Below are 71,290 nucleotides of genomic sequence, written 5' to 3'. Positions count from 1 at the left end.
GTGTCGTCATTTATTTTTTTCTTTTTTAGTTCTTTTAGTTTTTACCTTTTTTAGTTTTTTTTAGTTTTTAGTTTTTTTAGTTTTTTTACCTTTTTTTAGTTTTTTTAGTTTTTTTAGTTTTTTAGCTTTTTTATTTTTTTTATTAGTTTTTAGTTTTTTTGTAGTTTTTGCCTTTTTTTTAGTTTTTTTAGTTTTTTAGCTTTTTTATTAGTTTTTAGTTTTTTTTTGTAGTTTTTGCCTTTTTTTAGTTTTTTTTAGTTTTTTAGCTTTTTTATTTTTTTTATTAGTTTTTAGTTTTTTTTTGTAGTTTTTGCCTTTTTTTCTCTTTGAGTGTCGTCATTTATTAGTTTTTGCCTTTTTTTCTCTTTGAGTGTCGTCATTTATTAGTTTTTTCCTTTTTTTTTTTAGTTTTTTATTGGTTTTTACCTTTATTTTAGCTTATTTTTCAGTTTTTTCCTTTTTTTTAGTTTTTTTTTATTTTTTATTTTTTTTAGTTTTTTACCTTTTTTTAGTTTTTTTAGTTTTTTTAGTTTTTTAGCTTTTTTACTTTTTTTATTAGTTTTTAGTTTTTTTTTGTAGTTTTTGCCTTTTTTTTTAGTTTTTTCAGTTTTTTTTTTAGTTTTTTTTTGTAGTTTTTGCCTTTTTTTAGTTTTTTTAGTTTTTTAGCTTTTTTATTTTTTTTTATTAGTTTTTAGTTTTTTTTTGTAGTTTTTGCCTTTTTTAGTTTTTTCAGTTTTGACGTCACCTGATCCAGTTTTTTCAGGTGACGTCACCTGACACATCCATCCACACATCCATCCACAACTTATTTTTATATATATAGATATATATATATATATATATATATATGGTTTTAACTACGTAAAACTTGCGAATATACAACATTCTTTGCTGTCCCATTGTCTTTGCATATAAATAGATTGTCAGGTTTACCGACTCTTGAACATGCAACATATAATGGTCCCATGGGAAAACAATCTGTATTCAGATCTATACCTCATGATTCTAATGATTGCCCTTGAGCTTTGTTGATGGTGATTGCTAATCGACCATTCCCTGTCCCGGTGTCCCGGTCGTCATTTATATCCCCCTGTTTCCCCCGGTGTCCCCGTTGTAGTTGTGTCCCTGTGGTCCCGGTCGTCATTTATATTCCCTGTGTCCCGGTCGTCATTTGTATCCCGGTGTCCCGGTCTGTATATACATTCGTTTTTTAGTTTTGTTTTTCTCCTTTATTTTTTTCCTTTTTTTTTTCTTTTTTAGTTTATTTAGATTTTTAGATTTTTTAGTTTTTTTATTAGTTTTTAGTTTTTTTTCTTTTTAGTTTTTTTTGTAGTTTTTACCTTCTTTTTAGTTTTGTTAGTTGTTTTTTTTACTTATGTCCTGGTCGTCATTTATACTCCCTGTGTCCCGGTGCTTTGTTGATTGCTAATCGAACATTCCTTTTGTCCTTTTTTTCTTTTTAGTTTTTTTATTGGTTTTTACCTTTATTTTAGCTTATTTTTCAGTTTTTTCCTTTTTTTTAGTTTTTTTTTATTTTTTATTTTTTTTAGTTTTTTACCTTTTTTTAGTTTTTTTAGTTTTTTTAGTTTTTTTAGCTTTTTTACTTTTTTTATTAGTTTTTAGTTTTTTTTTTGTAGTTTTTGCCTTTTTTTAAGTTTTGTTTTTCTCCTTTATTTTTTTCCTTTTTTTTCTATTTTAGTTTATTTAGATTTTTAGATTTTTTAGTTCTTTTATTAGTTTTTAGTTTTTTTTTCTTTTTAGTTTTTTTGAAGTTTTTACCTTCTTTTAGTTTTGTTAGTTGTTTTTTTACTTATGTCCTGGTCGTCATTTATACTCCCTGTGTCCCGGTGCTTTGTTGATTGCTAATCGAACATTCCTTTTGTCCTGGTCGCTTTCTCTTTGAGTGTCGTCATTTATTTTTTTCTTTTTTAGTTCTTTTAGTTTTTACCTTTTTTAGTTTTTTTTAGTTTTTTAGATGAAAATTTTTTTTAGTTTTTTCCTTTTTTCTTTTAGTTTTTTATTGGTTTTTACCTTTATTTTAGCTTATTTTTCAGTTTTTTCCTTTTTTTTTAGTTTTTTTTTTTTATTTTTTTTAGTTTTTTACCTTTTTTTAGTTTTTTTAGTTTTTTTAGTTTTTTAGCTTTTTTACTTTTTTTATTAGTTTTTAGTTTTTTTTGTAGGTTTTGCCTTTTTTTAGTTTTTTTCAGTTTTTTTTTTAGTTTTTTATTGGTTTTTACCTTTATTTTAGCTTATTTTTCAGTTTTTTCCTTTTTTTTAGTTTTTTTTAGTTTTTAGTTTTTTTAGTTTTTTACCTTTTTTTAGTTTTTTTAGTTTTTTTAGTTTTTTAGCTTTTTTATTTTTTTTATTAGTTTTTAGTTTTTAGTTTTTTTTTGTAGTTTTTGCCTTTTTTTAGTTTTTTTAGTTTTTTAGCTTTTTTATTAGTTTTTAGTTTTTTTTTGTAGTTTTTTGCCTTTTTTTAGTTTTTTTTTAGTTTTTTAGCTTTTTTTATTTTTTTTATTAGTTTTTAGTTTTTTTTGTAGTTTTTGCCTTTTTTTAGTTTTTTCAGTTTTGACGTCACCTGATCCAGTTTTTGCAGGTGACGTCACCTGATCCATCCACAGATCCACAGACAACTTATTTATATATATATAGACTAGCTGTTGGGGTGGCGCTTCGCGCCCCCCCAAGCCCCCCCGCGCGCGTAAGTCGTTACGCGCCATAATAGTTACGCGCCATTGTAGTTGTGTCCCTATGTCCCACCTGTGAATATAGATATATATATATATATATATATATATATATATATATATATATATATATATATATATATATATATATATATATGGTTTTAAACTACGTAAAACTTGCGAATATACAACATTCTTTGCTGTCCCATTGTCTTTGCATATAAATAGATTGTCAGGTTTACCGACTCTTGAACATGCAACATATAATGGTCCATGGGAAAACAATCTGTATTCAGATCTATACCTCATGATTCTAATGATTGCCCTTGAGCTTTGTTGATGGTGATTGCTAATCGACCATTCCCTGTCCCGGTGTCCCGGTCGTCATTTATATCCCCCTGTTTCCCCCGGTGTCCCCGTTGTAGTTGTGTCCCTGTGTCCCGGTCGTCATTTGTATCCCGGTGTCCCGGTCTGTATATACATTCGTTTTTTAGTTTTGTTTTTCTCCTTTATTTTTTTCCTTTTTTTTCTTTTTTAGTTTATTTAGATTTTTAGATTTTTTAGTTTTTTTATTAGTTTTTAGTTTTTTTTTCTTTTTAGTTTTTTTGTAGTTTTTACCTTCTTTTTAGTTTTGTTAGTTTTTTTTTTACTTATGTCCTGGTCGTCATTTATACTCCCTGTGTCCCGGTGCTTTGTTGATTGCTAATCGAACATTCCTTTTGTCTCGTCATTTATTTTTTCTTTTTTAGTTCTTTTAGTTTTTACCTTTTTTAGTTTTTTTTAGTCTTTTAGATGAAAATTTTTTTTAGTTTTTTCCTTTTTTTCTTTTTAGTTTTTTATTGGTTTTTACCTTTATTTTAGCTTATTTTTTCAGTTTTTTCCTTTTTTTTAGTTTTTTTTTATTTTTTATTTTTTTTAGTTTTTTACCTTTTTTTAGTTTTTTTTTATTTTTTTTAGTTTTTTAGCTTTTTTACTTTTTTTATTAGTTTTTAGTTTTTTTTGTAGTTTTTGCCTTTTTTTAGTTTTTTCAGTTTTTTTTTTTAGTTTTTTATTTGTTTTTACCTTTATTTTAGCTTATTTTTCAGTTTTTTCCTTTTTTTTAGTTTTTTTTTAGTTTTTAGTTTTTTTAGTTTTTTACCTTTTTTTAGTTTTTTTTAGTTTTTTTAGTTTTTTAGCTTTTTTATTTTTTTTATTAGTTTTTAGTTTTTTTTGTAGTTTTTGCCTTTTTTTAGTTTTTTTAGTTTTTTAGCTTTTTTATTAGTTTTAGTTTTTTTTGTAGTTTTTGCCTTTTTTTAGTTTTTTTCTTTTTAGTTTTTTTGTAGTTTTTACTTTATTTTTAGTTTTGTTAGTTTTTTTTTTACTTATGTCCTGGTCGTCATTTATACTCCCTGTGTCCCGGTGCTTTGTTGATTGCTAATCGAACATTCCTTTTGTCCTGGTCGCTTTCTCTTTGAGTGTCGTCATTTATTTTTTTCTTTTTTAGTTCTTTTAGTTTTTACCTTTTTTAGTTTTTTTTAGTTTTTTAGATGAAAATTTTTTTTAGTTTTTTCTTTTTTTTCTTTTTAGTTTTTTATTGGTTTTTACCTTTATTTTAGCTTATTTTTCAGTTTTTTCTTTTTTTAGTTTTTTTTTATTTTTTATTTTTTTTAGTTTTTTACCTTTTTTAGTTTTTTTTAGTTTTTTTAGTTTTTTAGATTTTTTACTTTTTTTATTAGTTTTTAGTTTTTTTTTGTAGTTTTTGCCTTTTTTTAGTTTTTTCAGTTTTTTTTAGTTTTTTATTGGTTTTTACCTTTACTTTAGCTTATTTTTCAGTTTTTTCCTTTTTTTTAGTTTTTTTTAGTTTTTAGTTTTTTTAGTTTTTTACCTTTTTTTAGTTTTTTTAGTTTTTTAGCTTTTTTATTTTTTTTATTAGTTTTTAGTTTTTTGTAGTTTTTGCCTTTTTTTAGTTTTTTTAGTTTTTTAGCTTTTTTATTAGTTTTTAGTTTTTTTTGTAGTTTTTGCCTTTTTTTAGTTTTTTTAGTTTTTTAGCTTTTTTATTTTTTTTATTAGTTTTTAGTTTTTTTTGTAGTTTTTGCCTTTATTTTAGCTTATTTTTCAGTTTTTTCCTTTTTTTTAGTTTTTTTTTAGTTTTTAGTTTTTTTAGTTTTTTACCTTTTTTTAGTTTTTTTAGTTTTTTTTAGTTTTTTAGCTTTTTTATTTTTTTTATTAGTTTTTAGTTTTTTTTGTAGTTTTTGCCTTTTTTTAGTTTTTTTAGTTTTTTAGCTTTTTTATTAGTTTTTAGGTTTTCTTGTAGTTTTTGCCTTTTTTTAGTTTTTTTCTTTTTAGTTTTTTTGTAGTTTTTACTTTCTTTTTAGTTTTGTTAGTTTTTGTTTACTTATGTCCTGGTCGTCATTTATACTCCCTGTGTCCCGGTGCTTTGTTGATTGCTAATCGAACATTCCTTTTGTCCTGGTCGCTTTCTCTTTGAGTGTCGTCATTTATTTTTTTCTTTTTTAGTTCTTTTAGTTTTTACCTTTTTTAGTTTTTTTTAGTTTTTTAGATGAAATTTTTTTTTAGTTTTTTCCTTTTTAGTTTTTTATTGGTTTTTACTTTTATTTTAGCTTATTTTTCAGTTTTTTCCTTTTTTTAGTTTTTTTTATTTTTTATTTTTTTTTAGTTTTTTACCTTTTTTTAGTTTTTTTTAGTTTTTTTAGTTTTTTAGCTTTTTTACTTTTTTATTAGTTTTTAGTTTTTTTGTAGTTTTTGCCTTTTTTTAGTTTTTTCAGTTTTTTTTTTAGTTTTTTATTGGTTTTTACCTTTATTTTAGCTTATTTTTCAGTTTTTTCCTTTTTTTTAGTTTTTTTTAGTTTTTAGTTTTTTTAGTTTTTTACCTTTTTTTAGTTTTTTTAGTTTTTTAGCTTTTTTATTTTTTTTTATTAGTTTTTAGTTTTTTGTAGTTTTTGCCTTTTTTTAGTTTTTTTAGTTTTTTAGCTTTTTTATTAGTTTTTAGTTTTTTTTGTAGTTTTTGCCTTTTTTTAGTTTTTTTAGTTTTTTAGCTTTTTTTATTTTTTTTATTAGTTTTTAGTTTTTTTGTAGTTTTTGCCTTTTTTTAGTTTTTTCAGTTTTGACGTCACCTGATCCAGTTTTTTCAGGTGACGTCACCTGATCCATCCACAGACAGACAACTTATTTTTATATATATAGATATATATCTATATATATAAAAATAAGTTGTCTGTCTGTCTGTCTGTGGAACAGGTGACGTCATGTTTCTGTGTCGGCTGACGTCATGAAATTAGTTGTCAGGTGACGTCATGTTTCTGTGTCGGCTGACGTCATGAAATTAGTTGTCGTCATTTTTGCTTTGACGGTGACGTCATTCAAGATATATAAGACATATGTTCACGTAGAAATCTATTAATGTTTAAGTTTACAATGACTGAAGATGCTCAAAGAGTCTATGCCAAAAAACTTGCTGCTGATAGAGAAAGTCAGAAAAGAAAGCGTGCCGAGGAACTACCAGAGCAGCGCGAAAGCAGACTTGCTGCTAAAAGAGAAACTGAAAAAAGAAGGCGTGCCGAGGAATCAAAAGAACAGCAGGGAAACAGGCTTGAGGCTGATAGAGAAAGAAAGAACAGAAAGCGTGCCGAGGAATCAAAAGAACAGCAAGGAAACAGGCTTGAGGCTGATAGAGAAAGAAAGAACAGAAAGCGTGCCGAGGATTCAAAAGAACAGCAAGGAAACAGGCTTGAGGCTGGTAGAGAAAGAAAGAACAGAAAGCGTGCCGAGGAACTACCAGAGCAACGCGGAAGCAGGCTTGCTGCTGATAGAGAAAGTAAGAAAAGAAAGCGTGCCGAGGAATCAGAGCAGCCTGAAAGTTATCGCCTGGCATTCAGGTACAACCCAGTCGATGATTATAGCTTGAGTAGATATGTTCAAATCGGGACAATGTCTAAAATTTGTCCCTATTGCAAGGCCTTGAAATTCAATGGTGAAACAATGGGAATGTGTTGCGCCTCAGGAAAAGTTAAACTTCCTCTATTGGCTGCACCACCAGAGCCATTGAAGACTTTCCTTACTAGAACTACGTCAGAATCTAAGCGTTTTTTGTCAAAAATCAGAAAATACAACTCATGTTTCCAAATGACGTCGTTTGGAGCCCAAATCGAAAATCCAGATCAATTTATGTCTACTTTCAAAGTAAAAGGGCAAATTTATCATAAAGCAGGGTCTCTTCTACCATTCTCAGGCGAGAATCATAAATTTTTACAATTGTACTTCATCAGTGATAGAAATTCTGAATTGAATGCACGTTGCGAAATTTCTCCCAAAGTTGAAAGGACAATCGTTTCCCAGTTGCAACATCTTTTCCACGAAAATAATAATTTAGTGTGTCTGTTCAAAACAGCCATCGATTTGATGCCTACTGATACGCATAAAATTGTTATTTCCGCTGACAAAACGCCTCCTGGCCAACATGTGCGTAGATACAATGCTCCGACTATCGAAGAAGTGGCAATCGTTATGGTCGGTGATCAGTTTTTACCTCGAGATATTATTCTTCATAAGCGAAACGCTCAGTTGTTAAGAATTGCTGAAACTCATCGATGCTACGATGCCCTACAATATCCTATCATTTTTTGGGATGGAGCCGACGGCTATCACTTTAATATTAAATTGATGAATCCAGCCACTAACAAAGAAATGAATAAGAAATGCAGTGCAATGCATTATTATTCCTATAGACTAATGATTCGGCAGGATGAAGAAAATTATATTTTAAAATGCCGTGAATTGTTTCACCAATTCGTCGTGGATATGTATGCTAAAATTGAATCAGAACGTTTGCTATATATCCGCCTGAATCAGACCAAGCTCCGCTCTGAACAATACATTCATTTGCGAGATGCAGTTATAAATGACGGTAATACCACAAACGTTGGAAGATTAACAATTTTACCTTCGTCATATGCTGGCAGTCCCCGTCATATGCATGAATATGCTCAAGATGCTATTGCGTATGTTCGTCTCTATGGTCGTCCAGATTTATTTATTACATTTACATGTAATCAATCTTGGGACGAGATACTGCAGCTTTTACTTCAAGGACAATCGGCGGTTCATAGGCATGACATTACGGCACGTGTCTTCCGGCAAAAGTTGAAATCACTGATAAACTACCTTGTAAAACATGAAGTGTTTGGGTCAGTGCGATGCTGGATGTACTCAGTGGAATGGCAAAAACGAGGTTTGCCACACGCACATATACTAATCTGGCTACATAAAAAAATTACTTCGAACGAAATTGATGATGTGATTTCCGCTGAAATACCTGATAAAAATGTCGATAAGGGGTTACATGATATTATTGTAAAAAATATGATACATGGACCTTGCGGTGCACTGAACGAAAATTCACCATGCATGGCCAAAGGAAGGTGCACAAAGCAATATCCTCGACTTTTAGTACCCAAAACAATTACTGGCAATGATGGTTACCCACAATATAGAAGAAGATCTACTGAAGATGGCGGTAAAACAGCAATAATAAAGAAGCGTAACGGTACCACCATCGAAGTAGATAACTAGTGGGTTGTTCCATATTCCCCATTATTATCAAAAACATTTAATGCAAACATAAACGTTGAATACTGTAACTCCGTAAAGGCAATCAAATACATATGTAAATACGTCAACAAAGGCAGTGACATGGCAGTTTTTGGCTTGCAGCCCGAAATCAAAGATTTCGATGAAATCGTAGAATATCAGGCTGGAAGATACATAAGCAGTAATGAAGCTGTTTGGCGAATTCTTTCATTTCCGATACATGAACGTAGTACAGCTGTTGTTCACTTAGCGGTACATTTACAGAATGGTCAACGTGTTTATTTCACGGAAACCAACGTGCAACAAAGAGTCCTGAATCCACCGGATACAAAATTAACAGCTTTTTTTTCGCATTGCAAAAATGATTCTTTTGCAAAAAAAACTGCTGTATACTGAAGTGCCTTCGTATTACACGTGGAATACTAAAAATAAAGTATTTGAACGTCGAAAACAGGGTAAGTCAGTCGACGGCCAACCTACCATCTTCAAAGATACCACGATAGGAAGACTCTACACCGTTCACCCCAATCAACATGAATTCTTCTTTCTACGCCTGCTTTTGGTGAATGTACCCGGTCCGACATCCTTTGAGTATTTGAGGACTGTAAATGGTACTATACATGACACTTACCGTAGTGCATGCCAAGCTCTGAATTTATTGGAGAATGACCAACACTGGGATAACTGCATCAATGACGCGTGCGAAACGTCAACCCCAAGTCAAATTCGTGCATTGTTTGGCATCATTTTAACAACTTGCTCTCCATCAGCTCCTACAGAGTTATGGGAAAAATATAAGTCAAAAATGTCCGAAGATATACTCCATCGAAAACAGTTAGAGACGTCAGATATGACTTTTGATTTTACATCAGAAATTTTTAACTACACTTTAGTTGTTATAGAAGATTTGTGCGTAAGTATGGCCAACAAACCTCTTCAGAATTTGGGAATGCCTTCACCTAACCGTATCGCTGCTGTTTCGACATGTGTAGAATTGGATCGTGAACAAAGTTACAGTACGAGTGATCTATTGTCGTATGTACAAAATAACATTTCCAAGTTAACGTCGGAACAAAAAGACATTTATGATACGATAATGCATTGTGTCGATAACAACGTTGGAGAAATATTCTTTGTGGATGCGCCAGGAGGTACTGGTAAAACGTTTGTGATAAAACTGATTCTGGCATCAATTCGATCAAAAAATGATATAGCGTTGGCAATTGCGTCGTCCGGAATAGCCGCAACATTGCTGCCTGGTGGAAGAACTGCTCATTCCGCTTTGAAATTGCCTCTGAACTTGCATTCTACAGAAACTCCCACGTGCAATATTTCCAAATCATCTGGGATGGGTAAAGTATTGCAGCAATGCAAACTTATTATTTGGGATGAGTGCACAATGGCACACAAAAAATCGCTCGCAAAAAATTGCGAGGGAAGTCGAAACCCTTTGGCAGCACCTTAATATTGCTTGCGGGAGATTTCAGGCAAACATTACCTATAATACCTAGATCAACTCCTGCAGACGAAATGAATGCTTGCCTGAAAAATTCTAATTTATGGGCACACGTAAAAACATTAAAATTAACTACAAATATGCGTGTCCGATTGCAAAACGATGACTCTGGTCAAACATTTTCAGATCAATTGCTGGCAATGGGAAACGGAAAGCACCCAGTAGACTCAATTTCAGGACGTATACAACTACCTGCTGATTTCTGTAATTTAGTGACGTCCAAAAATGAATTGATTGAAAAAGTATTTCCGAATATTCTAAAAAATTATAAAAATGATAAATGGCTAAGTGAAAGAGCGATTCTCGCACCCAAAAATATAGACGTCCACGAAATCAACAATATTGTTTTGACCAAGATTCGAGACCAGGCAGTCCTTTACAAGTCAGTCGACACAGTTTTGGAGCCAAATGAAGCGGTTAATTATCCATCTGAATTTTTAAATTCCATAGATCTTTCAGGGTTTCCACCACACGTGCTACAACTAAAAATAGGCGTACCAATAATACTTTTAAGAAATATAAACCCACCAAAGCTTTGCAATGGCACTCGACTTGCCGTAAAAAAAACAATGGAAAACCTAATAGAGGCCACAATCTTGACAGGGCCTTTTGAGGGTGAGGCTGTTCTTATTCCTCGCATTCCCATGATTCCAACGGATCTGCCTTTTCAATTTAAAAGATTGCAATTCCCAATTCGATTAGCATTTGCAACCACCATCAACAAAGCTCAAGGGCAATCACTAGAAAAATGCGGTATAGATCTTAATACAGATTGCTTTACCAATGTACAATTGTATGTTGCATCTTTGAGGGTCGGTAAACCTGACAATCTATTTATACGCACAGACAATGGGACAGCGAAGACTGTTGTATATTCACAAGTTTTACGTAGTTAATTTGTATTGTATCTATCTATCTATCTATCTATATAAAAACGAGTTGTGTGTATGCATGTTTGTTTGTTTGTAAAAAGAGCGTTTGCATATGACGTCATTATTAGTACATACGGCTTTATATATGGACAGACAATGGGAAAGCCAAGAATGTTGTATATTCGCAATTTTTACGTAGTTTGAAACACATATATATAAATCTATCTATATTCACAGGTGGGACACAGGGACACAACTACAATGGCGCGTAAGTAATATGGCGCGTAACGACTTACGCGCGCAGGGGGGCTTGGGGGGGCGCGAAGCGCCCCACCAACTAGGTGTTGGGGTGGCGCGAAGCGCCACCCCAACAGCTAGTATATATATATATATATATACAAACTCGCCATAATTCAAAAGTATTCTGCAGACTGTGACATTATGTTTATACAAGAACATATGCTCTCTCCTCACAATATTTCTCTCCTAAAGTTCTCGCACGAACTTACTTTTTACTTCGAGCCGGCAAAAATTCGGTCTTTCGGACGCCCCTCCAGTGGCTTGGCAATTATTTGCCACCCGTATATTGAAAGTAAGGTGTTATTTACGCATAATCACTTCTTGGCTATATCTTCCGGCAGTATCGTATTCTTCAACGTATATCTTCCTACAAACTACCATGATGACAAATCGGAGCGAAAGTTTATGAACGCAGTTCGCGAACTAGCGAAGTGCCTGAAGTCTGTGACCCAGACAGATTTGCATTGTGTAGTCACGGGGAACTTCAACTGCAACCTTCTTGACAGCACGTGTGCCCGTAGTCAGCTTCTAAACGGCATCTTTGATGACAAACTGATCATCCTCCCAAAAGACAGTGATTACTCCTTCGTTCATAATTCATGGTCCGTTTCAAACATTGACCATTAGGCCTGCTCTAAGAGTATTAACGGAAGTGTAACTGTTCTAAAAGACGCTGTCTTCGCTGATCACTTACCCCTACTAGCATCTCTAAGCATAAAACCAGCTCTGCGTCAACCCAAGAACGACAAGTGGAAAAGTAAGTGAATGGGATAAAATTAATACTACTTTATATCATCAGGTGCTGAACTCACTTCTTGTAAAGATACGAATCCCCTTCCATTTACTCCAAGTGAATTCGAATTTTTATCCCGCAGATGCAAGAGTACTCATCAATATATTTTGTGCCGAGATTACTCACTCGCTTCTCGTAGCTGAAAAAAAAAGCAGTTCTTACCAGAAAGGTTAAAATGAAAACAGAAATTCACAAATTCTCACAAAATCCGGCCCTAGTTAAGTGTTGCAACGATGCTAAGTTTTGGTTTAGAATCTGGCAAGATTGTGATAGGCCCAAATCCGGTCCTGTTAACTCTATCCGTTTATGGACTAAACGAAAATTTGACAAGCAACTGAAAGCTCATCGTACCAAATTAAAAGAAGAATACTCCTCCAGAATCGTAAGTGACCCAAAACTAATCTGGAAAGCCTGGTTGAGCGAACCGGTTGCCAGAAAACCCCATGATTCGATTAGCGAAAAAGATTGGGAATCGTACTTTTCCAACGAATTCAGTGCTCCCGACCCAAATACGTCTAATCCCTTCATAAACCGGCTAGAATCGGTATTATCCAGCCAGCGTGTCCCTGATTTTGTCGTTACTTACGGAAGCGTACATGAAGCTATTTTAAAGCTGAAGAAGAAACATTCCCAAGGCGTAGACGAACTATGCGTGCTAAATCTGCTACACGGTACTACTATGCTTATTGAATATCTGACGCTGCTATTCCAGATTATTTTCACCACTGGTATAGTGCCTGACTCTTTTTGTGTCGGTTTGCTCTCGCCCATCCTTAAAAAAGGGAAACCAACAGACCAATGCTCTTCGTACAGGCCAATCACTGTTGCTCCAGTGCTCTGTAAAGTTCTAGAGATCTTAGTCTCAAAAGAAATTCAATATGTGTGCCGATTGCCTGACCACCAGTTCGGTTTCCGACCGGGTCTGGGTTGTGCTCACGCTCTCTTCAGTCTTGCCGCTATTCTAGCAGATTCTCACGAATCCGGTGATCCTATAGTGGTTGGTGCTTTTGATGTGAGTAGAGCGTTTGATTCGTCGATTCACGCTCAGGCCCTTTTAGCCGCTTACCAGCAAGGTGTAAACCTCTGTGTCACTAGCGTACTGTACGATATGTATTGCCGTTTAAAAGTGCGTATAAAAATAGGTAACCGCATCACATCAGTGGTTGTTCCAGTAAAGAAAGGTGTCCGCCAGGGTTCATTATTATCCCCAAGTTTGTACAATAACAGTGTTTTAAATGCCCAGGCATGTGTAAATGTTTCATATATCTCCAAGAATATAAATGTGTCGCTACTTACATACGCGGACGATCTATTAAATCTAAGACGGTCTATTAGGGGTCTGCAATCGAATTTCTCGGTCCTGCGTGATGAATACCGAAAAATCGGCCTGGCTTTCAATACTTCTAAATCTGCAGTTCTTTTTTTCAACGATAGCCCTTCTCAGCCTGAACACCTCCTACTGGGTAGCGATTCAATTACCGTTTCATCTCATGTCGTGTATCTGGGTTTACCCATAGGCCGTAACCTTAATGAAACTCGTCTACTGCTCGTCAAACACGTCGAGAAAAAACTCCGCACCGCGTATGGGTCTATCGTTGCCAGCAGACTCCTCTTATGCCGAAAGTATCTCGCCAATATGTATAACGCTGTCGCACTGCCGCATATTTTATATATTGCGCCATTTTGGAATTTATTAACTGACACCCAAAAACGCAAGCTCCGGTCCCTTTATTTTAGGTTCGCGAAGTTCCTGCTGCGATGCCCCTTGTAGACGAGAAATACATATATGATTGATAAACATAGGATTGCAGACCCCAGTATTACGGTAAACCAGTTTATTTCTAATTTCCAGGCAAAATGGAACCACCCCTGGCTTAAACATTTCTACAGTTCTTGATTATGTTTTTTTTCCATGTTGTGTCTTAAATTTCTCTCCGTTTTTCTTCTCTTTTTTTTTCTTTTCTTTTACTTGTTTTTTCATTGTACTCCGTTTTGTTCCATGTGAAAAATACGGGTAATAAATATTTTACTTACTTACTTACTTACTGAATACGTCAATTTCTTTGGGGGCTGCAATCGATGCTTGCCATGTCCCAGCTCTGAAAATCATCACAGAGCCGACTAAGGCGTTTAAGATCCGCAGTTTTGTAGCGTAACTGATGTTCGGTTTTTACCAGAGGCTACGGTTCATTCTGCCCATGACAAAAGACGCTTTGGATAATCTTGCTCGGGGAGAAGCGAGCCATCTCTAGAAATTACGGAGCCCAAGTAGATCAACTCTTGAACAGCTTTGATGCCACTGGTGCTGTCCAAGCTAACCTGGAGAGCTAACAGTAAGAGAAGACGAGTCTATGGCCATAATTTTAGTTTTGTTCCAGTTTAAATGCAGTCTTACTTTGGTAGCCTCTTCTCGTAGAAGTTGGAGTGCTTCCAGCAACCGCTCCATTGAGTCCACCAGAATGGCCTAGTCGTCAGCAAAGTCAGCATCTGTGATTGCATGATCTCCGAATTTGAGCCAAAAGCTGAGACTTAAAGTGAATTTTGTCATAATGTAATCTACGATGACGTTGAAGAGCCCTGAGTCCATTGCACACCCTTGGTGCACTCTTGTCTTAATTTGAAAGAACGGTCTGAGCCGGCCGTTTTCTTGCTCACAGCCCTCATTCCCATAGTGCAGCGCCTTGATAATTCTGCGATATTTTTCGGGTAGGCCAGTCAGCTTTAGTGTCCACCAAAGAGATTATTGATCGACTGAGTTAAATGCAATGCGGAGGTCAACGAAATTTTACATATTTTTCTGCTTCCAGTTAGACACTAGTCAAATTTACGCGACCTACGTGGAGAAAAGGTAATTTTTGTTCGTTCACTGGGCTCTTATTTTGCCTTTAACCTACACTTATGTGTAAGTTAATTGATAGGCCAAGTGTAATATTTCTTGTTTTCCCATAATAGTAGTGTAACAAGGGTATAATGGCGTTTGCTATTTTCGGGCTAGTGATTGCGCCGGTCAGGGCTACGCATTCTTCGAAAAATTTGCAATTATATTAGAAAATACATCAATATCCAAAGAAGAAGTATTTGCTTAAAAAAGAAGAATAGGAAGAAAAAATTGTTCTATTTAATTTCAGTAGAAGAAACAGAAGAATTAGACCTTTATTAAAAAAATATGGATATGCTCTGTCTGGATACAGTACTTTGAGGTGGAGCAAGGTGTATTGGTTATTTGAAGACAGCAAGAAATTTGCCGAATCTTATTTGTAAGGTACGTTAGCCTAAACATTGAGCTGGGCTGGGTCAGTCCTCATACAATTTACTTTGAAGTTTAATTTGGGTAAAATTCTAGTTTAGTGATTTTTTGCTATCTTGGAAAGGGTTTAAATTAGGAAAATGAAACTTTTGGGGATGGGTCTATAGGCTAAAGTATATCCCGGGAAGGCCTTTTAAAGTATCCACCTCCACTCCTCCTGCTAGAAGGCCTTGAAATGGTAAAATTCTAGTTTATTGACTTTTTGCTATCTTGGAAAGGTGTTATGTTAGAAAAATGAAACCTTTAGGGATGGGTCTAAAGGCTAAAGTAGCCTATGTCATGGGAAGGTAGGCTATTCTGAAGTACCTACCTCCACTCCCTTTCCCTCTAGAGGGTTCTGACCTTTGATGACCTTTAAAAATAAGGTATGAAACATTGCAAAATAGATTGTCTGCTTGAATGAAGAACAACAAAATTATTTTCTGCTTCATAACTTTGCTCAATCCCAATTTATAAGGTTTTAAAGATATGCAAATACATTCCTTAAATTTAAAAAAAAACATTGATATGGCACAGAATTCTACTCCAATAACAGGAATTGTGTTTTGAGAACTAAAGGCAGATAAAAAGCAACTGGTAACTGAAAATTAAGGTAAAATGTTGTTTTGTCAAAATTTCAATAGGTATAACTTCTTTCCAAGATAGCTAAAGGTCACTTAACTAGAATTTTACCCCCTGAAATTTGCCTACATGACCTATTAAAATTTTGACAAAACAACATTTTAGCTTAATTTATAGTTACCAGTTGCTTTTTCTCTGCCTTTAGTTCTGAAAATGCAATTCCAGATATTTGAGTAGAATTCTGAGTCATATCAATGTTTTTTTTTTCAAGATTTAGGAAATGTATTTGTATATCTTTAAAACCTTATAAATTGGGATTGAGCAAAGTTGTGAAGCTGAAGACAATTTATTGTACTTTATTCAAGCAGGAGATCTATTTTGCAAGGTTTCATTTTTATAACACACATATTTTTTAGGTTCTCAAAGATCTGGACCCTCTAGAGGGAGAGGGAGTGAAGGTAGGTACTTCAAAATACCTTCCTGGGACATACTTTAGCCTGTAGACCCATCCCTGAAAGTTTAATTTTCCTAACCTGACCTCTTTCCAAGATAGCAAGAAGTCACTAAACTAGAATCTGTTTTTATTAGAATTGTAGAATTTGTTTATTACTTTTTAGTTGCACATATCACCCTAACACAGCTATAAACCTCCCCAAGCTCTTCCTTCCTAAAAACCCAGAAGTTTCAACTCAGCTCTAAATCTTGTTTCCAAGGTAGGGTAGCCTAAACATTGGTGAATTGAGCTACAACTGGGTCAATCCTCATACAATAACTTTGATGTTTACTTTGTTTATTACTGTTTTTAGGTACATATTGTCTCTCCTTGCCCTTCCTTCTGAAAAAGCTTCAACTCACCTCCTTAGTTGTGAGGATAGAAAAGGTACACTAGTAAATATTTTGTTGTTAATACTATTGACCTACAGACATATTGAACATACCTCTAAATGCCATTTTTTATGCTCTTTCTGAATACAGTCTAACAATTGCTTTCCTTACAAATTCAATTTAAGCCATTTCAGTATCCTTGAAAATAATAATTTCAATCTGTATTTTTGAATATAAGAATTGGCAATAACATTTGCTTTAAAGTTACTACTGTTTCATTGTAAATCCCTTTTGTAAAAGTTGTTTAATTCACAAACATGGTTTGTCAAGATTCAGTCAATGAAAAGAAATTCAAAACAAATCTGCCATGTTTTCTTGCTCTGTGTTATGCTGCTTAAAAAATGCCATTTCACCTTTATGTAAAAAAAATTATCAAAGCTGACAGACAGAAAATGGAGAAATTGTGTTCCAACTCAATTGTAATAAATCAATGCTTGTGGATTATGTAACTTTAAAAAATGGATTTGTAATCAAACAGTTATAGCCAACAGTTACAACTAATCCTTCATTGCACTTCCTGGCTGAAGGGTCATGGAACAGATCAACAGTTTGAAATCCATAGTTTAAGCATTTTTTTATACCCAAAAACTAGAATTTTTGGTAATTTTCCGGGGTTCAGAAAGGGCTAAAATGTGAATTTGCAAGAGAAGTGATTATTGTATTCATAAAAAGCATAAAAAAAGGCATCAGATAGTATAATTGCTTTATTCATGAGTCAATAATATGAACTATGAAATATTTACTGGTACACTTAATAAACTGTCAATAATATTTAATACCTTTGAGGGAAAGTCTGACTGAATTTAATATCTGTATGGTAGGCAATTCTAAAGCCATGGGTGAAAGCTTGAATGTTTTTATCTTGAGATGCATTTCATATAATGTGGGTTTTATATAAGCTTCAAAGGGGTAGGCTATTTTTCAGTTAGAATTTGTAGCTCTGTTAAAATTCTAGACCAGCTAGCTTACTTTTGGTATTTGTCTAGAGAACTAGCTGGAGAGAAAAACATGTCAGGAAAACAATTCTTACTTTACTCTTAACTCCCCTTAATGTACAAATATATAGCCCAAATTATTTATTTTCAATGTATTCTGTCATCTGTAACATGCTTTCCAGTTTTTGTTTTACCACAGTTGATCCAATGTACAGGCACAAGGGTTGAAACAACTACAAAGCATTAGGAAAATATATAGGAAATTTGGGCTAGGGCCTATGTATTATCACATCAAGGGGGGAGAAGCTAATGTGTAGTAGGGCTGCATACAAAATGTGTTAACTATGATTATTCTGCATATTGTAAAGTAAAAATAGTTTTCTTACTATAAAAATGTACAATGTGAGCTATATATTTGCACATAGGCACTAGGGGTGAAGTTTAACAGGACTGCATGCAAAATATGTTAACTATGATTATTTGGCAGATTATAGAATAAGAATTGTTTTCTGAACATTTTTCTTTATCTCCAGTCAGTTCTTTAGGCAAATACCCTACTTTTTACTATCTTTGAAAGGGACTAGGTTAGGAAAATGAAATCTTCAATATTTTAATGAATTCAGGGCCAAAAACATATCCTGGGAAGGTGTTTCCAAGCTATTATGTTTGCACTGTTCTGATTTCTAAGTCTTTGAAATTTGCCTTCTTGACAGTTCTGTACCTATTGGAATTTTGACAAAATAATATTATACCTGAACTTTCAGTTTTCACTCTCTTTTTCTCTAGATTTAGTATGGAGATTTAATTTTTTCTATTTGAGTAGAATTTTAAGCTTTATCATAAATGGGGGTTGAGAAAAGCTGTAAAGCTGAAACTACTTTTCTTGTACTTCATTAAAGCACAAGATCTATTTTGAAAGGATTCACTTTATAATAAATATTTTTAAATGCCAGTGACCTCTAGGGGAAATGGAGGTAATTACTTCAAAATAACTTCCCAGGACATACTTTATTCTGTAGATCCATCCCTGAAAGTTTCATTTTACTAATCTAACCCCTTTCCAAGATAGCAAAAATTAGCCTATCTAGAATTTTACTGAAGTTCTAGTGCCCTTTTAAAGAATCAAAAGTGATCAGAGAGTAACTAGCCCTCCTCCTTATGCCCTTGTTCCCCTAAATGCATCCCATCAAAATTATTAGATTGCTGCTTTATTGTAAATACTCTAAAGATCTTAACCAATGCCTCCAGATTAGACAAAATACCCCAAAGCCACCATGGCAAGGGCTATGGCCCAATTTATATGAATTGTCCAATTGTTTAAATCAAAGGTTTTTATGGAAGGGGTGGTTATATAAACTTGAATTGGAAATCTAAAAGTTTAGTGCCCCTGTTTAGAGTCAACCAGCTACCAAACCCCTGCTGGTGGTGGAACAATTGGTTCTCCTTGAAGCAATTATTGTATTGAGAAAGGTCATAGAAATCCATCAAGCAATGTGTTTACTTTCTTCCAAACTAAATTATATGAAATACCAAAAATTTACTGCCAACATAGGCTAAATCAACTTATATTATCACAGTGAATTTCCATGGCTCTTCTTCCTGTTACTTGTTTATCATTTGCTTTTAAATTAATAAGAAGATGCAAGTTGTATTGTCAACAGTCTATCAAGTAAAAATTGTGAATGAACAATAGTTTATAAACAAGCAAACTCTCACAACATTAATTACTGAACCATCAATTAGCATACATTGTATACAAAAAACAACATAAGTACAAACATAAATACAATATAAAACATACAGCATTGAACCCAACTGGCCTGTCGAATAAAAATGAGTATAATGAACCAAATATATAAAAATGACAACACAAGTGCATTATACAAGCTTTTCTTGACCTGAAATGAGCTTTCGATGAAGTAGTGAGGGCATAAACAAAGGCATGTTTAGGTATGTTTCAGGTTATGACAGGAGAGCAATGAACCCAACTGGCCTGTCAATTAAAAATGAAACAAACAAATTAACACATTAATAATACTCATGATACATTACAATCTCATTTATTTATGATTTCAACAAAACAGTACAAAGCTCTTTCTGTAATGCTCAGTTTCTGCATTAATGAGATTTAGAACTGGGATTTTTTGTGCTTTTGATCAAGGTAAACAGGGTTTTGTTGGGCAATAATGGGCTGGGATTATACATTGAAAGTATGGGTTACAATGCAGATTATTGCCAAAATTAGTACACTAAGTAGTACATCAGGCCTCCAAGCTAGGTAGGCAGAATTCCTTGAGGAGGAGAATATAAGGTACTTTGCCCTGACCAAAAATTCTCAGGGCTCTCTTCTGGATAATGTCTGGCCTATCAGACTGATCCACCATAAAGCCAAAGTGCCAATTTGGTGAAGCTTACTCAAGCAATGGATGGATAAAAATATGTAAAGCTAGAGGATATGTGCTTTTGGATATGAGCATTTAGCAAATAGCTTAAGGAGAGACAGAGATACATTAGCCTCTCTGAAGAATCTGCTGCATGAAGACTGGTTGGTCTTCATGTTACTATGAATAGTTAGCATCTTAACTCTAAGAGTCTTCTGTGGGACATACAAAAAGTAGATTGGTCAATGTTGATTTAAGAATCATTGCAAATTATAAAGCACTTGGTTTAATTTTCATAAATTCTTAATCTGATCAAGCTGAGTATATTTATAAACTGAAATTGAATGTCAAAGCTATGAGAGGCCTATGCATGCATCCAGTTGCTCTTTAATTTCTATTTGTTAAGTACTCTTCACAATTTTTACCTTTAATGCTGATAATGCTTGTGATTTTGAAAATTTATTTATATGTTTTGTTCTATTTCAGTGAGTTGGTATTATTTGCGGATTTAGTCATTATTTCTGAAATGGAGGAAAAGGAATTTTGTTTGAAGTGGAATGGTTATCTGGATGTATTTCATGGAACTTTTTTATCTCTAATGAACAATGAGCACTTCACAGATATAACTCTATCATGTGAGAGTCAAAGTATCAATTGTCACAGACTTGTTCTCTCATCTTGTAGTTCCTACTTTGAAACACTGCTGCTTGGGATTTCACACTCACATCCTATTATTATTCTAAAGGATGTGAAATTTTGTGATCTGCTATCTTTGGTGAGATTTATGTATACAGGTGAAGTGACTGTTCCACAAACTCAAACTAGTTCATTAATAAAAGTTGCTGAAATGCTTAAAGTTAAAGGTCTTGCTTATCCTGATGAGACAGCTAAACAGACATCAAGACTTAGCTCTCTCTCTCAAAATGCTCAAATGACTCAACCTGCTACAAAGAGAAACAGAGTTGATACAACTGAAGAAAACAGCTTCTTGGCTGAAGATTCTTCCAGTAATCTAGAACCTTGTGTAGCAGATATCTCAAATGATAAGTTGGTAAACTATTCTGCTGAAACTAGTTCCTCTGGTTATAAAATAGATATTGCTGCAGGCAACTCACTTGTAAGTTTTTTCATTAAAGTTCACTTTGTTCAAAATAAGGTGGCTAAAAGATGGTTATGTATTTAATTATATTTCAATTTCAGGACGAAACTATTTTAAATCAAAAGGTAACACAGTACTTTTTTAATACTTAGACAATAGAATCTCCTTTCTCACTTGAAAAATACCTTCGGTTACTAATTTTTATGGCACCTGGTATTAACCAAGTGACATATAGCAATCGCCAATTCTGTCTGTCTGTCTGTCTGTCGGTCCCGGTTTTGCTACTTCAGACACTTCCAGGTAAGCTAGGACGGTGAAATTTGGCAGGCGTATCAGGGATGGGACCAGCTTAAATTAGAAATAGTCGTTTTCCCAATTCGACCATCTGGGGGAGAGGAGTGGGGGGCTGGTTAATTCGGAAAAAATAGAAAAAATGAAGTATTTTTAACTTATGAATGGGTGATGGGATCTTAATGAAATTCGATGTTTAGAATGATATTGTGTCTCAGAGCTCTTATTTTAAATTCCGACCGGATCTGATGACATTGGGGGGAGTTGGAGGGGGGGAACCAAAAATCTTGGAAAACACTTAGAGTGGAGGGATCAGGATGAAACTTGATGGGAAAAATAAGCACAAGTCCCAGATACATGATTGACATAATCGGAACGGATCCGCTCTCTTTGGGGTAGTTGGGGGGGGGGGGGTAATTCTGAAAATTAGAAAAAATGAGGTATTTTTAACTTACAAACAGGTGATTGGATCTCAATGACATTTGATGTTTAGAAGGATATCGTGTCTTAGAGCTCTTATTTTAAATCCCGACCGGATCTGGTGACATTGGGGGGGGGGGGTCGGGAGGGGGAAACCTAAAACTTGGAAAACACTTAGAGTGGAGGGATTGGGATGAAACTTGGTGGGAAAAATAAACACAAGTGCTAGATACACGATTTACATAAACGGAACGGATCCGCTCTCTTTGGGGTAGTTGGGGGGGGGGGGTAATTCTGAAAAATTAGAAAAAATGAGGTATTTTTAACTTACGGACAGGTGATTGGATCTCAATGAAATTTGATATTTAGAAGAATATTGTGGCTCAGAGCTCTTATTTTAAACCCAACCAGATCTGGTGACATTGGGGGGTGGGGGGAGTTGGGAGGGGGAAACCTAAAACTTGAAAAACACTTAGAGTGGGATCAGGATGAAACTTGGTGGAAAATATAATCGCGAGTCCTAGATACATGATTGACATAACCGGAACGGATCCGCTCTCTTTGCGGTAGTTTGGGGAGGGGTTAATTCTGAAAAATTAGAAAAAATGAGGTAATTTTAACTTACGAACGGGTTATCGGATCTCAATGAAATTTGATATTTAGAAGGATATCGTGTCTCAAAGCTGTTGTTTTAAATCCTGACTGGATCTGGTGACGTTGGGGGAAGTTTGGGGTGGGGGAACCTAAAATCATGGAAAACGCTGAGATTGGAGGGCTCGGAATGAAACTTGGTGGGAAAAATAAGCAGAAGTCTTACGTACGTGATTTACATAATTGGAACGGATCCGATCTATTGGGGGGGGGGGGGTTAATTCTGAAAAATAAGAAAAAATGACGTATTTTTAACTTACGAAGGGGTGATTGGATCTTCATGAAACTTCATATTTAGAATGACCTCGTAACTCAGATCTCTTATTTTAAGTCTCAACCGGATCAAGCGTAATGGGGGGGGGGCAGTTGGGGGGGGGGGGGACCGGAAATCTTAGAAAATACTTAAAGCGGTGAGATCAGGATGAAACTGGATGGGAAGAATAAAAACCTGTCTAAGATACGTGACTGACATAACCGGACCGGATCTGCTCTCTTTGGTGGAATTGGAGGGGGGGGGTAATTTTGAACATTGAGGTATTTTTAACTTACGAAAGGGTGACCAGATCTTAATGAAATTTGATATTTAGAAGGATCTTGTGCTTTAAAGTTCCTGTGACGTTGGAGGGAGTTGGAGGGGGAAACCGGAATTCTTGGAAAACGTGAAAATTGGGGTATTTTTATCTTACGAATAGATGATCGGATCTTAATGAAATTTGATTTTTAGAAAGAATTCATGTCTCAGAGCTCTTATTTCAAATCCTGATCAGATCGTTTGACATTGGGGGGAGTTGGAGGGGGAAATCTTGGAAAAACACTTGGAGTGTAGGAATCGGGATGAAGCTTGGTGGATAGAATAAACAAATGTCCTTGATACGTGATTGACAGAATCGTACTGGATTCGCTCTCTTTGGGGGAGTTGGGGGGAGGGGTTCAGTGATTTGGCGAGTTTGGTGCTTCTGGACTTGCTAGGACGATGAAAATTGATAGGCGTGTCAGGGAGCTGCACAATTTGACTTGATAAAGTTGTTTTCCCAGATTCGACCATCTGGGGGGCTAAAGGGAGAGGAAAAATTAGAAAAAATTAGGTATTTATAACTTACAAGTGGGTGATTGGATCTTAATTAATTTTGATATTTAGAAGGACATCGTGACTCAGAGCTCTTATTTTAAATCCTGACCGGCATTAAGCCTCTTATTTTCCTTTTTAAATCAATCTATTGATTCATAGAATTTTGTTAGAGCTCATACCATATGATCTCTTGGCTCTTAGCTCTTCTCGCCTCGTCACAAGTGCCATATGAGCTCTTAGCTCTTGATCAGCCAAGAAGAATCTTGGCTGAAGATTCTTCCAGTAATCTAGAACCTTGTGTAGCAGATATCTCAAATGATAAGTTGGTAAACTATTCTGCTGAAACTAGTTCTTCTGCTTTTAAAACTTGACTTTCAAAAAGAATAAGGTCTGGTTTTTGCCGTTAAGATTCCTCTTTGATAAGACATTTTTTTTCTCACATTCTAGTTTTTTTTTAGTTCAATGTGCCTATAGGCTATCCTAATGCTCCTTGCTCTTTGCCAAAATTGATTAAATTTAATTTTCTCCTCCTACAGGACAGTGATAGAGTAGTGTACCAATATATTAATCAAAGTCCCTAGACCATTGATTTGAATGAAATGAGCACTTATGTTTTGAGAAATGTTCTGAGGTGTGAGGTTAGGTTCCTCAGTTTTTCTGGAAAAAATTCCTCTTGGAAAAAATTAAGATCTTGGCTTACTGTCAATTAAAAAAGAACATGTGTATGCTTCATTTTGTCTGAGTCTTACAACTTGACCTATAATACTATACAACAGAATAGGTTTAAGTAAGAAAATTCTTTCAACGTTTTTTCTTAAAGAAATAAACTGATGTCTGTTGGGAACAACAATTGCTTTGCATCTGTTAACATGATCCATTTAAACTTTATGAACATGCAGTTGCAGCTCTTTTATTAGAAATAAATCATTGTTTAGATGATGATTTCCATGTGGCTACTGCTTTCTATGGTGTAAAAAAAGCATTTGACACTTTAAATCAGGAAATTCTTCTTGACAAAACGATAAAATCCAGCATAAGAGGGAAAGGATTACAAATTATTAAATCATACCTGTGGGGACGCAAAATCACAGTTGATGTCGGTGGAATGATTACTAATTTAAAAAGTCTTATTGATATTGGTGTCCCCCAAGGCTTGGTATTAGGTCCACTTTTATTTTGATTTATATTAATGATCTTCCATGAGGTTTGCATGAGAATATTAGTCATGCAATTCTATTTGTAGATGGTACAGCTATAACAGTTAAAGCTAAGGATTCGTCGACATTGATCGAAAATATGACTATAAGTGTTACCTCAGTTAATCAATGGTCTGTTTCCAATAATCTAGTACCGAATTTTACGAAAACTAATTTCATGGTTTTAGGTTGTTCAAAACGTGCCATTCGAGAGATTTCTTGTCTGGAGCTTCAGGTTGGTGATTAAAAAATTTGTAGGGTCCAATCATATCATTATTTAGGAGTTTTTCTTTATCCCCTTTTGTCATGTCATAATCATATTGAGTATTTAAGATTAAAACTTGGTCAAAATATTGGGTCAATGTATTGTGTGAAGAATATTTTTCCTTTTACCATTTTAAAAATAATTTACCACTCTTTAATTACTTCTTATTTGAATTATGGCTCAGTTGTATATCTTAATACTTTTTGGAAGTATATAAAACCCTTACAGGTACTACAAAATAGGGCAATAAGAATGCTTGAAATTTCTTACATTGACCTTCAAAACTTGAAAATGTTTCGGAAACTAAAACATTATTCCTCTTCTTAAATTTGTTAGATTTAAATTATAAACGAGTATTAAATGCTTCCATATAGCATTTTCAAATCCAAAATTCTATGACAAACTGTTAATTTCACTTCCTTGTTTGGATTGTCGGAGGTCTGGGATGTACCAAATTCCTTTTGTAAGTTCTGAAAGGTCAAGGTTCTTGATTAGGTACCAAGTACCCTTCATTGTAAGCAATTATAAGCTGAATGACAACATTATGTTTGATCCATCACAAAAATCTCAGCTAAATTTAAAAAAGCAAATATTAAAGGTTGTTTGCTAAATTTGGATTATTCACCATTGATGATGGAAAATGAAATTATTTGTTTTTTTTTGTTTTTGTGTCCCGGATGGCCTCCCACACCCCTCCTGCTCAATATTTATTTATTTACTTATCCTTGCTACTTCTCTTTTATGAGTTTTTTTTCTATTTTGTTTGTCTTTTGCAGTGTTAAATTTTGGAATTATTAATATGAAAAGATGTTGTTGTTTTTTCTATGTTTTTGCACTGTTCCAGCCTTACAAGCTCTGCTCTCTGTTGGGGCATAATATTGTTTTTGTATTTTTTAAGTTGAATAAAGAAAAAGTTGAAGTTGAAAGTCAAATTTTATGAAGGAAACAAACAAATCTATAATACTTCACTATAATTTTCCACCTTAAACTGCAACTAGGGGCAATCTAAGGATTTCTCCTTGTAGAGCTTGAGAATGATGACAAGTTGTATTTAAAGTTATTTAGTGACCAAATGCTGCTGCATGATCAGTAGCATCTCAATTGAGTTTACACTCTTGGGAGGACCTCTGTGTATCCAGATATTTGTTTGAAAACATCAGCAGATTCAGCAGTAACTGTTTCAGTGGATAGTTTGTTCCAGGTGTTGACAATTCGTAATGAAAAGAATTGAGTGAAGACTTTAAATATGTCAGACAGCTTGACAAGTTTCAGGTGATGACCTCTATTTCTTGATTTGGAACCACCATTAGAAAATAATGTAGGGAGACAATTAGTCGTCATTAACTTATAGGCTAAAATGATACCCCCTCTATTTCTCTAGTAATCTGGTGTTGTGAGATTCAGATGTGATAGTCTTGTGGGGTAGGAAAGCACCCGCATGTTAGATATCACTTTGGTGGCCCATCTCTGCATATATTCAAGAACTCTAATGCCTTTTTTGAAATATGGGGAGACGAAGAGACATTCTAACTTAAACCTTAGGACACACAAGTTTTTTATAATAGAAGACTAGAAAGACCAGTTATATAGGGATTCAATAAGGAATGAAATGATCCAGTGTGCACAAGAGTTTATAAAAATTATAGAAATGCTCTTAATAAACTTTTGAGAAACGCGAAGAAAAAATATTTTGAGTGTAAATTTAAAGATGCTTGTGGTAACCCGGCTAAAACTTGGAAAATTATTAAAACTGTTATATCTTCAACAGATCCGGTTCTGCCTGATGAAGTTACTACAAGTGATGGATTAAAATTGAATGAGCCTGGTGTAATTTGTAATGCCCTTTCGGAACATTTTGCAACTGTTGGGGCTCGATTTTCTAGTACTACAGTAGCTTCTGATAATGATCCTACGCTTGAGACTTTTATGGGTACTTCTGTACCCATATCAATGTATCTAAGACCTGTCACTCATGATGAAGTTCGTAAGATTATCTTTGAGATGAAAAGTTCTTCGGCTGGGAGTGATTCCATTAACCTTCTTGTTTTAAAAGCCGCGTTTCCAAGCATTTCACATATATTAACATACCTTATTAATGCTTGTTTTAAGCAAGGGAAGTTCCCCAATTGTCTTAAAATTGCAAGAATAACTCCTGTGTTTAAGGGTGGTAATAAGAATGATTTGGGGAATTATAGACCAATTTCATTATTACCTGTTGTTTCACGAGTTTTAGAAAAATGTATTAATATTAGAATTTATGAGCATTTGGAGCGTCATAAACTTCTACATCCAAATCAGTTTGGTTTCAGGAAGGGCAGAACAACAGAAATGGCGATTTCATTTATTACTACTATAATTAATGATGCTCTTGATAAAAAGCTTAGGGTAGCTGGTGTATTTTTGGACTTAATTAAGGCGTTTGACACTGTTGACCATCGAATATTATTAAAAAAATGTGAATTTTATGGCTTAAGGGGTGCTACATTGGGCTTGCTTTGCAGTTATCTTCAAAATAGACAGCAGTATGTCAATTTACAAGGATTTTTGTCTAGTAAAAATGTTGTTAATTGGGGGGTTCCCCAAGGATCCGTACTGGGTCCGACTCTGTTTTTAATTTTTATTAATGATCTACCGCATGTTGTGAAAGCTCTGCCCAGAATTGACGACTTTGTTGACAATGGTCCGAGTAAGACCCAGCTTACTATGCCCTTATTTGCTGATGATACAACCTTGGTGTGTGTTGCCCCTACAGAACAACTGCTCATGTCAACGATAAATGCAGCAATGAGCAGGATATGTACATGGCTTAAAATAAACCACCTTGACCTGAATATAGATAAGTCAAATTTTGTTATTTTCTCTCGATCTCCAAATTTTTACCCTTGGTTTGCGGAAATAATTTTGGAGCGGGGAGTTATTAAACGAACAAAATTCACCGAATACCTCGGAATCAATGTCGATGAAACCCTATCATTTAAAGATCATGTGAAGTCAGTTTCGAAAATATTGTCACGTAACTTAGGTATCATGCGCAAATTAAAACATATTTTCCACCCAAATGTTCTACGATTGTTATATTTTTCCCTGATTCACCCTTACATTTTGTATTGCTCGTCGATTTGGCTTGGTACTTTCCCTTCGATAGTTCGTCCAATCCGTGTGATCCAGAACAATGCTATTCGAGTTTTTTGTGGTGTTGGGAACCAGGAGTCTTTGAGGTCTGTGTATAGAGATTTAAATGTAATGCCTGCAGCTGGATTACGTGATTTTTATACGTTGATTTTTATATATAAGTATTACAGTGATAGCCTTCCTGATTGTTTTACAGGAATATTTTGTGAGAGGTCTGATTTCACCACCACATTACTCGGATACGAGGTAATACTGAGGTTCCTCGATTAGTTTCAAGTAGGTCTTCTTTTTCACTTATTTACAGAGCTTCAAAACTTTGGAATAAACTGAGTATAGATATCAAGGAAATAGGTAGCCTTGGCCAGTTTAAGTCTGATTTACGTTTCGAGTTACTCGGTAGGTAATTTTCAGCACGGTCCTTTCTACCTTTTTTATGTGTAGGAATGATATATACAGTTTCCCAATCCAGAGCTAGTCTGGAAAGATTTAATGGTAACTTGAACAGAAGGGGAAGATGTTGACACAAAACTGTAAAACATTCATGTAGGATACGTGTGTGAATACCGTCTTGATCAGCAGATTTGTTCACTTTCAGGGATTTAAGTTTCCTCAAAACTATTGTATCAGTAATCAGAATTGGTTCCATCTTATGTGATACATCATATAAAGGGGATGTGGGATAGACAATACTGGAATTTGATAAAAAAATTAGATGAGAATTGTTGGTGGAAAATTTCAACTTTCAGCTCATAATCAGCAACTGATAGGATATTTTGCAGGATATCTGGGACTGTGCCTCTGCTGCTACATTTTTGAATGGCATAACGCCAGAAAGATTTACGGTTATTCTTAACTTCGTCAGCCAATTTTTGCTGAATAGTCTATTCAATTTATAGAGATTTTGTACTTGTCTTCAAATAATTGAACGCATTGAAATCGTAAATAAAACTCATCAAGGATACAGAGCAGGGATTTCTCATATATGACTGCATATATTTTAATTGCAATTTTTTTTTGACAAACATTGTCAAAAGCTTTAGAAAGGTCAAGCAGAATCATGTTAGTAGGCACTCCCATATCAAGCAGCTTGGTGATGTGATCATATAAGTCAAGGAGATCTATATCAACATACCTTCCTGAACGAAAGCCATGTTGTGAAATGTGCAAAACATTGTTTGCTTCAAATTATTTAACAACTGCAGAGTTAATTATCCTTCCAAGAACCTTGACAACTGCTGATGTCATCCTAATGGGTCAATAATTTTTAGCAGGGTCCTTTCTCCCTTTTTTAAATATAAGAACGATCTGTGCAGTATTCTAATATAGATGTAGTCTGGAAATATTCAATGATAACTTGGACAGCAGGGGAAAACGTTGACGTAAAACTATACAACATTCATGTAGGATACGTATTTGAATGCCATCTTGACCAGCAGATTTATTCAGTTTGAGGAATGTAAGTTCCTTTAGAAGTGTTGTACCAGTAATCAGAATTGGTTGTATTATATGATACATCATATAAAGGAAGTGTGGGATAAACAATACTGGGATATGATGAGAAAGCAAATGATAATTGTTGGTTGAAGGTTTCAACTTTCAGCTCAGTATCAGCTACTGATTGGATATTTTGCATGATATCTGAGACTTTGCGTCTGCTGCTACATATTTGAGTGACATAATGTCGGATAATTTAGGGTTATCCTTAACATCCTGAGCCAATTTTTCCTCAAACATTCTCTTCAACTCCTTTATTTGGTTGGTTGTCTGATTATGAAAAGATTTGAATACTTGATAATTTTCCGTGGTCTTAGTTTTTCTATATTGATTCCATGCTTGGTTTTTTCTGTGGATTTTTTTGCTTACTTTGGTAGTTAAAAAAGCTAAATTTTTGCCTGAAAAAATCTGGTGCAAGATTTTCCACATACACAATTTCCATTTTTACGCTGGACCAACTCGCATCAATTTTGTCAGTAATAAGCTATTTCCAGTTGCCAATGGCAAGGCTTTCAGAGACTAGTTTATAGTTGACATATTTTTGTTCCTTAATACATGGTTGTTTACTATGCAGGAATAGTTCCAAAATAATGACAACATGATTACTATTACCAACAGGTTTGGTTATTATATCTATATATATAATCTATATATATAATTCTTAATAAGAAGGTCATGATTACTGAGGATAACCGGATCAAGAGTGTTGGAAACTTGACCTTCCCTGGAACGAGTTGGTTCTGATGTTTTTTGACAAAGGGAATTATTAGAGAGAGCAGACAAATAGGAGAATCTCTAGTGCAATAACCCGATCCATTAATCCATTGGATTCCAGAAACGTTGAAGACCCCAGAAGGACAAGATCATAACTGGCTAAATTTGACATCACATGTGATTACATAACAGCCAAATTAGATTTAGAATCCACAATACTGGTAGCACTGGGGCTTCTATAAGCAACACCCACAACAATTGAAATTGTTCGATTGTTTATTTTTATCCAAACAGATTCAATTCCATCAATAATCAGAGAATTAAAATGGATGAGACTAACCAGTAGTCCATGTCTTATACATAAGCACACTGCTCTGTCAAAGTGGGAATTTCCAATGAGAGAAGAATCGGTAACCGTTGATTTTGACGTCATCAGGTGATAAGATTGACAAAATGTTTTTTTGGCGAAACTGCAGTAATTGCTGCAACACCCACTTCTCCCGTTATCATAAAAAAATAAAGTTCAGAAAGCTTATTAGGGAGGTTATCGACATTTGGAGCTAAGTTACTTCACTCTCTGTGAGGTTGGAATATGAGATTATGCAGGACTAGGGTAAAGCCCTGTCTTCATTATGGCTTTTTCAGACGAAGTTGTCCAAGTCAAAACTGCTTTTTAATTATCAAAAACAGACTTCTGAATAAAGCCACTTCAAATGCCCTAATTTGCCTTTTTAGCCTTAAAAAAGACCGATGGAAACTGGGGCTGCCAGAAAAGTAAAAAACACAGGCGACTTTGCCTGAAAAAACTATAATGAAGACATAGCCTAAGCAGGAATCAAAGGACTGGTAAAAGTTGTTGGATACAGCACTATGAAATGACAAAGAAGAAACTGTAGGTGAGCAAGTTGTTGCAGAAGAAACAAAAGAAATATCAGCATCAGACAGGGAAACATTAATATTATCACTACTGGATAGTTGAGAGACAAAATGTGGTGGTTCAAGTCCATAATGATTTAAACAATTTACTGGGGTAGAAGGAGGCACAGGTATTAGCAGGAAATTAGAGCAGTCAGGGGGATCGCCCCAACCGGCAAGTTGTTTTGAGTGATGGCACCCTTACAAATTATCAAATTCTCCTCTCTATTAGCTTTTCTAAGTTTCAACCCCTCAACTATAGCTCTGTGCTTTCTATGATCTTCCTTTGGACTATTACCATTGAAACCGATTGATCATGTTATTTCAAAGGATTTTTGTATTATTTGTCTTCTAAATTCAGTCGATGACACAGAGAAAGGGAGAGGTGGGGGGCGGCTACTAGAGAGTTGATGGCTATTAGAAAGTCTTTTTGCTTTGACTGGGGGGGGATGCCAATGTCAACTCCACAGTGTGTATCAGATAATTATACAAAACACCGCATCATCAGTCATGGTAAGGATTCCATATGCAACAATATTTAAACATCTTCCAAAATTCTGACGCTCTGAATGTGCTATCTGACAAAGATTAGTTGCAGTTAATTGGGCTGCAGAAAATTGAAACAATTGAGAGGACACTGTAGAAGCCATTAGGTCCTGAATTTTTTATTGTATATATAATTTTATATAGGTCCTGAATTCTAGTGAATTTTCAATGTGTCATACCATATTGGTAATGTCACTAACCTGAGCAGAAACGTCATTTTAAATTTCAGTTATCATTTGGGAAAGTGTTTGGGTCAACTGACTAGTGAGGGCCAATTCTGTCTTGCTATCTTTCCTGAAAAATTTCAAGGAATTATCCATAACAGAAGCTAGCTGTACTATCATAGCCTGATCTCTAAACAGGGGGTGGCAAGGGGAGCGTTGACTTTGCAGGCTGGACAGGACCATGAACAAGCAAGTGATTGTATGATCTTGCTTAATAATTTATATTTGCATGGATACAGGTCTACACAATCATCACAAATCCACTTCTCACAAATCTCACACTCTATTGCTGAGACCCCTCATCCAATTCTGTAGGACAGGCAGAACACCTATCATGGCCTTTGACTGGGCTTATGTGCTTGCGCTTTTCCTTGTTAGACATAATAAATTCAACTAAATTAGGCAAGTGAAACTAAACAAGTCCAGGGTAGGTGCTAGGCAAATCAAAATGTTTTTCACTAAATCTCTGTCACTATTTCAGAAACGTGGACTTAAGGCAAATGCCTCTTAAGAGTTAAGGCATGTGCTTGGCTCACTGCTTATATGCCATGAAACAAAAAAAAAGGTTTACAAATCAGAATATTGAATTGTAAATAGGTCTCAGGATTTGCAAAACAGATTCTATATGGAAAGGAACGTAAACAAACAGCAGAGCCGTCTTATATATTAGCACACTATGTACATCCTCATATTCTTATCCTCCTGTAAATCCTCATATGTACATCCTCATTGTGTATTTATCAGATTCATCAATAGCCAATGAAAGGCTAACAAAAGATAAAAAAAACTACTGGAGTAAACTTGGGAGAGCAAACTCCAATTAGCTAAATAGCTGGAAAAATCTTGTACCTAATGATATAACTTAATATGTATATAAAGTACTTCGTCGCAACACAGAACAGTGATTTTGTATTATTAATTTTCTGTTTGTGAATAATCACTTGTTCAAAATAAATCCAAGGTAACAAACGTTTCCTAACCCCTGGGTTCCAAATTTTTCAGGTTGATGAACTGTGATAAATAATGTTTGAAATATTTTCTTGTTTAGTGATATTTTTAGTTCAGGAACTTCTATGCTGTTGCTCACAGGTGTGGCCTTCGTCCAGTCCTGTTAGAAATCTACTAGACGATCTCTACCATATAGAGACAAATTCCAAGTTTTCAGGTCACTGTTTTCCCCTTTATATACAAAATGGGACAGGTTTTTAATCCATTTTGTTTACAAAGGCTCCTTGTCATGTGTAACTCTTTCTGCCCTGTTTCTCTTTTATTTTTAGAAGTTTTTTTTAGTTTCACACCCTTGAACTTGCATAGATAAGGATTTAGCTAACTTACTTGTTCATTTCTTTGTGGTAGATGTGTACTGGCAAATTCTGTCAGCCATAGACCGTCACTGCCAGTATTTCTCTGGTATAATTAAATTCATCCTCTGTAACTAATTTGAAAAATATATTCATTATATATATTATGCAATAAAAAGTGCTGAGCTATCAAAAATGTGTCTTTATTCTTCTGAAAAGGATCAAATAAGAACTATAGAAAGTAACTTCAATTGTCTAATTGTGTTTGAGAATTTTATAGATCAGTTCATAAAATGTTTAACTTGGATGGAAGATAAAATTTTGTCCTTCTGCTTCTATTGATCCTTTGATGACATTCATTTTAATTCTGATTATTTTTCTTAGCAAGTCAAAGATGAATTTGCTGTAGGTACTCACAAAGGGGGGAACAATAGTTCTAGTCAGTTTGAAGATAATGGAGAACGATTCGATAATGGAAGTGAAAAAGTAAGCATTTGTTTTCCTTTATTACTTTATTATTTTTCAATTCACATGATTGATTATAGCTTTTTGTTTTGAAACAAGTGTTTTCCTTTTTGCTAATTGGTAGTTCTCTTTCTATGTTTAGATATGCTACGGTGTTACGGTGTGTTAAGAATAGTTACGGAATGTTCACGTTTATTAAGAATGTTCACGTTTATGTTCAAATATATATTTATGTTCAATAAAGTAAATATCCTGTTGAAATCACAGAATCCAAAAATAGGTGTTGTTCATCCCATTTACGTGTGGGACTAAAACAAGGTCCAGTTAATCTTTTTTTTAAATAAGCTGTTTTTGTTATCTTCTTTAGAAAAAAAACTATCTCATTCTAGCTACCAAAAAAAAAATGGCGTTTTTTTCCGAAAAAGCTATTTAGTGAATTGTTATTTAGTTCTAGCTGCAAATAATAATGATTATTTAATAAGCGATTTCCAGTTGGCTTTCCCAGTTGTTAAAGACCATAAAGTATGAACAATACCAGTCGCCCTAATTGTTTTTGACTCAGCCGCTTCTAATCGCTTTTGACCTGGAAAAGCATTAAAACTTGCAATTTCCAATCGAATGAGTCCTTCCAAAGATTTCTACGGCTTATCACAAATAAAGTGGACTGGAAAAAACTACATATGGCCACTTTTCTCTTTATTTAGGCAACACTGTTATGATAACTAAGACGACAGTAGTGTAGGGGGTCCAGCTACGGGGTTTACACACTTATTTTGCCACTAAAGGTTGCCTATACTACAGACTCTAAACCTGAGGCTTGTCCTACTTAAATGTCAGGTGAAACTACAGAGTGTACATCTATTTTGCACACTTCCATGAGAACTTCATTTCCATATAGCCATGAGCCCTAGCAACCAGACCTAGCAACTAGATCCAATATAAGGTTAGATTTTCAACGTAATTCATATTAGTAAGAAAGTAGACATCAGAGAGAATAGTTTGAATATACTCTTTCTAGTCAAGTTTTTATTTCACGATACATATTAGTGAAAAAATGGATGGTTTGTTTGTACTCTTAGAATTTGATAGTGGAGCTGGTAACAGGAGCAGTGATACAAAGACAAGAGTACCAAACATAGCACTAGAAATTACATGAGGATCTCGGCTAAGCCTTGAATGGGATGATATGTATGCAAGATATTTGATATCATTTAGCAAATTAAAATTGGAGGAGCAGTTATGTTTTGCAGCAAAACTTGATATAATGAATGTACAGAGACTTCAAGCTGCTTTAAATGCAATAGTGAAATATATTGAGGAAAACAAGTTGAATCAGTAAGTGAAAATGAGTGATATATTGTTGCAATTATTTAATAAAAATGTTTCCAAATCGAAAATGTTTTTCTTGTTGGATCTTTTTAGTAGTTTACCTTTCCTGTCTCTCTAGAAATATTCTCGAAATAGAAAAATCTTTGTTAGTATGCAGGCAGCTGTGAGTGTTAGGATCTAAAAAATGGATGGATTTGAGAAACAAAAGTCATGCAGAATCTTTTGATGTTCGAAAAATGTTTGATCCTAGATGATGATTTTCTAGAGTTATTTCCTCAAAGGAAAATATTTTCTAAAAAAATGCGTAACGATATAATGAGAAATAATTCTCCGTCTTTGCACTATTGTATGAAACTTTTACGTCGTGGCCCAAACACATTTCTCAATTTATTGACATATTCATTGAAATTAAATAAAATGTTATTTGGATTGGCTTTTGAACACTACCTTAAAAATTAAATGAGGATTTAAGACTCTACCCAAATGATTTTCATTAGAACAATAATTTAGAAGATCCTGTTCAAAAAGATTCAATTGAATTGTGATGTCACTCGATTGCTCCTCTCTCTCTCTCTGTAGCACTAAAAAAGAAACAACACTCTTTGTCGATACTAAGTCAGTTTCATTTTGGCGGTGTGAGAGTCAACGCTGGAAAAATGTTATATACATTTCCACTATGCATGCATACCCTGGGTAGCTGGTCATCATGTGAGAATTGTACAATTGCTGACGAGTATGATGAAAAGTTTTAAAGATGAAGTGATTGATGGATCGGAATCCTTGTGTGGTAAATATGCCATTTCTGTCGAGGGAAAGAAAACTTCGTTTTGATCTAACAATTTTCTTCCTTGTTTTTTTTCTTTGAAGAAGAGTGATGTCTTCTATTTCTGACCCGAATAGAGACTGCTGGGTGATGCAGTGTTTCTCGACCTTTTAAACCTTTTCTATTTTGTCGAGATTTCTTTTGCTCGCCAAGGAATCGCGCACTGGTACTGATATTTTCCGAAACACTTTTTTAAACTCCTTGACAGAGCCACAATCGTGTAGTTTAGAGGATGCAAAATTCATGGCAGCCAGTACAGTATTTTTTTATTTAAGGGTAGTGTATAGCGAAACAGCTTAGCAAACCAACTACCAAGACCAGACTCCAACATTGATGAAATGACCTTTGTAATAGTCCATTCCATGACCCATTTGTCTTGGATCAAGAGTAGCAACATGGCAATCAATATCACGAAAAACGAATGCAATTTTCTATTATACATCTTGCTATTGAGCGGGTCGAGAACGACATATAATCACGGCCAAACATTTTGTTTTTGCTAAAGGATCACCTAATTCAGTTTTTAATGTTAACGGACAGAATTCCAAATAGGAAGTGTTTACAGGGATATAATGAAGCTGCTTTATATTGCAATGATGAGTGTGATCTTGACTTGTTTTTGGTTCAAGAACATGTTAGAGGAGAATGTTGCAATTGCCAACTCTCGGTGTTTCAAAGAATGAGGCGTAAAGAAATATACAACTGTCCGAGGATATGCCAGCTAGATAGTCAGCGAAAATGACACGATCCATGCCACTAGTGGTTCTAGCACTTCTATCATTGGTTATATTCAGTTTTAAACAAAGAACATCTCTCAGATTACCATCGAGAATAACTTTCTCATTGTCAATGGATAAACTAGTGAAGATCTTGCCCTATCCCATTGAATAGTTGAATTGAAAGCGGAGATTCTTTTACTGATAACAAGACGCAAATAAAGACATGCTATCAAATTCCTTGTATGGTAATGTGACGAAGGGATATTCACCAAAGTTCATTGATTTTATCCAATGCTCGCAAACGAGTGACCAATCATGTGGTCTAACTTTTATTTCATGTGCCGATCTTTCCTCGGGGTTTCGTATGTATTTCTGAGAATACAATCGACAAGAGCAACTTCATACTCGCCATTAAATTTGATGTTGGGGGAGAGTTTTGTCCAATGTCACTTATGTAGAGTGAATCAGAGACAGAGAACATGAATGTCGCACTAGAAATCATTGGACATTGTTTTTGTCTTTAACTCCTACCCAGGACTCCCAATAGAGTTATATCATAGCCAAGGAACAAGCGACTGTCTCTTGCCCTTGTGTGTACGACTCATTAATATCTTTTCAGTTTGATAGATTTCACTATAATTTTTAACTTTTTGAAGTTGATAGTCATAAAAACAAACGAGAATCTCTTAAGCTTTTATATCACGTAGACGAGAGGCTATGGGTTTAGTGGCTAGGATTTTGAATCTTTAAAAAGTTCTGTGGACCATAAGTAATTCCCCTTCTCAAAAATATTAGTGATTCTATTAATTCGAACAGTATCACCATTATCGAATTTTTTCTTCACAACCTTTTCATTGGAAAATTGTTTAAGAAAAGTTTCAGGTGTATCATCGTCTCCTTGATGAACTTCCTGAGGGCTAACGTTGGACAGCGAGCAGCAGTATTTTTCAATGTGTAATATCTTGAAATTAAAAGTCGAATAGTTCTCAATAATCGTTCAGCCAATGCAGCCTTTAATGGACTATGACTGTGATAGAGCATTGCATTATATTTCAACGCTACATTCTCTACATTTGGATTAACAAACTCACTACGTCGATCCGTTTGAATTTTTCTAAAACAATCTTTATCAAGAATACTTTTGTTAGCTTTTGCAACTTCAACACCTCTCTTTGCCTGCACTGGAATAGCATGCGCATATCGAGTAAAGACACTGATTGCAAGTAGAATATATTTGTAGGGTGTATTGTGACGCATTTGAATCTCGTAGAGAGTTTAAAGATCTGCTTGGATTAAATGCAGTAGGAAAAGGCCTTTGTTTTTTTGATAATGGTTACCACGAACTCTTTGATTTCGATGTTGAGTCTAACTTTTTTCATTTTGTAGATACTCTCTCGCTTATGCTATTTTAATCCAGTGACTTTAGAAAGTGTGGTGGGGAACTTAGACTTCCCACTTCACCAATATTTGCATAAACGCGTTTAAAAACTTCAACCATTTTGAACCCGCTCCCCTTTTTGTAATGTCCGCTATCCTTTTGCATACTAGCGGGAGGTGGTGATGAGTTGATATCAATACGTCTTCACTTTTGTCTCGCCGCCACCACTGGTGTTTTCAAATCATTTTTTCTACTACTACTTCTACTAGCATTAACGTTAGGTGTGCTAGTATTTTTCAAGATTGACCTAAGATCTTGTTCTTTTAATGTTAGACTGCTATGTTCCATTCATTTTTCTAGAATTTACTTATTGGTAGTAAGACTTTTCGGGAAGTTTAATGTATTTAAAAATTTATATAGATGATTGTCAAATGATAAAAGTCCTTCACGATTTGTAATCATATCATATATTAAACCAAGTAGATTATAACTTTCCCCCTGAATTATAATTCGTTTCCTTTTACTATCAACTTGAATGTGTTCACTTTCTACAACATATGTTAAGACTCTTTTACTTTGTTCGTCATCTGAGTGTGGCAGTATGTCTCCAACACTTGACAATTTGAATTTTCCCCCTTTGATTGTGTTGTTCTTCCAGAATCTTGAAAAGGTGCATTCGTTTTATCAACAACACTTACATTGACTGGTCTCAGGTAATAGGGTATATGTTTGTCCACTCGCCGAAGTGCATCTTGAAGCAAAAGTAGTTTTTATCATCGGGAATATTCTTATTATTCTTATTATATTCTTATAATATTCTTATTATAATATTATCCTCGAAGTGTTCCATCGGTGAAAGGGCGAGTCATATTGTCGTCCATTTGCAGGGTTTAGCCTTTTTTCTATAGAAAACTGTTTACAAGTCGTGCATTCATTGGCAGTAGAAGTGGAAAAAACCTATCACCCGCTATGAAGGGACGTTATCTTTTGAAAACTTTTCTTTCTTTTTAGAAACAAGGGAACAGAAAATAGAACAATGTTACTTTGTCTGTGGCTTAACTATTTCTGGCAGTTGAACATTGCCCTTGGTTAGATTTATACAAAGTTCAGATATGAGATTAGTGAATTCTTTGTCAATGCCATGTTTGAGTATGGCTCACCAATGTGCCAGTTTTGAACTGCTTAAAACGGAAAATGAATGTCTATTTTCATGTAGTTTCTTCAGGGTCAGGGTGGCAACTAATGACCTTTTTACTGTTCACTGGAAGATATATGGTAATTTAAGTGTCAAAAATATCTGTTACTACACGAAAATTTTCGGGTGTATTCTTATTGAGATCCAATTTGGTTTATTTTTTGTCTGACTGCATGCTGAAAGTAGAAGTTTTGGAGCAGCGGAATATATTTGTTTATTGAGAGTTATTAGAGAATTTGAATCAAGAACAACCGTGTAAATGATGTAGCATGTTCAACTCAAAGCAAGTGTTCTCATAAATTAGCTCTGATGAAAGAGATTGTGTAGAACTAGGAGTATAGAAATCTGTTCATGATGCGTGTGCAGTAAACAATTGTAGCACTTCCTGAGACCTTTATTCGACGAATTCAACTAAATCATCAATAATCAATCAAGAGTTTGGTTGAATAATGTTGAATACGTCAAGTTCCAGTATGAATTTTGTGCCTGCTACAATAGCCTTTATTTTATTATATACTCTTGCCAAACACTGTAGCGATAGTAGATTTTTATTGGGTTTTGCAAAAACATTTTATTACGGTTTTTAATTATTTTTGTTAAAAGTGTTGTTTTGCCCGACATTTATGGACCACACAGAACGATCTGAACGGTGTTTTAAATTGATACATATTTTCAATAGCTGGACGACAACTAACTGTAAACTGTGGTTGTCCAAAGAACAAATAATTTTCCTACGAGTCTTATTACGATGTTCAAGAACAACAACAACAACAAATTTAGAATAAAATTTATTCTCTTTTATATTTTACAATAATTACACAATATTTTTTTTAATCAACACAATAATATCACAGTTTAAAAGAACACTTTTTTTTATTAACAACATTTTTAATAAATACAGAAATATTACAAATACACTTAGAAAAGACCCCCCCCCCCACTGGAAGGTCACGGTGGTCGCTTTCGGCAGTCAAATAGTTCGTGCTAAGGAACAATAAGTAAGGTGAAATCCAGTTTTTTTTATGACGTCATGTTCATGAAGCTGTTCCTTTCGTACAAATCTATTTTGTTTATTAAAATAAATTGTTATGGCTCTTTGTATTATTATTATGTATTTCTTATCTTTAAAGCTAACAGGTATTTGCTAACCTTTGTGGAAGTGTGTTGGGCTCTTCAGTTTATTTAAACTTTGCAGTTCGTTATATTTTCTTTTAGTGACCTTAATGTTTTAGAATTTCGCGTATGCTGGATATCTTAGTTTTTTTTTTCACCGAAGGAAAGGAGATAAAAAGCTGCAAAAGTTTGCACATTTGGGTATTGCATGGTATTATGAGGAGATTTGCCCTATCCAATGTCTGTGTATAAATGAATAAGTGCATCTAATGTAATTTAAATATCATGTTTGATAAAGCCGCTTCTGGGGTGGAAGGAAAACATACTTTTGTTCTGTTATGGGTGTATTTGTCCCTTATTTCTCTACGTTATAATATGGTATTGGTGGGGACGTGATTTTTTTTTAATTTTTATGGCACTTGGTTTTAACCAAGTGACATATAGCAATCGCAAATTCTGTCGGTCTGTCTGTCGGTCCCGGTTTTGCTACTTAAGGCTTTTCCAGGTAAGCTAGGACGATGAAATTTGGTAGGCGTATTAGGGACTGGACCAGATTAATTTAGAAATAGTCTTTTTCCCGATTTGACCATCTGGGGGGATTGGGGGGCCGTTAATCCGGAAAAAATAGAAAAAATGAAGTATTTTTAACTTACGAACGGTTGATCAGATCTAATGAAATTTGATGTTTGGAAGGATATCATGTCTCAGAGCTGTTATTTTAAATTCCGACCGGATCTGGTGGCATTGGGGGGGGGGGAGTTGGCAGGGGAAACCTAAAATCTTAGAAAACGCTTAGAGTGGAGGGATCGGGATGAAACTTGGTGGGAAAAATAAGCACAAGTCCTAGATACATGATTGACATAACCGGAATGGATCCGCTCTCTTTGGGGTAGCTTTTTTTTGGGGGGGGGGGTTAATTCTGAAAAATTAGAAAAAATGAGGTATTTTTAACTTACGAACGGGTGATTGGATCTCAATGAAATTTGATATTTAGAAGGATATCGTGTCTCAAAGCTCTTATTTTAAATCCCGACCGTATCTGGTGACATTGGGGGGAGTTTGGGGTGGGAACCTAAAATCATTGAAAACGCTTAGATTGGAGGGATCGGGATGAAACTTGGTGGGAAAATAAGCAGAAGTCTTAGATACGTGATTTACATAATTGGAACGGATCCCCTCTATTGGGGGGGGGGGGTTAATTCTGAAAAATTAGAAAAAAGATGTATTTTTTAACTTACGAAGGAGTGATTGGATCTTCATGAAACTTCATATTTAGAAGGACCTCGTAACTCAGATCTCTTATTTTAAATCTCAACCGGATCTAGCGCCATTGGGGGGGGGCAGTTGGGGGGGGGACGAAATCTTAGAACATACTTAAAGCAGAGAGATCAGGATGAAACTGGATGGGAAGAATAAAAACCTGTTTAAGATATGTTACTGACATGACCGGACCGGATCTGCTCTCTTTGGTGGAGTTGGGGGGGGGGGTAATTTGGAAAAATGGGGTATTTGTAACTTACGAAAGGGTGGCCAGATCTTAATGAAGTTTGATATTTAGAAGGATCTTGTGCTTTAAAGCTCTAATTTTAACTTCCGACCAGATCCTGTGGCATTGGGGGGAGTTGGAGGGGAAACCGGAATTCTTGGAAAACGTGAAAATTGAAGTATTTTTATCTTACGAATAGGTGATCGGATCTTAATGAAATTTGATATTTAGAAGGAATTCATGTCTCAGAGCTCTTACTTCAAATCCCGACCAGATCTTTTGCGATTGGGAGGAGTTGGAAGGGGAAGTCTTGGAAAACACTTGGAGTGGAGGAATCGGGATGAAGCTTGGTGGGTAGAATAAGCAAATGTCCTTGATACGTGATTGAGGTACCGTACCGGATTCGCTCTCTTTGGGGGAGTTGGGGGAGGGGTTCATTGATTTGGCGAGTTTGGTGCTTCTAGACGTGCTAGGACGATGGAAATTGGTAGGCGTTTTAGGGAGCTGCACAAATTGACTTGATAAAGTCGTTTTCCCAGATTCGACCATCTGGGGGGCTAAAGGAAGAGGAAAAATTAGAAAAAAATAGGTATTTATAACGTACGAGTGGGTGATCGGATCTTAATGACTTTTGATATTAAGAAGGACATCGTGACTCAGAGCTCTTATTTTAAATCCTGGCCGGCATTAAGCCTCTGATTTTTCTTTTAAATCAATCTATTGATTCTTAGAATTTCGTTAGAGCTCATACCATATGAGCTCTTGGCTTTCAGCTCTTCTTGCCTCGTCACAGGTGCCATATGAGCTCTTAGCTCTTGTTCTTTAATAAAAGCAATTAAGTTTACATTAATAGTAAAAGGATTGATATGGTTAAAATATGTGTGGCTACATCTTTGTCCTTTATGTCTATCCCAGCCTTAGAGATTTTTCCATATATCCGTGTGTAATTTATCTTTTTTTTAAGCTCATTGGGAGTTGGATTTCTGAAAGGAAAGATTTTTCCATATATCCTTGGGTAATTTACCTTTTTTTAAGCTCATTGGGGGTCGGATTTCCGAAAGGACAGATTTTTCTATATATCAGTGTGTAATTTATCTTTTTTTAAGCTCATTGGGAGTCGGATTTCTGAAAGGACAGAGAGAATGCCAAACGCAAGCTTAAAATTTTCAGGTTAGTCTTCTATTGTTTAATTAAAGAATGCAGGAAAGCAATATGCCTTTGTTTTTCTTCCTTTTTGTTTCTTTATTTCTTCCTTTTTGTTTCTTTATTTTTTTTATAATATAAGGAATATGAGTAACGACTTGCTTAAATCCAATGAATTCTTTTATTTATTAAATAAAAAAAAAAGTTTATTTAACTGCAAGTAAGGAGCGACATTAAAACTTAAGACGAACAGAAATTATTCCGTATATGAAAGGGGGTTGTCCCCTCCTCAACGCCTCGCTCTTTACGCTAAAGTTTGACTCTTTGTCACAGCTCTACTTTTTAAAACAATTAAAAAACTTTAGCGTAAAGAGCGAGGCGTTGAGGAGGGGAAAGTCATTCAGAAAGTCATGCGATGACATTTAGGGGATGTTTCCCCCTATTTTCTTAAATAAGGCAAATTTTTTCAAGCTAGTAACTTTTGATGGGTAAGACTAAACTTGATGAAACTTATATATTTAAAATTAGCATTAAAGTGCGGTTCTTTTGATGTAACTATTTGTATCAAAATTCCGGTTTTTAGAGTTTTGGTTACTATTGAGCCGGGTCTCTCCCTACTGCAGTTCGTTACCACGAACTGTTTGACCCCGGTCTTTTAATTAAACATATTTGCTTAAAATAATCTTTTGCTTAAATCGTTTCTCATTCGTTATCCGAAGGATTACTCAAGGGTGTCAAAGAAATCAATGTAGCAAATAAAAATGTTGCACATTTTCGTTTTTAATATTATTCACTATGTGGCCTAAGAGTCTTAAGTTAAGCGTTAGGATTTATAATTCATGTTAGTTAATAACCACAATAGTATTATGCATTATGCCGCCTAACAGGGATATTTTCATTTTTATTGAAAAAATATGATAATTTAATGTCGCTTTTATCAAATATCGACACGTCTAATGCAAAATTCTGCTTTTAATTTAGCTGTGAAAATCCACACCGGCTTCCAGTATTTTGGTTATTTCTTATTTTATCTAGATATTTATCAAGATATAGCTCTAGTTAGAGGCTATCAATATATAGCTATAAATATCCTCCAATTAAGAGTTAGGGCCAGTCCTTCCTGTTCTTTGAGATGGCGTGAGCACAGACCAATGCATAATTTTTAAATCAATCATTATCAAGATGAATACCCTTAGACGGGAATTCTTTGGAATATTTACTTTATTATATATTTTTTTTAATTTGATTTCTCCATCACTGAGGAGAGCAATTTGTCCGACAGTTTGTCATAAACAGATCTATTATAATGCAAACCATTATACTACAATAGCAAAAGTGTAAATACCTCGATGGTAAATCATATTTTTTTTATGTGTCTTTTCAGGTTAATAAGGCTCTGCCATTTTGCCAAATATAGGTCTAAAGTAATATTTTTTTGTAAATTAAACCGTGGACTCTTTCACAAATTTCGTCTCTACTGTGCTGCGATATCGTTAGATGAGAAGAATGTTTGGAATAATGGTTCTGAATTTTTAGATTAGTCCAAAAGATAGTCTAAAAAAAAACTTACCAAAGAAAAATTAAGAGCCATATGAGATTTATGACGGGTGGAAATGATGTCTGATAATAAAAAAACTTGAAACGAACATAAATTATTATTAATTAATAAATGGAGCCCGGAATGACCAAAGATAAGTAAACATTTCCACAAAACCCGAAGATAACAGATGTTGCTATGATGGAAATACAAATCCTATAACGAACAAGAATTATGTGGAATAACCAGGAAAGCTGATGTACTAACAGACAAGAACCAATCTGAGAATGATCTGCCATAATTACGTCACAATCAAGTGCTTTCCTCTCTTTCTTTTTCGTAGTAGATGAAACTTAAGCCACATTGTTCTCCTCTTAAAGCTTTACCTGTAGCAGCTCTAGTCAGAAAAGTACTATGAAATTTTCTTCTTCAAAAACCAAGCTAATGCCTCTATAATTACAACACTCACTCTGATCGCCCACCTTATAGACGGGTTTAAGTAGTGTTTTCCTAAAATCGCTAGGTACTATCTCTTTTTCAAAAAATCCTTGACATTCAGATTTCAAGCCATCCTGGGCAACTGACAGTGAGTAAAGGACCGCCACAAACGTCAAAGTACAAACCAAAATTCGAAAAATCTTTAAGCGCCATTACAAATCAAACTTTTGAAATTGAAATTTATTTATTATATGGTTCAAAAGGTCAAAGAGTTTTTTTCCAATTATCAGAACATTTTTAGTTTTAATTAAAACAATCAGGAGTTATTACACTAAACATATTTGTGAAGGCCGAGAGATCTGAAGGTAATAATTTCGGCAAAAATATGCCGTCAACTTTTGCTCGCATTGCAAGATTACCCATGAACTGATATATGAAGCCATTATTATCATAAATGTTTCCCCTGAACGGAATGCTGGGAATTTTTGTATTTTCCCCTTGAACGGATACATTTTTTGGATTCTATTGTCTTTTTTTCAGGAGTGATTGTATGCATCTACTTATCACTTTGAAAAATATTTTATTTTTTACAGTTATGAAGCATAAAGGTGTCAAACATATTGGCTTTTGGTATTCGAAATTAAGTTAAAAATATTGAATGAAAATTTGTATTTAATTTTCTTATCTTAGTTTTAATATTTTATTTTGAACAAATTACTTTGATATTGCGTTACTTTTTATAAACACTGAAAGGCCGAGAAATTAGAGATAACCTCTAATTTTAGCAGTCTTGAGAATCAAGAAAGTGTTTTTGGGTCTTAAACTGAAAATTATATTGGGCTCTACTGAAAAATTAGAATGGTTGGTAAATAAACCTAACTTATTTTATTTCTTCCATTATAGAAGGCTGTTGACGTGCCTCTCTCATATAGGATTATTTCTTTTTTATCAAGTTGAAACAAATCAACTGAATTTTAATGTAGTCATACTGAAGGTAACACGACTGTAACATTTTTAAATGTCTGAATATCTTTTTGATTTTTTTTTTATTATTAAGCTTTCTTTTTTCATTTTTGAAGCTCCAGGAACTAATATTTGTGTTCTTTATAATTTGTATGAATTGAGGTTTTTTCTTGAACGTTTTAGTGTTAATTTTTTTTTATTTTATTTAGAAGCTGAAGAAACAACCCCAAGTTTTATTGAAGATATTTTTGGAAGGAAATATCCCATTTTATCCCCCAAACATGAAGATATTCCTTTGTTGGTTTCTCCTGGCGTTTCTGGACAGTTAAATGGCAATGTCAAGCGTTTTGAACTTGAATCAAATATTAGCGAGAATGGAAGTGAGTTCCGTAACATTTACTATCTTTTTTCTTATTATTCAAAACAGAACCCATCTGACTTCCCTCAAAAACACAATGGAAAGTGGTAAAGATTTCTTACGTCCACTATAGTTTTATATTTCCATAGAGAAATGAATGATTAGGGCACCTAAGGGCATCAAAATGAAAATATTTTTTTTTTCTTCACTCCACCTTAGGTCTATTCATTAGGTCTTGTTATTAAACTGTTAGGGTCATTTGATCATGTAAATTCTCTCCTTAATTGCCACACTGAAGCATGAGGTGAAATAAGTAAAAAATCCCGTTTACACAGATAGCAGTAATAAAACACTTGTACCGCCCATTTTACGAACATCAATAGAGTCAAGTTTTTCAAAAATTAATCCGACTCTACAACCCTTTTCTTTAAACAGAAATAAAACAGCAAGAATATGTTTAAATTATGTAAGAAGAGTGATGTCTTGCAAATCAGATGAAATTCAATATTTTATTATCATGTCAAAAGTCAAGTAAAGGGGTGAACGCAAAATGGATGATTTAATTGGCCTAAGGTATTCTTCTGCCGGTAAGTCATTTGTGTCCCTGTGTCCCACCTGTGAATATATATATATATATATATATATATATATATATATATATATATATATATATATATATATATATATATATATATATATATATATATATATATATATATATATATATATATATATATATATATATATATATATGTTTTTAACCGCGTAAAACTTGCGAATATACAACATTCTTCGCTGTCCCATTGTCGGTGCATATAAATAGATTGTCAGGTTTACCGACTCTTGAACATGCAACAAATAATTGTCCATGGGAAAAACAATCCGTATTCAGATCTATACCGCATTTTTCTAATGATTGCCCTTGAGCTTTGTTGATGGTGATTGCTAATTGAACATTCCCTGTGTCCCTGTCGTCATTTATATATCCTCCTGTGCCCCCGGCGTCCCCGTTGTAGTTGTCCCTGTGTCCCGGTCGTCATTTATATTCCCTGTGTCCCAGTCTGTAATTTCTCTTTGAGTGTCCCGGTCGTCATTTATATTCCCTGTGTCCCGGTCGTCATCTGTGTCCCGGTCTGTAATTTCTCTTTGAGTGTCCTGGTCTTCATTTTTTTTAAATATATTTTCTATATATATATATAGTTTCTAGTTTTCTGTATATATAGAATCTTTTTTTTTAATTTTTATTCTTTTTTAATTTTTCTTCTTTATTTAGCTTTTTATTTTTTATTTGTTTTTTTAGTTTTTTTCTTTTTAGGTTTTTTCTTTATTTAGTTTTTTCTTTTTAAGTTTTTTTCTTTTCTTTTAGTTTTTTGGCTTTTTTATTCATTTTTTTACTCACCGATGGAGTAAATGAAATATTAATATTCCTTGAATTGCGAAGATGGTGCGCAGACCTATCAGTGATGGAAGAAAGAGTAGTTTGAAGGGATGTCTTTCAAATGTCTTTCCCTCCTCAACGTTCCGGTCTTTACGCTAAAGTTTTTTATTGTTTTAGAAAGTATAACTGTGACGAAGAGTCAAACTTTAGCGTAAAGAGTGGGACGTTGAGGAGGGGACAGCCGCTTTCATATACAGAATAATATCTGTTCCTTATAAGTTTTAATGTCGCTCCTAACTTTCAGTTGATAAAACTTTTTTATTTTTATTTAATTATTAATTAAAGTCGCTGACGTATTAGTTAAACGTGTCGGAAAACAGGTTGTTGGTAGAGCACCAGCAGCGAACTTATTTGAATGAAAATTCACCATGTAGAGAACGCCATATCAATTAGATTTAAGTTGAAATCTCCCACTATTACAACTTCACATGAACTTCTGCCTATTAAATCCAAGACGTCAGCAAGGACTTGTAGAAAAGAAGAGACGGATCCACTCAGATATCTATAAACCCTACCCATTATCAAAACCTTATTTTGTAATTTGATTTCAATAAACCAGGATTCAAAAACCCATTCATCATTTCTTGACAAATCGCTTTGAACAGAATAACGAAAAACATCAGACATATACATTGCTAGACCAACCTTTGCCATTCTTCTGTGATTTAGTCGCTCCATTTTGTAACCTGGTATGTCTAAATGTATTTCATTTCTAGAATCAAGTAAAGTGTCACATAGTCCGAAAATATTGGGTCGAATATATTATTGCAGTTGGCTTAGTTTTTTGGCTGTTCAGGGACATGTATATTTTTTTCCAGTTCCTATTTGGAGACAAGACGTTGGGGCTATATTCTTTCAAATTTTAAATCAATAAGCCTATGTATGCTGTTTTTTTTTCAGTTCACTGCTAATTAATGGCGGTTTCTATCTTGCAAAAATAACCGGGGAAGCCAAATATCTAGTTATTCATGTTGATATGTCTTTTCGCACACTTTCTGTCGTTTTTTACATCAATACACCTGCATTGATTTTGAAACATCGACTTAGCATTGGATAATGACTGTAATTTTATGTTTTCTTCTTAGTTCTAGTTAAAAAAAAAAATCTGGTGAATTCAAGATGATTCAAACTATTATCAATAGTGTGACTGGCAATGACACTTGGTATTTACCAAGTGACATATAGGGATCGCAATTTCTGTTGGTCTGTCGTTCTCGGTTTTGCTAGTTTGGGCACTTCCAGATAAGGTAGGACGATGAAATTTGGCAGGTGTTTCAGGAACCAGACCAGATTAAATTAGAAATAGTGGTTTCCCCGACTCTAGCATCTGAGGGGGAGTGGGAGGGGGGCGGTTAATTCGGAAAATTAGAAAAAATGAGGTATTTTTAACTTACGAAAAAGTGATTTGAACTTAACAAAATTTGATATTTAGAAGGAACTCGCGTGACAGAGCTCTCATTTTAAATCCTGACCGGATCCGGTAACATTGGGGGGAGTTGGAGGAAGAAACCAGAAATCTTGAAAAACGCTTAGAGTGGAGAGATCGTGATGATACTTGGTGGGAAGAATAAGCAATATACCTAGGTACGTAATTGACATAACCAGACCGGATCCGCTTTCTTGGGGGGGGGGGGGTGCTGGGGTGCTAATTCGGAAAAACTTGAAAAAATTAGGTAATTTTAACTTACGAACAGGTCATCAGATCTTAATGAAATTTGATATTTAGAAGGACCTCGTGCCTCAGACCTCTTATCTTAAATTCCAAATGTATCCGGTGACATTTGGGGGAGTTGGAGGGGAAAACTGGAAATCTTGGAAAACGCTTTTATTGTAGAGATCGGGATGAAACTTGGTGGTAGGAATAAGCCCATGTCCTTGATACGTTATTGACATAACCTGACCGGATCCGCTCTCTTTGGGGGATTTGGGGGGGGGGGTGGAATTCGATAGTTTGGGCACTTCCAGATAACCTAGGACGATGAAAGTTTGCAGGCGTATCAGGGACCAGACTAGATTAAATTAGAAGTGGTCTAGTTTGTTTACTTTTATTTCTAAATCCCTTTCAACTTGCCCTAAAAGCTGTTTTGAAGGTATCGTGGATATTTTTTTTAAAACAATTTTGGATGCACATAGTAGGCTATATTTTGGTTTAGTTCTTCATACCCAGCATTGTGCCTGCAGGTTTCAATGTAATACCCTGAGCTCTGCCTTGGATGTTCCTAAATGTCTTTTCGGTAATCTGGATGTGCCACGTGCCTTTTGACTTATTTTTACATCCCCTCAACTTTCCCGTAAAGATTTAGTTTAATGCTTTATTCTGTTACGGGAATACTGTATGTATGCCATTTTAACAACCTGAATGGATAGACTATTTTCATTTCTTTTTGTTGCAGTAGCAGTGATAGCTGTGAAAGCAATGAATTTCACATCAATAGCGTAAGCCATTTGCGAGAGTAATTTCTGCATGTTTATAGTTCCTTTTTATTTAGTTTGACGCGCCCGGAAATTTTTAAATTAATATCCTGAGCTGTTCGTGAGATGTCACAGATACTCATTTTTACAACATTTGATGTGCATTGTCCGTTTTGATTTAGTATATTCTGCCTTACAACATGGCCTGAAAGTTTCTGTCTTTGTTTCAGTTTAATACCACATGTTTTAGATGAAGCATTGCATACTTATAGCCCTTTGCCCAAAGGCCCTGGCGTTCAATCATTTTGAGAATTGGCTATTAAATTTTTACTCGGATGTATTTCTGGGGGAAAGCAGCCAATGGGGGCGTGGGAAGAGTGGTTGGTTGTCCTATGGTTGTTAACACATAAAAAGAACACTTGAAATATAATTTTTATTCGAAGGGGCCACCCCCAAAGTTTCAACGATAATTTCTTCCAAAAGAAATTGTCTAGAGGAAAAGCATATAATAACAATGCTTTGACTCTGTGAAGCACCCAACGCTACTGTGCTGCTTATTAATATCCAATCCCGTGACTAGCTTCTAATAAAATCAGTTGAATTTGTTTAATAAGCTTTACTGTTTAATTTTATGTGTCAACTTTGCTTATATTTTGTTTTAGAAGTTGAAGATCCTTTGCCAACTCACCATGAGGAGGTCCTGGCCATTCCGAATCTTATTTTGTTTCCTAAACGTGAAGATGTTCCTTTAGATACTTTTCCTGGCTTTTCAGGACCTCGTGAACTTCAACTTGACACCCAGGAATCTAGCGCCACATCTTTTGACAGCCAAGGTATATCTCAAATATTGTGTTTCGTTAAAATTAAACTGGGACGGGCTAGTGCATTAAATAATATAAATTTAGACTACTATTAAGATGGAAGTTTTTCTTGTCTTATTCCGCTGTTCTAAATGCTAAATCGTTTTTTTTTGGTCTAGCAGGAACGTTTCAAATCCTCACTTAAAAGAGGTTTCATGAAAATTGGTTTTTACAACCTAGAAAATTAAGTTTAAACCTAAGCATTCATATATATTTTTTTTTATAAATCAAGACTTAAATCCGTTTATCAAGACAAGCAAAAATTGGCTGCGAATGCTTAATACATTTTAATATTTTTTTTAATATAGTCATAATATATATCTTTTATATAATAAATTTCATAGTGTAGAATATTAATCTTGCTAAAAGTCCTAGACTCCAACAAATTACAGGATTAATTTTGTTGAATTAGAGTCAACAAAATGTAGCTCCACCTAGTTCCTTTTGTTAGTTTGTTTTTTAGAATGTTGTATTTTTTTTTTCTCCTGGAATGTAGAATGAAGTCCTATTAAACTTGTGTAATCACTTAGAAAGTCACGCAGGAATTTTTGGAACTTCAGTAAAAAAAGAAACTTTAAACAAACCTAAGATAAAATTGATGATTATCTTCATTAATGGATTGAAACAGATGAAAAATAAGCCTGAAAGCGTAGAGTTTCTTTTTATTTTCAATTGATTCAAATAAAAAAAAAATATCACTTATGTTAGTTTTTTGTCTTCTAAGTCATTATTGCGTGAATGTCGACACCCAGACCTTATGAAGGAGTTTACAATCCTCTTCGCCAAAAGGTAAATCGTCTCCTTGTTATAGAAAAAAAAAATTATAGAAAATTTTCTGACTGGAATGAAGACATTAGGAAAGTATTCCAAGTAAACAATTCTGTTTACGTGCCATCATCTCCTACTCTTCTCTCCCTTCACTTCTTTCGATTGATGGAAGAATCTTTGAATTGGAGCTACAAGATTAAGACATGTTTATTTCCTATTTTGATAATATTGGTAAAGTTTCAGCTTCTTCTGTAATTCCTTCTTTTCCTCTTCTAAATTTTAGGTCTTATCTTAGATCTATCTTTCTTAAATGAGTGGTATTATGAATTTTTTCAAAATTATGATTGCAAGAATTAGGACGTTTTCATTGTCAAGATCTACCTTCTTTTCATCGTTCCTACCCAAACGATATTAGTCATACTAAGTAACTAGTCTTGAAACTTCTTTTAAATTTTGTTATTCCAAGGACTTTAATATGTTCTCGTATTATTTTTCTTCTGAAACGTGGGCCACGGAATGATCCCGCAAGTTGTCGTCGTCCAATAGCTTTTTATTTGTGTTTTGTAATTTCTTTTGAAAAATCTAATTTCTTGACTTCTTCATTTCCTTGATTTAAAACGATTTTTTCGTGATTTTCTGTCTCGTTTTTTAGGAAAATTATTCAGCAGGCCTTGCATGCACAGCTTTCCTCAGTTACTTATATCCGGCTCTTGACTCTTGTCTGATACCTATTGCTCCAATTTCGTATCGTACGAAAAGCATTCGATTCATTTTTGCGCCAGATTAGTCTTCAGAAACAATTCCAAACTGTTATAAGCGGTATTACATATTTTTCTTTATTTCATATTTATCTGGTAGAGCCATCTTGGCTGATCCGCTTTTTTGTAACGCTTCCAAGAAAGTGTGTGGTGTCCCACAAGGGTCTGTCATTGGACTGATAAATGTTGGGAAGTCATGCTTTCTCATTTTCTTCAGAGTCACGAAGACTTCCCCTGACTAAAACGATAGTTATCTATCAAGAGGAGCTAATGGTAGCTATATGATTTTCCTTCTGTGCTTTCTTGGACACTCAATAGACGGATTCATCGTTCTCATTCACTCGATTTTTATTCCATTTAAAGTATTCGGGCATTTTCCAATAATTCTGGATTTTCACTTGTTCGAAATTTCTTGTTGTATCGAAATTACGCTTCCAACTTTCAACCTTGTTGTCCAGTGTCTACCCAAGCCTCTTGGGCTTGACTAATATCTTGAATACGGTATTGTACAGGTACATGAATATTTAAACGTTGTGCGACATGACTTCTTTCTGATATCGTAGCTAAACATTCACTAGTATGTTTCAGTTGGTGTAATGCAACTTTCTTCCCAATAGGTGTCTGTACATTATAAACAAGACACCGTTGATTTTTGACAATCTCAATGGAAAAACCCTCAATTATGGATTATGTCTTTTGTATTATGTATTTTTATATTGATACTTTACCGGACCTTTTAGCTCCAGAATATTCGATATTGATGTGACAAAAAAAATTTTTTTTTTAGCACACTTATCTTTTTTAAAACGAGTAATAATTGTGTACGTATGTATTTATTTTTTTTTACGAAATTGCTCTAGGTTCTTTTGGGAATATTGGTATCCTTAGAGTTTCTGGCCTAAATAAAGATCTATTGCCAGCATAATTTTGAACTGAACTTGAAAGTATCTTATTTTGTTTAAATAAATTTTGTTTTATCTTAGTTGCAGTTCAGAATCTCCAAATCTATTATGTGAACTGCAAAATTGTTTATGGTGTCCCATCAAAAATTATAATTTTTTAATTGAAACTACAGAAATACTTATTCACTTTAAAATAAACTTTTATTCTATTTATTTAAAAAAAAAACACCAGTAAGCTTACAGTTTTCAACACAACAGAATGGACTTAATATAAGTGTATTACAGAAATTACACCTATATAACATGACAAAAGGAACATGACTCATATCAAATACCAAGTGTAATTAGTATATTTAGAAAAGGCGCTTCAAGTAGTTTCAGAATGCCTAGAGGACAAATAAACAACCTTGACCATCTAACGTAACAAGATCAATTCGAAAAGTTAAGATAAAGAGTATTGAAAAAAGTCTTAAAGTATTGATAAAACAAAAAAGAAGGACAAACATACAGTGAGAATACTTCCGTCAGCAACAGTTAAAACGAGTTAAAATTAGAAGTAAAGAACAAAGAAACATATGGTTCGAAGATAAGTGGTAGCAAGAATTGGAACTACTCGAAACAAAAGTGAAGAACCAAAAAAAATATAATGCTAAAAGATATAATGCCACTACAGAACGACTAATTTTTCTAAGTAATGAATCGTCGATATTTGTAGTTCCTTCCGAAATAAGATTATCAATTTTGAATTAATTGCGGATTCGATTACAAAGACTCATGCTCAATACAAAATGTGTATTTTGTTCACGTTTTTGATGTTCATTCGTATACACATATTTTGACACCTTTCCTAACATCAGTTGTTTTGTTTTTTTATTTCCTCAAATTGTAATTTTGCAAATAGAGCAACGGGATTGGGACGATCTTGAGTGGACTGATCCGTGATGAGTTCATTATCATCAAATATATTACGTGCTGCTTCTTTAATTTTGGGTCATTCAGGATTGCAAGTCATAGTTATAAAGAAATATGGGGATCCAAAGCAACGAACAATAGCCAAGGCATCTTCAAAATGCTCATCAAAGGGACGTGATGATCCGGTGAATGACGTCGGCAGTATTACTTTTTCGCCAACGACTGTATTTTTTTCGTAGGTAAGTCGTTGCGAAGTCACGTAACACCTGCATGGTTTTCGGTCATAATAGTTTTCCGGTTAAATTTTAAAGGTTGGATGTGATCACACTCAACACGAATATTCGTGTTGCTAAGATATTGTTAAAAAAATATTTTGCCAAAATGCAAAGCATTAAAGCCAATCCGACCCAAATCGGCTGTTACATCTTGTAGACAAAGGCTTTTGGTATATTTAGCCCTGAAAGCGATACGATATTTCGCTAATTCAAGCTGTGTTGCATGCGGCTAACTTGTACAAGGTGTTTGAAGTAGTCTATCCACAGCCCATCCTAACGTTCCAGCTGGATAAAATAATGGGTGAGTAAAGGGCTCCACACGATGGTCGGTATTTTATGGAATTGGCAAGATTTTTGCCACGTTGTTTTAAAACTATTGCATTTGTTGGAAAATATTGCTTAGTATTAAGAGTAGGTACCGCGAATATTGAATTACATGCAGGAGGGTTGAACCGTGTGTAATCTACACCATTTGGCACAGTGAAAATGCTGTTTACTTTAAGAGGCTTTTGTCCCAATGAAGCAGCACGTTGATTTACATCATCCTCTACTTCTCGTATTTTCTCGTAACCTTTGGCATAGTTGCTTTTGTCTTGCAGTATTTCTTACTAAAAGATCCATTTGCTTACGAGAGGTCCAAAAAATTCAAGACTGTGTGCGAGGAATTCTTTAACAGCTTCATCGGGGCCTAAAAAGTACATTTGGCCATGTGAAGGCACTTCACAATCACTTTCAGTGGTATGTGATGGATGTGCTATTAAATTGAGTTTGTTATAAGCTTGTCCAGCTACATTAAAACTGAAATATTATGGCTCTTTATGGATGTTGCACTAGACCCTTAGAGTTCAAACCGGTGTTGCTGATTTTCGTTAGGAGGCCCTTCAGCCAGAACGTCCAATGTGGTGTTGGGGGCTAGCCATCCCGTGCTTTCCCACACCCTTCCTACTTACATTCCCCAGATTTTCCTGGGTCCATATTTAGATCTGGGTCAACTTCGCCTGAGGTTTTCAGAGTCACGCCACTGACCCCATCCCAAACCAAATAACTGGCTACACCAGGATTCGAACCATCGCCGTTTGGACGAAGGTTCTATTGAATGACTTTTGATGGTTTGATCATAACTCACGTTGAAATTGTTTTGCAATTCCCATTCTTGTCAAGGAAATTGTTTGGAGTTCCCATTCTTTTTAAAGTTATCGTGAAAAATTCAGAAACTGATTGAATTTCAAGGGTTTTAAGCGAAAGTGCAACTTATGAGGATAATAAGGGGTTTAGAGTTTTAAAGAAATTTTTTTAAAGTTTTATTTTTAGTCTTTTCATATAAAAATTGAATAATTATTCTGTACATCAGCGAGTTTTATACTATTATGATTCTAACATTTATGTAACCTTTTTTTGAAACATTCGCTTTTTAATTCTTTTCGATCCTCATTGTCTCCTGCTATTAGTCATCTTCTAATAGCATATTTCTTTCTTCATTGTTTCGGATTTATTTTGGATAACTCCAGACTACTTTTGCTCCTTGGGTATGTCTAATCTCATTCGATGACCCAGGCTCTCCAATTTCAACCATTGTGAATTTACGTTGCTCGGGTCGTTCTTTGGGTCATGTCACGTTTGTTAGTTCAGGTGCTTGGACAAAAAATTCTTCTGGTTCTAACGGATCATTTACAACAATTTTTTTGTGTGTATTTCTCTAGGAATATTTTTTTCTGCTTAAATAACTGCTAGCTTTTGAAAAGTATAGACTTATAGATCTTTTTGGACATAGCTAGTTTTGTGCTATTGATGACTTCACTGAAATAGATAAAAATAATGTGAATGAGTTAAATATTATCTCTTTTATAGCAGTCACATGTATGATAACTAATGAACAACCTAGACCCTCACGAGTGATAAGACCGATCCAAGTGACTAAGATATAGGGTATTGAAGAAATTTCTGAAGCAAGGATAAATTAAAAATGAAGAATAAAGAAATATGCAGTTATAATACCTACGTCAAGGAATATCTGGTTAAAAGATAAGCTACGGCAAGAATTAAAACCAGTCAAAAATAAAAGTGACGAACAAAGAAACATTCGGTTACAAGTCGTGCCACAACGAGGAGCAGAATAAAAAATGAAAGTGAAGAACAATAAAATATGCGACTAAAAGATATGCTACAGTGTGAATAAAGAAATATGCAATTAGAAGGTACGAGGCATCGAGAAAAACAAGTGACAGCAAAAATCAGAACGGGCCAAAAATGAAAGTATAATAAGTCATTGGAATTCTTCAATGCTGCATGTTTTTCTGTGGAGCCCTCCATTTTCCAGAGGAAAGAGAATCATACAAAGGTGATTCATTTGAAGTTTGTGCTTTACAACGAGATTTAACATGTATATATACAAGCCCTCAGAGTGTAGGGGCCTGGCTCGAAATCGGCTACATAGTTTTCTCTTCTATATGGCACGTTTACATTCCTGGCCACAAAAATGATCTAAATAGATCGCAACTTTAAAGAGGAATATGTATTTTCCCATCGGGGTTGAATCGAACCTATTATCACGCCATTACATCAAGAAGAAGCTCTTATTTTTTCAGTTTGAAGACAAGCGACAATGAGAATCAATTTATTCCTTGCCGTGCCGGGGCCTGGCCCATTGCATCAAGAAGAGGCTCACATCGTCTGTGGATAAGCGACAATGGACAATGAGGACAATGAGACAATTGACAAGGGAAAGTCAGAATCAATATGGAAAAGCCTAGCCCATAGTCGTGCTTGGATTCAACCTAGAAATTCGCTTCATACTTTCTTTTTTTTAAACTGTTATATTGACATTTCTGGCCAAAAAATAATCTAAATAGATCTAGGATTTATGGAAGAATCGTGAAATTCCTAAACCTATTGTAATCTTTACCAGTTATCAGAATTGAATCTATTCGAGTTTCTCGTTTCGTTATTTTTTTTATTGCGTTATTAGTTTCCTATTATTTTTTTATTTTTATTCTGTTTCTGATTTTATATATATATATATATATATATATATATATATATATATATATATATATATATATATATATATATATATATATATATATATATATATATATATATATATATGTGAGCATCATTACTTTTTTATGTGTCACGGAGAATGCCTTGTCTTAGTGTTTTATGTTTGGTCTGTCCCCCTTTTTTTAGGAGTTGAGGATACTTCATCAAGCATTGCCAATACGCTCTTGGAAACTTCAAATTCCAATAGTCGCTTTCATAGGAAAGAGAGGGGAAAAGACTATGAGTGCAATGTGTGCGATAAAAGATTTCACAGGCATTGGCAATTGGAAAGACACCAAAGAATTCATACAGGAAAAAAACCGTTTAAATGTGATGTGTGTCAGAAGAGGTTTTCTCAATCAAACAATTTGAAGACACATCAAAGACTGCATACAGGAGAGAAACCATTTAAATGTAATACGTGCAGTAAGTGTTTTACTCAATCAACTAATTTGAATGCACATCAAAGAATTCATACAGGAAAAAAACCGTTTAAATGTCATGTATGCCAAAAGAGCTTTTCTCAGCTGAGTCCTTTGAAAATACATCAAAGAATGCATACAGGTGAGAAACCGTTTAAATGTGATGTGTGCAAAAAATGTTTTTCTCAATCAAGCAATTTGATTAAACACCAAAAATTGCATAAGAAAGGATTTTAAATTTAAGTCGAACCTGAACCGTCATCTTATTGCAGATTCTTGGAAAAAAGCCGGTTAGTTTGTAGTGTGCAATAAAATATTGTTACATAATAGTGATTTCCCCAGACAAAAAAAATACTCGATGAAGAATTAATTCTGTTCCATGTAAACAAAACGTAATATATTCATGTAGTTTATTGGTTGAATAAATCCAAGATTTGTAATTTGTATTTCAATTTCTTTCTTTTTGTGTAGGGTATATATGAGTTTTGTTAGTAAATATCGCCATCTATTATCTAGGGTTAATCTCAAGCTGAAATTTAGTATTAAATACATGTGGATGATAGTTCCACTGAAATGATCATCGTCCAAAGCTCAGGTTTATTGATAGATGTCTTTTCATTGCAGTATTGTTTCTATATATTAGAAACAGATACTTTTAAACAGAACTTTGTATATGTAAAGATTTAGGTGAAAGAGTAGAAGAGCGGTTTTTGGTACTTGAGGAGTCTCCTTTGCTCTCTGATTAAACTTTTCAGAATGGATATCAAGCCTAAGTTAAGGGCTAGGGAAGTCACCTCTTCTCCATGCAAGAACTGAGTTTTAATGAGCTTGTAAATTTGATGTGCTAGGGAAATGAAACTTTCAGGATTAACAAACAAATGTGTTTGCATTCATCTATAATTTTTTCTCGAAAATGGATGTCTTTTTTAATTAGTATCCTTGGATTTTCTGGCCTAAGAAACAATCCAGATAGGTAACGAGTTTGAGAAAGTTCGTTCAGAGCCTTAATTAGGGGGGGGGGCATGCGAGTGACTTCATATTTATATACATTTCAAGAGCAGAAGTTACATCATTTTTCAAGGAAGTGATCGTATAGTTTTTTAGTTTCTATGACGCATGCAAAATTACACAAGATGAAACATGACTGAACTGCTAAATAAAAAGGCATGGAACAGGAAACAGCAAAAATCACATTGAATTGCAAAGGAAAACGTGATATAATGAAATCTGCTGTTAGAAGACAAAGCAATACTGCAATGGAATGAAGCAACGTATTCATTTAGGCTTAGATTCTGTGAAGAATAAACAAGAAGAAAGAATTTAACTCACGCCAGAATTGCTTAATTAAATTGATATTGCTGATTTTTCCCTAGAATGAAGATGTGTTACTTTAGCGTCTGCAAAGATTTGCCCGTTCGGATTTTCGTTGTCGTTTGTCTTCTAATCATATTTTTCTTTCCTCTATATTTTCGTATTTTAATTATCTCAGATAATTTTTCAATACCCTTTTGCTTTAGCTGTCCAGATAGGTCTTTGTTGTCCAGGCTGCTCATTCTCAGCCATTGGGAATTCACTTTTTTCGAATATTTTGTTATATCTTGTCATATTTAATCGTTTAAAAATTGTATGGTAAAACTTAGTTTTTTTGGTCGTCCTACTAGCATTTTTTTCCTGTGAAAAATAGGGAATCCTTGCTGTGAAGTAGGTACTCGCAATTTTCATTCTCTTTAAAGCTATTGTGCAAGATTTCGAAATTGATCGAATATTCCAAAGATTTTAAGCAATGTTTTTTATTTACGAGGAAAAGACGGGGTTTAGGGTTCGATGGAAAATTTGATTTTTATGAGTTTTTTTTAGTATATTCATATAAAAACTAAAGAATTATTCCAGACAACAGTGAGTTTTATTCTATTATGATTGTAACATATACAGCATTTTCTTTAACTTTAGTTTTAATTCGTTTCGATCCTCGTTGTCTCCTGCTGTCGCTTACCTTCTAACCGCATATTTTTTTCTTCTTCATGTTGGATAACTTCAGACATTTTTTCAATGTGATATGCCGTAGCTGTTGGGATCTCGGGTCGTTCTTTAATATGACGTCTTTTATGGCAATTACATGCATGAAGACTTTTATATTAGTGTATGGCATCATTGCAATACTGATGAAAATGTGACGTCATTTAGACGAAATTTTTTTTTCCAAAATGAAGACTTAACGAACTGTCTCAAATTTGTGACCTATCGTTGGTTTCTGGCCAGAAAATCCCAGGATGCCAATTTTCAAAAAAAAAAAAAATGTAGAGCAGTTTTTGAGAAAAGTAAATACAAAATTATTGCTCGTTTAATGAGATAAGATGTATGTATATAGTGCGCAAAATGCTTTTATGTATTGATTCTCATTGTCGCTTATTTTCTCACCTCAGCCTCTTCGTGATGCCATGGCTTCACCATTGGTTCGCTACAACTACCATGGAGAAATACAAATTCTACCATGAAGTTTTGGCCTATTTAGATCATATATATATATATATATATATATATATATATATATATATATATATATATATATATATATATATATATATATATATATATATATATATATATATATATATATATATATATATATATATATATATATATATATACTAGCTGTTAGTGTGGCGCTTCACGCCACACCAACACCTAGTTCGTGGGGTGCTTTGCGCCCCCCAAGCCCCCCCCCCCGCGTGTAAGTCGTTACGCGCCATTGTATTATTGCCCTACTGTATGGATGTCAACTTTTTCTTCTTTTCTCAAACCACCATCTAAGTCGTATGATAAAGCAAGAAGGCTTATACAGGAAACCAATTGTTCTACAACTAACCTAACTAGCCCTTTACTTGATTTGCGGTCACTATACATTCTTTCTTGTGCGTCATTCACTTTTCATCAACTTCATGGTGATGTTCCCTCAGCCCTAAAAACTACTCCTTCTTTCGTCAGTAATAGGTCTATGCATCACCTTCGCAATTCAAAGAATATTAATATTTTGTTTACTCCATCGGTGAGATCTGACTTTAATCCATTAACTGCTTGTCATAAAGTTTGGAACAGCCTACCTGATTCAGCTCAAGAATGTCACTCGTTTAGTAGTTTCAAAAGAATTTTGAAAATTTTTTTAATGTCCTGATATTTTATGTTTAAAAATTTTTTAATGTCCTCCCGACTGACTGCTTCCAATACCCAAAATGCAGGTACCTCTTCCCTTCTCTCTCTTTTTTCAATTTATATATGCCACTTGTTTTGATTGGTTTGGTATGTTTTTTCTCTTTTATTCTTTTTTTTTACTATATTCATTTATTAATTGATTTTAGTACATAAGCAGATATATCATTATTTTGCTTTTGTTGTTTTTCGTTTCTTTTCTTTTTCCTATATTCATTTTTTTCCACTTCCTTTATTAATTGATTTTGCTACGTAAGCATATATGTCATTGTTTTGTTTTTTGTTGGTTTTCTTCTATGTTTAGTCTCCCACCATCACAGGCCAAAGAGCCTTTGTGGGGTCTAATGCTTGTAATTTTTCTTTATTTTCTCTTAATAAATAGATGGATTGATTGATTGATTGTAGTTGTGTCCCTGTGTCCCACATGTGAACATAGATAGATATATATATATATATGTTTTTAACTACGTAAAACTTAAGAATATACAATATTCTTCGATAGTCAGGTTTACCGACTCTTGAACATGCAACATATAATTGTCCATGGGAAAACAATCCGTATTCAGATCTATACCGCATTTTTCTAATGATTGCCATTGGGCTTTGTTGATGGTAATTGCTAATCGAATATTCCCTGTGTCCCCGTCGTCATCTATATATCCCCCATGTGCCCTTCCGGCATCCCCGTTGTAGTTGTGTCCCTGTGTCCCGGTCGTCATTTGTGTCCCGGTGTCTCGGTCTGTAATTTCTCTTTTAGTGTCCCGGTCGTCATTAATATTTCCTGTGTCCCGCTTGTCATTTGTGTCCCGGTCTGTAATTTCTCTTTGAGTGTTCCGGTCGTCATTTATATTCCTTTTGTCCCGGTGTCCCGGTCTGTAACATGCGACAATAGATCAATTGTGTTGTAACTTTGCTCACGATCCCATTCTACACATGTAGAAATAGAAGTAGTACGATTAGGTGAAGGCATTCCCAAATGCTTGAGAAGTTAGTTTGCAGTAGATAAGCACAAATCTTCAATCATAACTAAAGTGCAGTTATAAATTTCTGTTGTAAAGTCCAAGGTCATATCTGACCTTTCTAGCCGTATTCGGTTGAGTATATTCTCGGTCATTTGCCATTTGTATATCTCCCATAACTCTGTAGAAGATGAAGGAGAGCAGCTTTTGCCGGAAGACACGGGCCGTGATGTCATGTCTATGAACCGGCGATTGTCCAGGATATAAAAGCTGTTGTATCTAATCCCAAGATGGATTATATATAAATGTAATAAATGACGAGTCATTAATCTATAGGCATAATATTTCATTGCGCTGCATTTCTTATCCATTTCTTTATTAGTGGCTGGATTTATCAATTTAATATTAAAGTGATAGCCGTCGGCTCCATCCCAAAAAATGATAGGACATTGTAGGGCATCGTAGCATCGGTGAGTTTAATAAAAACTTCTCTTTGAAACGCCTTCTTATATACTTATAATGACGTCATATACAAAGCCTTTGACGTCATATACAAATCACCGACCATAACGATTGCCACTTCATTGATAGTTGCGTATCAGTAGGCATCAATTCGATTGCTGTTTTGAACTTATCCAAGTCAAAATCCCAAACCCAATCATAATCGCTATCATTTTCAGTTCTGATACGTTTTGACTCTCGCTGTCCAGGTTGTTTCAGGTTGCTCTTGTGATTCCTCGGCACGCTTTCTTTTGGTGATTTCTCTTTGAGACGTGTGCCTGTTTTCACGCTGTTGTTGTGATTCCTCGGCACGCTTTCTTTTCATACTTTCTCCATTAGCCGCAAGCCTGTTTTCACGCTGTTGTTGTGATTCCTCGGCACATTATCTTTTCTTACTTTCTCTATTAGCCGCAAGCCTTTTGGCATTAGCTCTTTGAGCAGCTTCCTCGGCTGTTTCTTCTACCATTGTAGCTTCTTCTGTCATTTTAAGATCTATATAAAAAATTTCTCTTTGATGTTGTGATTCTTCTGCCATTGTAGGTTCTTCTGTCATCTTAAGATCTATATTAAAAATTTCTCTTTGATGTTGTGATTCCTCGGCACGCTTTCTTTTCATACTTTCTCTATTAGCCGCAAGCCTGTTTTCACGCTGTTGTTGTGATTCCTCGGCACGTTTTCTTTTCTTACTTTCTCTATGAGCCGCAAGCCTTTTGGCATTAGCTCTTTGAGCAGCTTCCTCGGCTGTTTCTTCTGCCATTGTAAGTTCTTCTGTCATTTTAAGATCTATATTAAAAATTTCTCTTTGAAAGGCCTTCTTATATACTTATAATGACGTCATATACAAAGCCTTTGACGTCATACCAAACATGACGTCAGTCGACAAACAACTTTATGACGGCATAATGCTCAATCCTTATAATGACGTCAGTCGATAAACATGACGTCATATCCATCATATCTATAGTTGTCGTCATTTTTGCTATGACGGTGACGTCATTAAAGATATTTAAGACATATATGTTCACGTAGAAATCTATTAATGTTTAAGTTTAAAATGACTGATGAACTTACAATGGCAAAAGCCGATGAAGATGCTCAAAGAGTCTATGCCAAAAAACTTGCTGCTGATAGAGAAAGTCAGATAAGAAAGCGTGCCGAGGAACTACCAGAGCAACGCGAAAGCAGACTTGCTGCTAAAAGAGAAAGTGAAAAAAGAAGGCGTGCCGAGGAATCACAAGAACAGCAAGAAATCAGGCTTGCTGCTGATAGAGAAAGTAAGAAAAGAAAGCGTGCCGAGGAATCACAAGAACAGAAAGAAATCAGGCTTGCTGCTGATAGAGGAAGTAAGAAAAGAAAGCGTGCCGAGGAATCAGAGCAACCTGAAAGTTATCGCCTGGCATTCAGGTACAGCCCAGTCGATGATTATAGCTTGAGTAGATGTGTTCAAATCGGGACAATGTCTAAATTTTGTCCCTATTGCAAGGCCTTGAAATTCAATGGTGAAACAATGGGAATGTGTTACGCCTCAGGAAAAGTTAAACTCCCTCTATTGGCTGCACCACCAGAGCCATTGAAGACTTTCCTTACTGGAACTACGTCAGAATCTAAGCGTTTTTTGTCAAAAATCAGAAAATACAACTCATGTTTCCAAATGACGTCGTTTGGAGCCCAAATCGAAAATCCGGATCAATTTATGTCTACTTTCAAAGTAAAAGGGCAAATTTATCATAGAGCAGGGTCCCTTCTACCATTCTCAGGCGAGAATCATAAATTTTTACAATTGTACTTCATCAGTGATAGAAATTCTGTATTGAATGCACGTTGCGAAATTTCTCCCAAGGTTGAAAGGACAATCGTTTCCCAATTGCAACATCTTTTCCACGAAAATAATAATTTAGTGCGTCTGTTCAAAACAGCCATCGATTTGATGCCTACTGATAAGCATAAAATTGTTATTTGCGCTGACAAAACGCCTCCTGGCCAACATGTGCGTAGATACAATGCTCCAACTATCGACGAAGTGGCAATCGTTATGGTCGGTGATCAGTTTTTACCTCGAGATATTATTCTTCATAAGCGAAACGCTCAGTTGTTAAGAATTGCTGAAACTCATCGATGCTACGATGCCCTACAATATCCTATCATTTTTTGGGATGGAACCAACGGCTATCACTTTAATATTAAATTGGTGAATCCAGCCACTAACAAAGAAATGAATAAGAAATGCAGTGCAATGCATTATTATTCCTATAGACTAATGATTCGGCAGGATGAAAAAAAATTATATTTTAAAAAGCCGTGAATTGTTTCACCAATTTGTCGTTGATATGTATTCTAAAATTGAATCAGAACGTTTGCTATATATCCGCCTGAATCAGACCAAGCTCCGCTCTGAACAATACATTCATTTGCGAGATGCAGTTATAAATGACGGTAATACCACAAACGTTGGAAGATTAACAATTTTACCTTCGTCATATACTGGCAGTCCCCGTCATATGCATGAATATGCTCAAGATGCTATTGCGTATGTTCGTCTCTATGGTCGTCCAGATTTATTTATTACATTTACATGTAATCAATCTTGGGACGAGATACTGCAGCTTTTACTTCAAGGCCAATCGGCGGTTCATAGGCATGACATTACGGCCCATGTCTTCCGGCAAAAGTTGAAATCACTGATAAACTACATAGTAAAACTTGAAGTGTTTGGGTCAGTGCGATGCTGGATGTACTCAGTGGAATGGCAAAAACGAGGTTTGCCGCAGGCACATATACTAATCTGGCTACATAAAAAAATTACTTCGAACGAAATTGATGATGTGATTTCCGCTGAAATACCTGATAAAAATGTCGATAAGGGGTTGCATGATATTATTTTAAAAAATATAATACATGGACCTTGCGGTGCACTGAACGAAAATTCACCATGCATGGCCAAAGGAAGGTGCACAAAGCAATATCCTCGACTTTTACGGGAGATTTCAGGCAAAAATTACCTATAATACCTAGATCAACTCCTGCAGACGAAATGAATGCTTGCCTGAAAAATTCTAATTTATGGGCACACGTAAAAATATTAAAATTAACTACAAATATGCGTGTCCGATTGCAAAACGATGACTCTGGTCAAACATTTTCAGATCAATTGCTGGCAATTGGAAAGGGAAAGCTCCCAGTAGACTCAATTTCAGGACGTATACAACTACCTGCTGATTTCTGTAATTTAGTGACGTCCAAAAATGAATTGATTGAAAAAGTATTTCCGAATATTCTAAAAAATTATAAAAATAATAAATGGCTAAGTGAAAGAGCGATTCTCGCACCCAAAAATATAGACGTCCACGAAATCAACAATATTGTTTTGACCAAGATTCGAGACCAGGCAGTCCTTTACAAGTCAGTCGACACAGTTTTGGAACCAAATGAAGCGGTTAATTATCCATCTGAATTTTTAAATTCCATAGATCTTTCAGGGTTTCCACCACACGTGCTACAACTAAAAATAGGCGTACCAATAATACTTTTAATAAATATCAACCCACCAAAGCTTTGCAATGGCACGCGACTTGCCGTAAAAAAAAACAATGGAAAACCTAATAGAGGCCACAATCTTGACTGGGCCTTTTGAGGGTGAGGCTGTTCTTATTCCTCGCATTCCCATGATTCCAACGGATCTGCCTTTTCAATTTAAAAGATTGCAATTCCCAATTCGATTAGCATTTGCAATCACCATTAACAAAGCTCAAGATCAATCATTAGAAAAATGTGGTATAGATCTTAATACTGATTGTTTTTCCCATGGACAATTGTACGTTGCATGTTCGAGGGTCGGTAAACCTGACAATCTATTTATATGTAGCGACAATTTGACAGCGAAGAATGTTGTATATTCGCAAGTTTTACGCAGTTAATTTGTATTGTATCTATCTATCTATCTATCTATCTATCTATATAAAAACGAGTTGTGTGTATGCATGTTTGTTTGTTTGTAAAAAGAGCGTTTGCATATGACGGCATTATTAGTACGTAAGGCTTTGTATATGCACAGACAATGGGAAAGCCAAGAATGTTGTATATTCGCAAGTTTTACGTAGTTTGAAACACATATATAAATCTATCTATATTCACACGTGGGACACAGGGACACAACTACAATGGCACGTAACTAATAATGCGCGTAACGACTTACGCGCGCGGGGGGGCTTGGGGGGGGGGCGCGAAGCGCCCCACCAACTAGGTGTTGGGGTGGCGCGAAGCGCCACCCCAACAGCTAGTATATATAAATAAGTTGTTTGTCTGTGGGTCTGTCGACTGACGTCATGTCATCATGTTGTCATGAAGTTAGTCGTCATGTTTGTTATGACGATGACGTCAATAAAAGTATTTAAGAAAATCGTTCAAAGACAAATTTTTAATTGTAAGAAGATCGTGGACGGAAAAATGTTTAATTGTAAAATGACTGAAGAACCTACAATGGCAACAGCCGAGGAAGCTGCTCAAAGAGTCTATGCCAAAAAACATGCAGCTGATAGAGAAAGTAAGAAAAGAAAGCGTGCCGAGGAATCATAAGAACAGCAAGAAAACAGGCTTGCGGCTAAAGAACGCAAAACCGCGCAGTTAGATGAAAATCCACCTGGACAGCGAGAGTCAAAACATATCAAAACTGGAAATGATAGCGATGATGATTGGGTTTGGGATTTTGACTTGGATAAGGTCATCAATGCCTACCAGATTTTAGTTAAAAAACAAAGGTTCGGCGATATGTATTTCATAGTGACGCTGAAAGATAAAGAAGGAAAAGAAAACTGAAAAAAGAAAAAAGTTAAAAAACTAAAAAGAAAAAACACTCAAAGAGAAATTACAGACCGGGACACAAATGACGACCGGGACAGAGCGAATATAAATGACGACCGGGACACTCAAAGAGAAATTACAGACTGGGATACCGGGACACAGGGAATATAAATGACGACCAGGACACGGGTATTTAAGAATATCGTTCAAAGAGAAATTTTTAATTGTAAGAAGATCGTTGAAAGAGAAATTTCTAATTGTAAAATGATTGAAAAACCTACAATGGCAACACCCGAGGAAGCTGCTCAAAACGAATGTATTCAAGCCGAAGTAGCTGAGTTGGTAAAGCGTTATGTTTCAGGTTCTAGGTTCGAGAGGCTCCAGGTTTGAACAAACCTTGGCTTTAGCATTAATACAAAAGAAGAAAAAAACTAAAAAAGGTAAAAACTACTAAAAAAACTACTGAAAATACTAACAAACTAAAAAAGCTAAAAACAAAAAAAAAACAAAAAAGGTAAAAAACTAAAAAAGAAAAAAAACTAAAAAAAAAGTAAAAAAAAAGTAAAAACTACAAAAAAAAACTAAAATGAAAAAAAAACTAAAAACTAATAAAAAAAACTAAAAACTGAAAAAGAAAAAAGGGAAAAAACTGAAAAATAAAGGAGAAAAAAAACACTAAAAGCCGGGACACAGGGAATATAAATGACGACTGGGACGCTCAAAGAGAAATTACAGACTCGGACACTGGGACACAAATAACGACCGGGACGACCGGGATATAAATGACGACCGGGACACTAAAAGATAATTACAGACCGGGACACAAATGACGACTGGGACACAGGGAATATAAATGACGAACGGGACGCTCAAAGAGAAATTACAGACTGGGATACAAATGACGACCGGGATACTGGGAATCTAAATGACGACCAGGACACAGGGAATGTTCGATTAGCAATCACCATCAACAAAGCTCAAGGGCAATCATTAGAATAATGAGGTATAGATCTGAACACGGATTGTTTTTCCCATGGACAATTTTATGTTGCATGTTCAAGAATCGGTAAAGCTGACTATCTATTTATATGCACAGACAATGGGACATCGAAGAATGTTGTATATTCGCAAGTTTTACTTAGTTAAAAACATATATATATCTATAACGAAAAGAGAAATATTTTCTCTTTTATCTATATTCACAGGTGGGACACAGGGACACAACTACACTGGCGCGTAACTAATATGGCGCGTAACGACTTACGCGCGGGGGGGGGGGCTGCCTTTATCAGCTTTTGTAATTATGATGAGTAGTATACAAAAATGGAGTAGATTCGAAAAGGAGTAGAATACTCCTTAAAATTCAAATAATATTAATGAAAATCAAACAATCAGATTCAACGTGTTAGAGAATCCTACTGATGAGGTTTCAAGCTTCCATCTTCTAAAATGTTGAATTTTTTTCTAGAAGGAAAATCACGGATGCGTGTTTATTTAGTTTTTTCTAGGGGTGATCGTATTGACCCAGTGGTCTTAATATAATAAGTCAAATCTCAATTACTCAATTTCCTTCAAAGTTCTTTGGACATGAACAGTCATAAATATTTGAAAACCTCTTATTTGGGGCATCCAATTGCCTCCTAATAGCTCAGAGAACTCATACACTATTTTTAAATTGGTGGTCGGTCTTTACAACCTTGAAAATACCCGTGGAAAACACTTTCACTCTCCTATGGGCAATATCTCCCCCTTCCTCGCGGAAAACACCACTTTACGGACTTCTACTATCCCCAAATTTTCCGAGATTTCCTTGTAAATCTTTGTGTCTACCCGAACAAAATTACTGGGCCTACTTATGGGTGCCAATGATTTAAACCCAGCCTTAAGTGAACTTCTCCGGGGCAATTTTACCTTGGGGGAATTTACTTCGATTGCTATACACAACTTTATATGTCTTGCATTCTTTTTGCTCACTCAATTCTACGTGTGGAGATGTTAAGGGTAGACTAATTGTTTGGGGTAAATTTTCTTTGGGATCAAATTGTCTACAGGATATTTCTGTGGGCATGGGGGATTTGTCCGAGGAGGTAGAGCCAGATTTCCTGGCATTAATTAAAAAATGATCATAAATTGAATAAAAATATACAATTTTTTAACTGTAATTAAGGGACGGCATTAAAGCTTAAAAAGAACAGAAATTAATTGCGTATATGAGAGGGGTTGCCCCCGTGTCAACATTTTGCTCTTTGCGCTAAAGTTTGAATATGGTCTCAATTCTTTAAAAATGACTCTTGAAATCCAAAGGTTGTTTAATTAAAACATTGAGAGACTTTCTTGAAAATACTAAAAAATTGAATTGTGTATATGATATTTCCGTGGGCAGGGGGATTTGTCCGTGGAGATGGAGCCAGATTTCCTGGTGTTAATTAAAATCTAATCGCAAAGTAAATAAGTAAGTTTTTAACTGAAAGTAAGGTGCAACATTGAAACGTACAACGAACAGGAATTATTACGTATATGAGGGGGGTTGCCCCCTCCTCAAAGCACTGCCTTTACGATATAGTTTGAATTTCGTTCCAATTACCCTCCACCCACGCAAACAATTCATCCAAACATTTGAATAACAAATAGCCTACGTAAACAATGAAAAAAAAACTTCTGACATAAAAATTTGGTGGCCGACTTTTAGTTCATAAAGACATGTGTGATGTAGAGTCAGTGTGACGTAGAAAGGAGTTTACCACCCTATAAATATAATAATATATATAAATATAATATAAATATAATAATAAATATAATAACATTTGACTAACTCACCAATGTGATAGCTGCCTCCCTAAGAATCAACCTTTTTAATAACAAAAAAACTTTTCTTCTGACTCCTTATGAAGCTTAGCCTATGCAAGACAGGCCTAGAACACCAAAAACCCTTTAGATACTAAGTAATATACATAATATTACTTACAGGTCACTGAAAAGCTAAGACTATTTCTATTATTTACAGTTTCCTTGTCTTTTCTCTAGACTTAACGATTTCACATGTTTATCCATTTAAAAAAATATATAGCATTGACGTCACAATCCTCAAATAATCTTTTTATTTGGGGGTTATAAAGTGCCAGCCCACGGACAAGTAATCCTGAGCGTTTGTGGGGATAATCCGACTAACCTCTGACGTCATATGTGTCTCAAAAAACGCTTGGATTAATCAGATTAGTAATCGGACAAGTAAACAAACGCACCAGTAGAGTCAGTGTGACGTAGAAAGGAGTTTACCACCCGGTAACAACTGCCAATACAATTAGCCTGGGCGAAAATAATTGCATTTCGAAATTAAATTATACAATTAGCCTAATGCTAGCTTTAGCGTAAAGAGCACTAATTGAGGAGGGTTGGAACAACTGTCATCTTATGTATAATAACTTTAGGTTCTTTAAAATTTCAATTTTGTTTCTTACTTTCAGTTAAAAAACTTGCTATATTGACTGAATTTTTGAATAGTCTTAGTACCCAAAATTATCAAAACCCAAACAAAAAATATTTGCCTACTTCCCAATAACAAATACTTTATTTCATAAAGACGACTTACAAGTTTTTAAACTTCCAGTGGGCTAGACTATAGCACAAGGAAATTACGAATTGTGTAAACTTCCCATACAATTTAGTGGCAAAAATTTTTGTGTTGCTTTTTACATTAAGTTGATAAAAATTGCTTTTTTTTAACTTAATTTTTGATTTACTTTTGAACAGAAAGTAAATGTTTGTGCCTATACTCCTTTGCTTACATTTTTTTTTATTCTGGTTTCTTTCGTATATTTGCTTGTATTGTATTTTGCGAAGTCTCTAATTGTTAGTCTCTAATGTTTTATTATTTGCTTTTTTGTGCTGCTCCGTTTTCTTGGTTTTGTATGACAGGTTTTCAAATAATTAAATAGGCTTACCACCCAAAAATT

General features: G+C 34.7%; 1 protein-coding gene across 3 annotated transcripts; it reads left to right on the top strand.

The window, feature by feature from the left end:
* The first annotated feature begins 14,893 nt into the window (after positions 1-14,893).
* Positions 14,894-58,319, top strand: LOC136029009 (zinc finger protein interacting with ribonucleoprotein K-like). 3 transcript variants are annotated; one of them, XM_065707018.1, is made up of 7 exons: positions 14,894-15,016; positions 20,310-20,940; positions 33,525-33,626; positions 42,755-42,818; positions 45,942-46,109; positions 50,600-50,770; positions 57,599-58,319. In XM_065707018.1, exons 2-7 carry the CDS (start codon positions 20,350-20,352, stop codon positions 58,108-58,110), a joined length of 1,608 nt encoding a protein of 535 aa, XP_065563090.1. In that variant the 5' UTR covers positions 14,894-15,016; positions 20,310-20,349; the 3' UTR covers positions 58,111-58,319. The 3 variants fall into 3 exon arrangements, with proteins under 3 accessions (XP_065563090.1, XP_065563089.1, XP_065563091.1); XM_065707017.1 differs by having other exon boundaries at positions 45,939-46,109; XM_065707019.1 differs by lacking the exon at positions 57,599-58,319 and adding an exon at positions 56,261-57,378 and having other exon boundaries at positions 45,939-46,109.
* Positions 58,320-71,290: the final 12,971 nt, after the last annotated feature.

Source organism: Artemia franciscana, chromosome 7, assembly GCF_032884065.1.
Source record: "Artemia franciscana chromosome 7, ASM3288406v1, whole genome shotgun sequence".
Classification (NCBI taxonomy): Eukaryota; Metazoa; Arthropoda; class Branchiopoda; order Anostraca; family Artemiidae; genus Artemia; species Artemia franciscana.
Note: the sequence above shows the minus strand (reverse complement) of the source record. Positions and strands in the feature narration are given on the sequence as shown.

Excerpts from the sequence above, each read along its gene's own strand:
- LOC136029009 (XM_065707017.1), top strand. The coding sequence starts at position 20,350 with ATGGAGGAAAAGGAATTTTGTTTGAAGTGGAATGGTTATCTGGATGTA. Across the intron at positions 20,941-33,524 it reads TTGCTGCAGGCAACTCACTT|CAAGTCAAAGATGAATTTGC; the intron begins GTAAGTTTTTTC and ends TATTTTTCTTAG. Across the intron at positions 46,110-50,599 it reads AAATATTAGCGAGAATGGAA|AAGTTGAAGATCCTTTGCCA; the intron begins GTGAGTTCCGTA and ends ATTTTGTTTTAG.